Source organism: Humulus lupulus, chromosome 7 (genome assembly GCF_963169125.1).
Source record: "Humulus lupulus chromosome 7, drHumLupu1.1, whole genome shotgun sequence".
Taxonomy (NCBI): domain Eukaryota; kingdom Viridiplantae; phylum Streptophyta; class Magnoliopsida; order Rosales; family Cannabaceae; genus Humulus; species Humulus lupulus.
Genome location: NC_084799.1, coordinates 11309979 through 11382067, shown reverse-complemented (window position 1 = coordinate 11382067; position 72089 = coordinate 11309979). Strand labels below are relative to the sequence as shown.

The 72089-nt window shown below is 37.3% G+C and overlaps 6 protein-coding genes across 9 annotated transcripts; 5 read left to right on the top strand and 1 right to left on the bottom strand.

Annotated features, from left to right (window-relative positions):
• The first annotated feature begins 16484 nt into the window (after positions 1-16484).
• Positions 16485-19228, top strand: LOC133791371 (uncharacterized). Its single transcript, XM_062229300.1, has 4 exons — positions 16485-16491; positions 16873-18454; positions 18584-19031; positions 19112-19228. The coding sequence occupies exons 1-4, from the start codon at positions 16485-16487 to the stop codon at positions 19226-19228; spliced, it is 2154 nt and encodes a 717-aa protein (XP_062085284.1).
• A 4090-nt stretch (positions 19229-23318) lies between these two features.
• LOC133791370 (zinc-finger homeodomain protein 1-like) lies at positions 23319-23828 on the top strand. Its single transcript, XM_062229299.1, has one exon. The coding sequence runs from the start codon at positions 23319-23321 to the stop codon at positions 23826-23828; it is 510 nt and encodes a 169-aa protein (XP_062085283.1).
• Positions 23829-35860: 12032 nt separating this feature from the next.
• LOC133790660 (pentatricopeptide repeat-containing protein At4g02750-like) lies at positions 35861-40429 on the top strand. Of its 2 annotated transcripts, none has more exons than XM_062228369.1 (2): positions 35861-36034; positions 37174-40429. In XM_062228369.1, exon 2 carries the CDS (start codon positions 37363-37365, stop codon positions 40117-40119), a length of 2757 nt encoding a protein of 918 aa, XP_062084353.1. In that variant the 5' UTR covers positions 35861-36034; positions 37174-37362; the 3' UTR covers positions 40120-40429. The 2 variants fall into 2 exon arrangements, with proteins under 2 accessions (XP_062084353.1, XP_062084354.1); XM_062228370.1 differs by having other exon boundaries at positions 36681-40429.
• Positions 40430-46635: 6206 nt separating this feature from the next.
• LOC133790659 (hypothetical protein At1g04090) lies at positions 46636-50121 on the top strand. Its single transcript, XM_062228368.1, has 2 exons — positions 46636-47050; positions 48017-50121. Exons 1-2 carry the CDS (start codon positions 46948-46950, stop codon positions 49591-49593), a joined length of 1680 nt encoding a protein of 559 aa, XP_062084352.1. The 5' UTR covers positions 46636-46947; the 3' UTR covers positions 49594-50121.
• A 2414-nt stretch (positions 50122-52535) lies between these two features.
• On the top strand, positions 52536-54753 carry LOC133789460 (uncharacterized). 3 transcript variants are annotated; one of them, XM_062227312.1, is made up of 7 exons: positions 52536-52745; positions 52821-52978; positions 53077-53161; positions 53379-53643; positions 53777-53865; positions 54032-54217; positions 54350-54753. In XM_062227312.1, the coding sequence occupies exons 4-7, from the start codon at positions 53634-53636 to the stop codon at positions 54500-54502; spliced, it is 438 nt and encodes a 145-aa protein (XP_062083296.1). In that variant the 5' UTR covers positions 52536-52745; positions 52821-52978; positions 53077-53161; positions 53379-53633; the 3' UTR covers positions 54503-54753. The 3 variants fall into 3 exon arrangements, with proteins under 3 accessions (XP_062083296.1, XP_062083294.1, XP_062083293.1); XM_062227310.1 differs by having other exon boundaries at positions 53379-53865; XM_062227309.1 differs by having other exon boundaries at positions 52536-52978; positions 53379-53865; positions 54032-54753.
• Positions 54754-60987: 6234 nt separating this feature from the next.
• Positions 60988-61452, bottom strand: LOC133791369 (uncharacterized). Its single transcript, XM_062229297.1, has one exon. The coding sequence runs from the start codon at positions 61450-61452 to the stop codon at positions 60988-60990; it is 465 nt and encodes a 154-aa protein (XP_062085281.1).
• Between the last annotated feature and the right edge of the window lie 10637 nt (positions 61453-72089).

Here is a 72089-nt window from a genome sequence, read left to right as displayed (position 1 = left end):
TCCAGCAGCCTAGTCGCGGGTGTTAAGGAAAACTCTTCGGAGCACAAGGTCTCCAACATTGAATTTTCTTTCTTGCACTTTAGAGTTGAAATACCGGGCGACCTTCTGCTGGTATGCAGCTACTCGGAGTTGGGCTTGTTCACGCCTTTCATCAATCAAGTCTAAGGATTCCATCAGTAGCTGGCTATTAGAGTCATGGTCGTATGTTAATTTGCGGTGCGAGGGTGGATCCAACTCAATAGGCAACATGGCTTCATACCCGTATGCTAAGGAAACCGGGGTATGACCTGTTGTTGTTCGGTGGGAAGTTCTGTACGACCAAAGGACTTCAGGAAACTGTTTTGGCCATGCTCCATTAGCTTCTTCGAGTCTTTTCTTTAGGGTATCCTTCAGCGTCTTGTTAACTGCTTTGACTTGCCCATTCGTCTGGGGATGAGCGACTGAAGAAAAGCTTTTGATAATATTGTGACGTTTGTAGAAGTCCGTGAATAGATCACTGTCGAACTGGGTGCCGTTATCCGAGACTATCTTCCTTGGCAGTCCATAGCGACAGATGACGTTTTTTACTACAAAGTCAAGCACTTTCTTTGTCATTATGGTCGCGAGTGGCTCAGCTTCGGCCCATTTGGTGAAGTAGTTGACGGCAACCACCGCATACTTTACACCACATTTTCCTGTCGGCAAAGATCCGATTAGATCTATCCCCCAAACTGCGAAGGGCCACGGACTCTGTATCTGCTTTAACTCGTTGGGAGCTGCTCGTGGGATTTTAGAAAATCTCTGACACTTGTCACATCTTCGAACGAACTCCATTGAGTCTTCATTCATGGTTGGCCAGAAATATCCCTGCATTAGGATCTTTTTTATAGGCTTTGCCTCCCAGCGTGGTCCCCACAAAAACCTTCGTGTACCTCTTTCATTAACTCTTTGGCTTTCTCCTTTGTAATACATCTGAGAAGTGGCAGTGAGTATCCCCTTCGGTACAGGATTCCATCGACCAGGATATACCTAGCAGCTTGCCACTAAAGGGTCCTAGCTTTGTTTCTATCCGCTGGTAGCACGCCGCTTGATAGATACTCTACATATGGCGTCATCCATGTATCTGTCATCTGGATGACCAGAGTGGTTTCTGCTGCTTGGATGCTGGGCATGGATAGTCGCTTGACTGGCACTATGTTCAGAGTGTCAGTGTCCTTTGCACTTGCCAACTTTGCCAAAGCGTCTACGTTGGAATTTTGATCGCGAGGTACATGCTGGAGAGTGTATCTGTCAAACTGGGCTAACAAATCCTTTGCTTTGTTCAGATAGGCAACCATCTTCAATCCTCGCGCCTGATACTCTCCCAAGATTTGATTCACAACCAGCTGAGAATCACTATAGACGTCAAGCACCTTTATGTTCATATCCTTGGCTAATCGTAGTCCAGCGAGCAATGCTTCATATTCAGCCTCATTGTTAGAAGCAGTGAAGTCAAATATTATTGCACAGTGAAATCGATACCCTTCCAGCGTTATCAATATCATTCCTGCTCTTGCGTGGGATTCGTTAGATGAACTGTCTATGAACAATTTCCATGAGGGTGCTTGGGTTTGACATTCAGGGTCGCTGGGCTCCTCAATCTGCTCGCCACCCGTGGGCTCTGTGAACTCGGCAATGAAGTCAGCTAAGGCTTGTCCTTTTATCGCTACTAGCGGCAGGTAAGATATGTCGAACTGTCTGAGCTCGACTGCCCACTTTAGTAATCTTCTGGCAGCCTCTGGCTTCTGCAGGACTTGCCGAAGAGGCTGGTCAGTCAATACGTAATCGGATGAGCTTGGAAGTAAGGCCGCAGCTTCCTAGAGGCCAATACTAAGCAATAGGCTAACCTTTCGATGGGAGGATATCTCAATTCTGCTCCGATCAACCTTTTGCTTATGTAATAGACAACCTTCTGCACACCTTCTTCTTCTCTTACCAGAACAGCACTAGTAGCGTAATCCGTGATTGCCAGGTAGATGAACAAAGTCTCTTTATCGACCGGCTTTGACAGGATGGGTGGCTGCGCCATATGCGTTTTCAGTGCTTGAAAGGCCTGTTCGCACTCATCTACCCATTCAAATTTCTTATTGCCTCTGAGTAAATTGAAAAATGGGACGCACTTGTCTGTTGATTTTGAAATAAATCTACTTAGAGCAGCAATTCTCCCGGTCAGGCTTTGGACATCCTTAATCTACTTAGAGCAGCAATTCTCCCGGTCAGTCGGGGCTTTTATCTTCTCGGGATTAACTTCAATTCCTCTTGAGTTAACTATGAATCCCAAGAACTTCCCTGATCCAACTCCGAAGGAGCATTTCAGAGGATTTTGCTTCATCCTATATTTATTCAGGACGTTGAAGCATTCCTGCAAATCCCTTACATGCCCTTCTGCTTTCTTCGACTTAACCAGCATGTCGTCAACGTAAACCTCCATGTTTGCACTGATCAGTTCCTTAAACATATGGTTGACGAGTCTTTGGTAAGTCGCACTAGCATTTTTCAAACCAAAGGGCATTACCTTGTAACAGTAGAGCCCTGTATCAGTTCGGAAGCTAGTGTGATCCTTATCAGGGGGATGCATACTGATCTGATTATACCCAGAGTATGCATCCATGAATGAGAGGATCTCGTGTCCTGTAGTGGCATCGACCAGCTGGTCGATCCTCGGGAGTGGGAAACAGTCTTTGGGGCAGGCTTTATTGAGTTCTGTAAAATCCATGCACGTATGCCACTTGCCATTCGGCTTGGGCACGAGTACTGGATTGGAGACCCACGATGGATAAAACGCCACCCTGATGAACCCATTCTCCTTCAGCTTCTTGACTTCCTCTTTCAAGGCCTTTGATCTGTCTTTGTCGAGCAGCCTTCTTTTTTGTTGCACTGGTGGAAAGCTTTTGTCAATGTTCACGACATGGCTGATGATTGCAGGATCTATCCCGACCATGTCTTTATGCGACCAGGCAAAGACATCCTGGTTCCTCCTTAAGAACTCTACCAGTGCATGTTTTGTTGTTGTCTCTAAGTTTTTACCGACTTTCACAACTCTGGTCGGATTTTCCTCATCGAGTTGGGCCTCTTCAAGGTCCTCGATGGGGCCTACTTCTTCTTCAAAATCCCCAAAGTGAGGATCTAGGTCTCTATCCTCACTTTGGGCAACGCCCTATTTGGTGAGATTATCACCTGAGCAGGCTTGAACATCAGTTGCCATTTGCAACTCTTTCCCGGTGGCATCTCTCGATACACCTTTCTTTGCCTTGGTGATTGAGGCGTTGTAGCACTCCCTCGCTTCCCTTTGGTTTCCCAACACGCATCCTATCCTTGCATCCGTTGGAAATTTCATGGCGAGGTGCCATATAGAAGTGGCGGCTCGAAGGTCGACTAGAATCGGTCTCCCTATCACAGCATTATACGCTGAAGGACAATCAACTACTATGAAAGTAGTGAGTAATGTCCTGTTAGCAGGCACAGTGCCTGCTGTGACTGGGAGCCTAATTGACCCCACTAGGGCGAGCCCTTCTCTGGAGAAACCATAAATTGTTTGGTTGCATGGCTCTAGGTCCTTAACAAACAATTTCATTCTTTCCAGTGAGGACTTAAACAAGATGTTGACCGAACTTCCCCTATCGACCAACACCCTTTTCACCATCATATTTGCGATTTGTACATCCCCGAGCAGCGGATCGGAGTGTGGGAATTGCACATGCCGAGCGTCGTCGTTAGAGAAGGTGATTAGTTCCTCCTCTGTTCGAGCCTTTTTTGGTGCATGATCCTCGACACTCATCATCTCGATGTCCTGGTCGTGGCGTAGGGTCAAGCATATAGTTCCCTCGCTTTTCACTATCTCCTGCAAGATGTAGGCCTCCGCAGATGGTGAGTAGGGTACCTGGCACGGGAGCTGGCTGTAAAGGTGGCGAGCGTTGGCGTGCAGGCGCCGACTCATTGCCACCCGGAGCCTCTCGCTGAGAACCTCCAGCGGCTCATACATATCTTCTTAAATGTCCCTGTCTTATCAGGAACTCAATCTCATCCTTCAGCTGGTTACACTCATTGGTGTCGTGCCCATAGTCGTTATGATAAAGATAGAACTTTGTTGAATCTCTCTTGGAGATATCTTTTCTTATTGGTGCGGGTCATTTGTAGGGCACGCTCGAGCTGGTCGCTTGGTAAACCTCGGCTCGGTTTTCAACAAGGGCGGTGTAATTGGTGAATTTCGGTTCATACCGATTATTTTTGGGGCGTTTACTCTCGGAGGCCGAGGGTTCGCCGCTCGCCCGATTTCCACCATTCTTACCATTTCCATACCCATTGCCATTGGGTTTAGACCCGTTAGCGGCTTTGGCGGGTTCTTCCTTGGGCCCCTTGTCTTTTGCTGGCGATTTCCCTTCGTTGGCAATCGCGTCTTCGAGCCTGATGTACCGATCAGCTTTATCTAAAAACTCTTGGGTACTCTTAACCCCATGCTTCCTGAGGCTACTCCAGATGGGAGAATGGTGCCTAACCCCAGCGGTTAGGGCCATCATCTTGCCTTCATCGCCCACATTCTTGGCTCCTATTGCGGCTCGCATGAAGCGCTGAACGTATTCTTTCAAGGGCTCCCCCTCTTTCTGGCGTATCTCAACCAGTTGGTTCGCCTCGGTGGGGTGCACACGACCCGCGTAGAACTGTCCGTAAAACACCTTCACAAACATCTCCCAGGATATTATACTTGCAGGAGGGAACTTAAAGAACCACTCCTGGGCGGCATCAGAAAGGGTCACTGGGAAAATCCTGCAGTGAGCATCTTCAGAGACTTTCTGAATGTCCATTTGTATCTCAAATTTGTTTACATGAGATACCGGGTCTCCATACCCGTCGAAATTTTGCAAAGTCGACATCTTGAATGTAATGCCCTGAAATCCCTAATGCGGTTTAATGGCTGGATTAGTAGGCCGGGAGGGCCATAATTGTTTAATTATGCCATTAACTGATAATATGCATGTTTATGTGAGTTATATTATAATATGATGTTATATGCATGCATGTAGGCCCACATTTGATTATTAGGGTGTTTTGGTAATTTGGCCCATTGAGGTCATATTTGTATATTTGGGTGCATATTGTGATTTTTGAATGAGATTCCATTATTATGGAGATATATTCGAGCTATTCGGCATGAGACGGTATTATATTATAAATTAGCGGTTTTGTCATAACGGGGGTCTTTTATTGGGATATTGAGTGATGAGGATGTTATTTGATGATAAATTGGGAGTTATGGAGATCAGGAGGAAATTCTGGGAGTTTTGACTATAATATCCCCGGGGGTGTTTTTGGGACCCCGAGCACTAGGTTTTATTTGAGGTTACTTAAGCTTGAAGTAGCTTGTCAGATAGAACCGTACGTTAGAAAACCTCTCTTTCTCTTCCCGATAGTTCATTTTACCGTTTGAAGCATTTTCGAAGAAATCTCGAGTTCTAGGAGTCGGATTCAAGCGAGGATCGAGGCATAGCAATCCTAGGGAAGATTAGAAGCTTATTAGCGGAAGGATTTAGTTGGAAACAACCCAATTGGAGGTAATTCAAGTTTTAAGTTTTTAAAGTTTTTAAGCTTAGAATTGGACTTTGTGAATCGTTGAGTTTTTGGTTCGTTTGAGCCTCGAGATTTGATGGTTTTGGATCATTGGGAAGCTTGGGAGCTTTGATTTGTGGATTTGGAAGTGTTTAGGTATGTTTTTGGAGGGTTTGGGATGATGGAAAACGGAGAAAAATGGCTGGCCCGAAGTTAGGCCGCGACCCTGTTCTTAGGCGTCGCGGCCCTAGCTCAAAGAAGCTGCTGGGGAGGTTTTGGCCTTGCTGGGCGCCGCGGCCCTAGGTGTGGGGCGTCGTGGCCCTTGCTCCTGGAGTGGCTGGGGGCCGCGGCCCAAGGTGTTAGAGCCGCAACCCTTGGACAGGTTTGGGCCCGTTTGAGTGTTTTGGCCTCAGGAACTTGGTTTTAGGCCTCGTGATTGTTCCTACTACCCGGATTAGTGGGGATTGATGTCCCGGAGGCTAGATCTTGGTTTGGGAACCTTTGATGTTCATTTTATTGATGGTGTCCCATATTTGGTTATGACTAGGTGACCGCTAAAGGCTTAAAGGTTGATCGTTCTCAAGGGTCGTTCTTATATTAATTCTCGCTCGAATCAGAGGTAAGAAAATTGCACCCTGTGTATATATGACATGCATGGTTATTCTTGATGCATGTTGGATGGTTAAATGTGACATGCATGGTTATTGTTGAGGCATGTCAAGTGATTAAATGTGATGCATGTGATGCACGAGAAACATGTGATTAGGGCATGCTATGAATATTGATTATGAGATTGATCAGAGCTTGAGTCTCTGTAATTGTGCATGATTATAATTATGCTTTTGATTACTGAGTGAGCATGAAAAATGCCTTATATTTGAATATTTGGCATATGATATATGTCTGTTTGTATTACCTAAATGAGGAAGCACTGATTTATTAGTCAGGGATTGGCAATGGTGTCAATATCAACTGTGAAGCTGTGACTCATTAGTCAGGTTCGACAGTGGTATTGAGCACTGGTCACATGGGATTGACTTATAAGTAAAGTACGACCTTAGCGTGTTTAACGCAAGCCGATAAAAGATTAGATCTAATCGACATCTGCATTGAATGACTCGAATGAGCATTAGTGCCGGACCGACCCTAAGGTCGATGAAACTCATAAGCGCTTGTCTAGTCTATGGGCTAGTTAATTAGAGCCAGAGCCATAATGGCTAAGGTGACCTACATGTCACATGGCTAGGAGGGTATGGGACCTCCAGAGCGTGGCTCATTAGTCACCTATACAGGGTGTGACTCATTAGTCATCCACACCGAGGTTGACTTATTAGTCATCTATACCAAGTGTGACTTATTAGTCACTAATACAGAGTGTGACTCATTAGTCATCCACACCGAGGTTGACTTATTAGTCATCTATACCAAGTGTGACTTATTAGTCACTAATACAGAGTGTGACTCATTAGTCACCTATAAAGGGTATGACTCATTAGTCATCCACATAGAGATAGACTTATTAGTCATCTATACAGAGTGTGGCTTATTAGTCACATAGACAGAGATGGACTCATTAGTCATCTACACAGGGTATGACTTATTAGTCATCTATACAGAGAGTGACTCATTAGTCACCTATGCAGGGTGTGACTCATTAGTCACCTATGCAGGGTGTGACTCATTAGTCACCCACTCTGAGATAGACTTATTAGTCTTCTATCCAAGAAGCAGGTCCTCAGAGAATGACTCATTAGTATTCTATTCAGATGCAGGACCCCATAATCATTTATTTGAACTTATTTGCATGCATGACGAAAGCTATTATTGCTAGGCATGCACAATATGATTCGATGACATGTTATTACTATTCATGAGCATGTTGAGTTTTCTTGCTGGGCTTCGGCTCACGGGTGCTATGTGGTGCAGGTAAAGGCAAAAGAAAGCTGGACCATCCTTGAGTTGGAAAGCTTAAGTGACGACATGTACATATGCGGCTGCTCGACTACCACGGCCGAAGGTTGAAAGAGGAACTAGGGTTAAACCCTATTTTGCCGCTTAGATCGACCTGTTGTAAATATTTTATTGTAATAGACCTTTAAATTATATTTTTGGGATCCCAATGTATACAATAAACGTTCTAATGAAACTTTATATCATAACCAAAAAATTTAATCTCTAAACCGCTAATCATACTTAGTTACACGATTTTGGCCAAATAACTCGATTAGCGAGTTTAGCACTGTTTACAAGGCACACCGTAACGGTCCCTGGAGTTTAGGGCGTTACATTGAACTTGCTGGGGGTTTTTTCCACAAAAATCCTTTGTACGAAAGGGGTGCCTCTCCTCCGATTGTACTCGATATGCGATGTCTGCCCCCAGACCAGCTGCTGCACAGCCTGGTTCAGGGCATCGATTTGAGCCTGAACAACTTCAGGAATTGCTGGGGCCACTAGTGCTGGGGGAATGTACTCATCGTGCCTTTCTCGGCGGTCGTTGAGTACATCCCTCAAGTCTTCGTCTCTTCGCCGCTGCTCGGTGGCTCCGAGTCGACTAAAGACGTTATTTTGTCTGGGCTGCCCCCCAGCATTTTGACCTGCTTGTCGGTCTTCTCTAGGTGGGGGGCTCCTGCCTCCACCTCTCTCTTCGTTCCTCCGACCAGCATTCCCTCTGCCTTAGTCGACCTCATTGTAGTCGTGGCCATCTCTGAACCTTGACTGGCTATGGTGAGACCGACTGTTTCCTCTGTCGCCTCATTGGGCTGGCATTTCCTGAGCGTTAGGGGGAGGCCTGCGTTGGTCGGTGGGTCCCCGTGCATTGTCATGTCGTGGGGGGCCCCTGACCGCAGAGCCTGTCTCTAAGTTCCTTCTGTTGGCAGAAGGATGCTGCCCCCTGCTCGGTTGATGCGGCTCTTCACCCCCTGGGCGTCTAGGGCTGAGGGCTGTTGCCCGGCCCTATTCTGCCTCGGGCGCGGGGGATTTCCTCGACCAGCCTGAGACGGAGGCTGCGTCTCAGGATCCCTAGGTAGGATATCATCCTGAGGCATAGGTGGCTGCTCCAGCCTCTGAGGGCTTGTTGGCTGGAGTGGAGGGCTAGGATTGGGACCCCGTTGAGGTGGCCTGCTTGGGAGTTGATCAGGCTGCGAGGCTGGCGCAGTCTGATTCCTAGCCAACTGGAGGGCTGCTTCAAGGGCTGCCATGGCATCCTTCTGCCGACGGTCCATCTCCGCCTGCTGCTCGCTCAGCTCCTGGCGCTGGCGCTCTATCTCCCTTTGCTGTGACGCCATTATCTCGGCGGCACTCTCCTGATTGGCCCTCAGAGCGGCTAACTCATCTTGCAACACTCCCAGTGTTGTCTTCAGGGTCTCAGTGTCCACCTCCTCCTCATCAAACTCCAAATGAGGTTCGTCTTCAGCCACATTTGGGGGAGGAGGCTGGGATGGTGCAGCGGCAGCCTGTCCAGTCTTCTTGGTAGTCTTTGCCATTAGATTTTCTTGAATTCAATTCTCTCAATGAAAGCACCAGAATGTTGACCCTGATTTAGGTCAACGACACGGAGTCTAGAAAACGACAGAAAAGTAATATAGACCATGAGAAAATGATCTAATGGAAAAATAAAGAACATAGAGAATTATAGTGGTTCGACCCCAGTGATTGGTAATAACCTACGTCCACTTGACACTATTATTAGTATTAAGCTTCAAAGGTGTGATCAAAGAACTAGGGTTCCTGAGTTTCACAGACCTTAGAAGAAGAAAACAATACAATGATGGATAATAGTAATATAATTCCGAAAGAAAAAGATCGATCCCCTTCCTTGAGCTATTTCTTGTGTATTTATAGGCTCAAGAAGAGTTACATGAATTAGGAAATAATATCTATCCTTAATAAACGGATCTGCAGGTCATAATGAAGAGATATTCTCGGATATCACCACAACTGTACAGATCTTTACATAAATGATCGGAGTATACGATCAGTCTGGTCGTATATAAAACTTGATCTTTTCATGTGGAAATAATCCTGGTCGATAGGCGAGCAGTATCTCTGCTACGTGTCTGCCAAGTGTCGAAAATCCTTGCCACATCATCAGCAGATGTTTTATGGATAAACAGACACCATTGCGCCCGCACGGTGCTAGCCAGCGGTCACAGTCAGTAATCCCTGCAATCAGATGAAAAGGGTAAGGCGATGGCAGAAAATCAAAAGCAAATTATTCAGCATCAGGAGGTAACGTACGCTAACAAGCTCATTCAGCCCTTGGTTGAGTATTTGGTCAGTCTCCATGGAAATGGTTTCGTTAACGGCCTCTTGACTGCGTTTGTGCTTGGAGAGCTTGTATATCCTCTCCCTGGCTGAGCTAACCATGATGCTGGACAGGGAGCCTTCGGGCTGAGTGCACTATGTTTGGCTGGTAGGGACCTAAGGAGTAGGGTGCTGGTCGACGGGTGTTGGAGGAGTGGAATGCTGGTCGACCGAAGGAGTTGAGGTCGGCTGCTCGAGTGGCGATGGAGGTGGCATGTTCTCCTTCGAAGGGACAGTGGCTAGAGGGTCCTCAGTTTGGGCCTTCTTTGAGGCGATTTTACTGCTCTCCCCCTGAGTCCTCTTACTATCCTTCTTCTTGCCTAAAGATGCAGCGGCAGCCTTATAATGCTTGAACATGTCTTTAGATGACATATCTGCACAAAAAGAAACAACTCAAGCAGTGAGACAAGATATATAGATGGAGCTAAAAATTAAAGTAAAGATATTATAAGTAAAGTACCTGTGCTACAACTACTGGTCGCTACATTACTTACTGAACTACTTACTGCCTGGAAGAAATCTAAACTTAAGATTGGAGTATTGTAATGCCCTGGATAGCTAGGACCGCTACACTGTGTACTTATAAAGGTGCAAGACTTGCTAATCAAGTCATTATTTTAAAAACGGGTCACTAAACATGTAAGAGCTAGGATTAAAAAGGTTTTGGTCTCAAAAGACTCATTTCATATATTTTAACTATAAACACGGGATCCCATAAGAAAACAGAGTTAAAATAAGTTTACAGACTCCCAAAAGTACATGAGTATTCACTAGCCATATTAAGGCAAAACAGACAGTTTCCAGGTCTCGCGTCCCTGCCTAAACCTCAACCGTGGTGGCCGGGCATTTGGCTATGTACATTCTGCTCGCTGAGCTCTCCAATCAAGGCTGGTCTAACTTGCCCTTGCCCTTGCCTTTACCTGCACCACGTAGCACCCGTGAGCCAAGGCCCAGCAAGAAAACATCTTATACAACTCAATCAATAATAATAGACAGTTAATTCATTAAGCATGTATTCCCATCAGATAATCCACAACATATGTTTAGCTCATACATTTAGATTCAAGATACAATCAATCACATATTACACTTATATCACATAATATTCAGGGCCGATGACTTAGGCCGCACCCTCTGTTTAACCCACTGACTCCGGCCCGCTTAAACCGAGCTCAATGCATAATAAGCTGTCCTCGGCTACTAGTGGCCGAGCTGCACCCTGTGTGCTAGTGAAACCCTTGGCACCCTTAGGTCGTTGGTTCACGAAATGGCTTGCATGGCATAATACCATCTTTTCAAGCATTTACAATAGGGAGCCCTTAGTCCCATCACATATATTCAACCAGGTGCAGTTTTCTTACCTTTAGTTTGTACGGTTTTTTACTACGAGCCACGCCCCTCAAGCACAATCCGTCCCCAAGCCTAAGCCTTTATCACCTAGTTACAACCAAAGTATAAGGTTCCATTAATACTCGAATATAGGTTTCTGGTTATAAAACTAACTCCCGGGAATCCAAATTCCACCAAGCACGGTGGTGAAACCAATCCCGAGCACACTAGACCACTTTCCCGAGCCTAAAACCCTCAAAAACTCATGTGAGCAACCAAGGGCTGCGACCCTTGAAGCTTAGCCGTGGCCGTAGCCTCAAAACAGAACCAAGCCCATGCTGAACAACACACGCGTCGCGACCCTTGCCTTGGGCGCCGCGACGCCCTCCCATGGCCGAGCCTCCTTGGCCCTTTTTCATCCTAGGGCCGCAGCGCTCTAGAACAGAGCCGCGACCCTTCCCTTCGTGTCTAGAAAACCCATCATTTTAAAGCCCAAAACTTCAACCAAAACCACCCCTAAGCTTCCTACTTCAACACCCAACATACCCCCAACTCATGCTACACAATCTCAACAGAAATTCAGCTCAATAAACCATAGAAGATTCACCTCCAATCCTTGAGACTCTAAGAACACAAACACCCTATTATAACCAGTCAAAACTCAAACTCAGATCATCAATTCATAAAACAAAGCTTACCTTCTTGATTGAACTCTTCCCTTAGCCAAAACTCAGCTGATTCCAAGGATTTCCCCAGCTCAATTCCACCCTAAACATCAATTTAGTAATACCCTCAATAATCCAGCTGAAGCTTAAGGTTGAATTTCTAGAAAACAAATGGATTAAACCATTACCTTAGTCTTGATTCAGTCCTGGTTAATTCACTAAGCTAAGCCTCAAGATTACTCTTGAATCCTTCTAAACTTCCAGATATTCTTCAGCTCAAATCCCCAATTCCCTTGAGTGCTTCTAGTTAGTTCCCTTTGTTTTTTCTTAAGAGTGAGAGTGAGAGTAACCAGCTGAGTAGAATTTAGGTCGGTTTATTCTTTTTTCCTAAAGGCTTCCTAACCTTTGTCTTACTTGTTAAGCTAATCCCAAAGCTCGGGGTGCCGGAACCGTCCCCGAGGCCAAAACGGTAAAATCCCCCAATATCCCCGCCTAGACATCCTAACCTCAAATATATCTCCATATATTTTATTTTCATGACCCGATAGTCCAAATCGCTACCCGATACCTAAAATACCCCTGACTTATCCAAAGTCATATCTTAAGTCTCGTTGTGACTTTTCCCACTATTTGACCCTAGGATCGTCTTGAGTCGTGCTCTGCGAACCTACCCACATAATAATGTGGTTCTCACATATATCACATATTTATTTCATATTATCACATAATATCATCAACTATCATATAATCAATATTAATCACATATTCACACATTTAAGTCAATAATACTCACTCTAATCCCAATTATGCCCTCCCGGCACACTAATCAAGGCCCTTAAGCTTTATTAGCAAATTTGGGTCGTTACAAGTATACTTAAAGTTGTCGTCCCCGTCAAATAAGTGATAGGGAATTGGCAAACTATCTAAGAGCAAAAGATCAGTACTGTTATCATCTGAAGATTCATCGATGGGAGCAGGGGGTTCAGTGGCCTTCTTTTTTCCTTTTCCCTTTGGGGCGGGGGGAGCAGCAGCCCGCGGAGTGCTGGAAGGTTCCCTGATTGTTACTCCAGTGGCCCTCCTCAGAGGGGGTTGTTCCACGTCTGGGTGCTGCTCGGGAACCTCTCTGCCAGTAGCACTCCCTGCTGTTAACTCCCTCACATCCTGATGAGGGGCCAAAAGGCCGACCAGTCTAAGGTTAGCCTCTGTGACCAGATGCTTGATGCTTTTCTCCACGTCAGTCATACTGGCCAAGAGGGCTGATCTTAACTCCATGTCTGGAGTGGGGTCTGGTCGCAACCATGGGCTTGAAAGGCACTAAAACTCTAAGAAAGTGTAGAGAAAAGATTAAAGAAAGATAAACGACCAGTGGAACAAAGACGTTACCTCCTTGAGTGAAGGCCAAGTTGTTCGCGACCATGTCAGTCGTAAGGAAATACTCCTGATGGTACTTCCCCACATTCGATATGTGAGTGGTGTCGGATAGGAAAGTGCGCCCTGTTTCCTGATGACAAAAGTGAAAAACCCCGTGCTTTCTTGGTTGGGGTTAGACTTGAGGTTGAACAGATAATTAACCTCATGTGGTGATGGCACATACCATTTTTTGTGGCTATAAAGGATATAGAGTGTTGCAAGTATTCTATATCCATTGGGAATTATTTGGAAAGGGGTGACCCCGAAGTAGTTGGCCACCCCTTGGAAAAAAGGATGAAGAGGCAAGGTATCCCCTGCCTTAATGTGGTACCTCGACCAGGCGCTAAAAGCGCCTCCAGGCAAGTTCGTCCGTTGGTCTTGAGTGGGTCGGACTAGTATCACCCCTGGGAGTCCATATTTTCTAATATAGTTGGCGATCATCCTGATCGTTACCCGGCTGACAGGTGCAACATACCATTCAACATCTGATTGAATATAATTTCGGGGTTGAGCATGAGTTTAGATGTTTAGGTCGGGAATATTTTCTTCTCGACCACTGGTCGAGGGAATTTCATCCCGAGGAGTAGGCTGATTCGAAGGATTAGGAGTTTTCTTTTTCTGGACTGTAGTTTTTGCTCGACCCATATTTTGGATGAGGGTCGATGGAGTGTTTGAAGTGGCATGAGAAAAGGGAATTTCAGGTATTAGCAACGACGGTTGCTCCTCGTCCTCAAGCAGTTGAGCTAGTAAGTCGTTGTCGATGGGTCTTTCACCTCCCCACGGATCTTGCATGAAAAGCTGCGAACAGAGAAAGGGGGAGGTAAGACGTAAAGCTTAAAAGCTTGTGTTGAGGGTTGAAATAACGTTGCTCGCGTATAAAAATTAAGTTTTTATACGGCCAACAACATTCTAACAAAAACACTAAGTTCTATACGAGCAATTTGAAAAATAGACTGAAAAGCGGAAGTAAAAAGTTTTTCAGGAAAAAGCTTTTTCGACTCCGAAGGGACGGGAAAAACCCAGTTTTTCAACTAGCTTAAAAATCGAATTCTTACGCCCTAAATCTACAATCTCGACTACCAAACTAGCTCCTAACTCCTACGAAACGTTATTTCGTGGTCCTATCAAGCATCGATCAATATGCCCACTACCCCAAAACAGTTTCGGCCAAGAACAGTCAGGAACACAGATTTGAATACACAAAAAACAGTTTTGCATGACATCTCAAACATCCAAGGGGTTCGTAAAACTTACTTGGATGAAAAGAGGGGTCTGAAACGAAATAACTTTGAGCGTCCGAGCGGAGGATCCTTAGAACAGCAATGGAAGCTCCTCAAGTTTTCTGGGCTCTAAAAGTCGAGGTTCTTAGGAGTTCTTGACGAGAAAATGGCGAATGAAAAGTAAAAAGTAAAACAATGGATTTGGGGTATTATATAAAGTGACTGCGACACGTTAAAAGAGGTAATCATGAGTTACTTTTTCTAAGCATGGGGAAGTGAAATGGTCGTCGGACACATTCTTGGGAAACCGAAAAGACTTGATTAGACATGAATGGTCACCTTTTTCGAGAAAGCATGGGCGGTTCTGACAGATTTCGCGGGGTATTCGAAGAGTCGGTTTCCTAAGTTTACTTATTGTTGGTCGCAATAAATAAATTTGGGGGGCAAATGTTTACCCAAAAAACGGTTGTTGATGACGTGGCGAGAATTTCTCACACGAGGTTGACACGTGGCGAAAGTACTGCTCGACTATCAGCTGGTCGTATAACCTAATTAATTTCCTTCTTAAGCTGTAATCTTATAATAACTGAATTGAATATTTCTTCATTATTATCTTGATACGCGATTATTAAGGAAATATAGGGCACGTTGGCATGTGTTACCCTCCTTGAGCCTATAAATATGCATGAACTAGCCCAAGGAATGGACTTTTGGATTTTTGATTCCTGAATCTTTTTGCGAAATATTGAGAGAAAAAGGAGCTATAGTGAGTTGTTCATCATCTTATTGTAATACATTCAAGGTTTGTGAACTCAAGAACCCTAGTTCTTTGATCACGACTTTGAGATTCAATAATAACAATATCACTAAGTGGACGTAGGTCATTACCATTCTTTGGGGCTGAACCACTATAATTCCTTGGTGTTTTCTTCCTTTCCGTTAGATCATTTTTCTCATTCTTGCTTTATACTTTGTCGTTCATTTGACTCCGTGTCGTTAGCCAAATCGAGGGTCAACAATACCGGAACAGAAAAAAATAAATTAACTTCTAATTAAATACTAATTAATTTTTTTAATAATTTTCAATTAATTATAATAATACTAATTAACTAAACTAAATAATATTCATTACAATTCTTATTATGTTGACATAACATATAACAAAAAAATAAATTAAAACTACTTTAGTTAATAAAATTTCACAAAAAATTTGACAGGATAACAGTTTAATATGATCATTTCAAAAAAATTTAAATCTTGCACTCAGAAAATCCCAGAACATATTTGCGGCAAAACCCCCCAAATCTTTATGATTAGTTGCACTTAACCCCCCAATCAAAAAAATTGGTGGCAAAACCCCCTTAAGTTAGTAAGTTGTTGCATCTGTTAGTTTTCTGCCGTTAATAGCCAAATAGGATTAATTATAGCACATGATTAGACCACCTGTATGCACATATAACATAATATAATGAGGTGTAAAATCAAATTTTTAACCTTTTTTAATAATATCTATTTTCCTAAAAAAAGTTACAAATTAAAATTAAGAAAACTAATTAAAGATTAGTGCGTTTAAAAAAAAAAAGTAAAAGTTAGTGCAGCCCTAGACCTCATCTCATAGAATCCATTTGATTCAAAAAAAAAAAAAAAGATTTAAGAAGCTAGTGGCCAGTCGGCAATTTGATTCAAGAAGAAGAACAACAATGATGTGAATCGAGAAGAAAAACCCAACCAAAAGTTGTAAAACTCAACCAATAGTAGCAAAACCCAAGCTAAAAAATACCCACCCAAGTTACACAACCCCAAGCCTGGACCACATTAAACCAGAGCTGTGAAGAAGACTTTAATGGAAGAACCCACGAACTTCAGTAAGCATTGTTTTTTTTCTCTTGAAGTGTTCTTTTCTTTTTTGTTTTTTCTGCCCACACTTTGATTTTTTATAGGCATTTTTGTTTGATAAAGTAAAATGTTGGATAGATGGCATGTGTTTGTTGGATAGATGGCAGGTAAAGACAGAATCCAATCCTTATAAAAAAAGAATCCAATGTATTTTTCTACTTTATTTAATGTAGTGTATGTTTGGCTTGTTGGATAGTTTTGGTATTTGTGTCTGGCTTGTTGGATAGTTTTGGTATTTGTTATAATCTTAGATTTAGCATGTGAAATGAATCAAATTGGTGTGCATTTTTTATAGCATTCATTCAGCCATGTGAAAAGGAATCAAGATTTAATCTTGGATTTAGTATTGGATACATGGTCCTTGCATACTGGAGTCCCTTTCTTTGACCATTATCAATTTTAGTTTGACAAATTTAATGAAACAATCATTTAGTTTGTTGTTTATATACTAATTAAATAATCATATTTTATTATTTTATTTAATGTAGATAGGGTCTTAACAGCTAAAACAGTGGGTTTGCAGTGGAGAGATGTCTCTGAACATGAAAATGGCAATGAGATATATGAGGATAACGAAGGGAGTTTTCATGGGTTTGAGTATGGTAATGGTAGTGAAGTTGGGGTTGAAAGTGAGATTGAATATTTAACTATCCCACCACCACGACCCACTGACTTTGAATTAGAAGAAGAAGAGTATGCTCAAGACATAGAAGGAGAGAAGAATGTTGATATTCCCATTGATCCCAACACATGGTGGACCTCTGTGACAACTTTGTGCACTGAAACATTAGAAGTGGAAGATGGTATTGACAGTGAAGAAGATCTAGCTAGCTTGGCAAGTGATGATGATGATCCAAGTGTTCGAAAAAGGGGGTTTAAAGAGTACAATCCAAAGACAAAATGGGAAGACTTCAAGTTCACACTAGGCATGCAATTTGGCACTGTTTATTTACTAAGAACAGCCATTAAGGAGTATTTCATTCAAAATGATAGAGAGTACAAGTATTTGGCCAATGAATCATATCGAGTGAGAGCTATATGTAGAGCTAAAGGCTGTCCATGGGTTTTATATGCTCATGTTCTTGGTGATAAGACAACATTTAGGGTGAACACACTAGTTGATTCCCACTTATGCCCTTTTGTATTAAACAATAGACACGTGGACTCCAAATGGGTATCAAAGCACTTATTGGAACAATTTAGACTGAATCCTAATATGGAGTACCAAAGATTTAAAGAACTAACTCAGAATACCAAGTTTTCTATGATATCTAAGTGGACTTTTTATAGAACAAAGGAAAAGGCAATGGAAAAATTGGAAGGGACTGTGGGAGAGCAATATTCCATTTTAGATGACTATTGCAAGCAGTTGGTGGCTACTAATCCAGGAAGCACAACCATATTGAAGACTAGGATGGAGAATGATAAAAGGATTTTTGAAAGAGTCTATATTTGCTTGAAGAGTTGCAAAGATGGATTTTTGAAGGGTTGTAGGCCTTTGATGGGATTAGATGGATGCTTCTTAAAAGGGTATTGTAAAGGCATGCTACTTGCTGCTGTTGGGATTGATGGAAACAATAGTATGTTCCCCATAGCATATGCAGTGTGTGAGAAGGAAAATACAGACACTTGGACTTGGTTTTGTGAGCTACTCAAAGAAGACTTGAATGTTGATAACTCGATCCAGTTCACATTTATAAATGATAAGCAAAAAGGCCTTGAAAATGCAGTTGCTTGTGTTTGGGAAGGATCTGAAACTAGAAACTGTGTAAGGCATCTTCACAACAATTTCAAAAAAGAGTTTCATGGATTGCTCATGAAGCAACTATTGTGGGCTGCTGCAAGGGCAACAACACCTCAAGAATTTAAGAGGAAGATGCAGGCAATTAAGGATGTCAATCCACATGCATATGCTTGGCTAGCTGGTAAGTTGCCTAATCAATGGACAAAATCTCATTTTCAAGAAACTGTAAAGTGTGACATGTTAGTCAACAACCTGTGTGAAATTTTCAATGCTACTATTATGATTGCTAGGGATAAACCTATTGTGACTTTGTTAGAGAAGGTTAGGTATTGGCTTATGTGTAGATTTTGTGCAAAAAGAGAAAGTGTGAGAAGGTGTAATCAACCAGTGGGGCCTAGGATTTTGCAAATAATAGAGAATCTTAAATTAGTTGCTAGAAATTGATTTGCTACTAGGGCTGATGCAAACAGATTTGAAGTTAATCAAGGTGGAATGAGCCAAATTTTTGCGGTAGATCTAGTTAAAATGACATGTACTTGTAGGAGGTTTGAGTTGTCAGGTATACCGTGTGCACATGCTCTAGCATGTATTTGGAGCTGCAACGATGATGTCATGAATTTTATCCACGAGTATTATAAGAAAGAACGGTTTGTGGTAGCATATGGTGGGGTTGTAGGGCCAATGCCAAGCCCAGAAAATTGGCCTAAAACTGGCCTTAACCTTATTCAAGCTCCTGGTGAAAACAATCTCCCTGGAAGACCTAAAAAAAAGAGAAGATGGGGTACCGATGAGCCTCCTCTGGGAGCAACAAAGACTAAGAGAACAGGCCAGCAAACAACATGCAACAACTGTAAGGAGGTGGGCCACTACAAGAACTCATGTAAAAAACCCGTTGTTAAGAAGGTAATCATGTGAAGTTTATATGTTGAATTTAGACAGCAATAATGCTTTTATTTATGTTTGGCATTATTGTCCTTTTGTAGGCTCCAATTGCAAAGAAAAATGGAAGACCACCCAGCAAGAATCCATCTCAAGAAACTAAAAAGAGAAGAGAAAGAAGACACAAACAACAAGCAAGGGAAGTTGGTCCAAGTTCTTAGTTGTAATAGCATCTTTTTTGTTGTTGTTGTTGTTGTTGCACCTATTTTGATAATGCACCAATTTTGTATGGCCAGTTGTTTTGATGTAATCATATACTCATTATAACTTTGGTTTAAATATTATTGGCCTTTGTTTTAGATTAATTATAACGCTGGTTCTATTTTGTTTCTGGTTGATTAATACGTTGGCATATTATTTTGTTTCTTTCTGATTAGCATTCTATGGTGTATATGCTTGATTAATACTTTGGCCTATTTTGTTCCTTTATGATTAATTAGCATTCTACGGTGCATTTGCTTGATTAATACTTTGGAATTTGGTGAAGTGAAAGATGTAACTATTCTTGTATAATAATTTGTATCACTAATTTGCAGTAGTGATTCCTTCATAAAAAACCAAAACAATAACAGTCAATTTGAACTATGGATAGATTACAACCAATCTCATTAATCATTGCACAAATTAAACTTACACTTTTCAACCAAAACAGAGTATATATTACAACTACATAAAAAATGATATTCTTCCTTTTTTTTTGTGCCTGACAATGATGACATATCTCCTTCTTAAACTATGCTTTCAAAATCTCTCACACAATTGATCAAAACATATCAATACGGCCTGAAATCACTAGGATGCATCAAGATAAGTATATATTGGATGATGTCCCACAATTGTCAAGCGTTATAAGCAGGGATATTACACTATACAAAGCATAAACAATAAACCAGGGATATTCAAGTAAGTAAATGTGAAACTGAAACTTTTGTGATAATTGTTTCTTGTTGTTTCTAAGATTCAAAGCTTATAATAAGCTAATCTCTCTAGTAAAAAGTGCAAAGTGACCATTTTCTGCAGTCCTAATTGCATCAAATGTGAAATATTAAATTCATCCCTTATCTTATGAGCAACAGACCACTGGGACGAAGCACCCTTCAAAAAGAAAACAAACATCCAGTCAAAACAAACAAATAAACATAATTAATTCAACAAAGAAATAGGTGATTTATTACTCAATCAAAGAACCAAATAATACCCATATAACTCTTATCTACCCAGATAGAAAGAACGAAAATGGAATACTCTACCAGACAGAATATTGACTCACTTAATAGAACGGAAAGTGCATGGGGATTCTTAGACTGATTCTGGGGTCGACAGGGGGGACAAGTACAACGACGGTGCAGAGGGTTTGATGGTGCGACGCCAACTGGGTTCTCTGTAGGATTGGGGTTTGATGGTGCAAAGCTGACTGGGTTCTCTGTAGGATCGGGGTTTGGTAAGTAAATTCAGGTTTCCTTTTAATTCAATTTGATTATTAGTTATTATTAATATGAATTATTATTATTATTATTAAAAAATAAGTTTTACACCTCATTAAATTATGTTATATGTACATACAGGTGGTCTAATCATGTGCTATATAATTAATCCTATTTGGCTCTTAATAGTAGAAAACTAACAGATGCAACAACTTACTAACGTAAGGGGGTTTTGCCACCAATTTTTTTGATTGGGGGGTTAAGTGCAACTAATCATAAAGATTTGAGGGTTTTGCCGCAAATAACCCTAAGGTATATAGTTTTTTTTTAATTTTGATAACATAACAACTTAAATTTGTAATATCCCAAAATTTAACATCTCCAAAACAACAAACCTAGAATAACTAGAACAACAAAATATTTATTAAAATAATATTACAACAAAAATCAACATAAACCATAATATGATTAATACAAACAAATAATAAAAACATACATTAATAATCTGATTTTTTTCTTTCAATTTCATTTTCCTAAACTGAAAACATCAAAACTCTCATAATAAACAGTACACTTGCACTTCATATATGTATAATATATATAATATACATACATTGATGGTGGTCTGAAACTCCTGCGTGGGGTCCGAAACTCCAGTGTGGCGTGGGGAGTTCTGAAAATAAATACAAACAATTATAATTAAAAAAAACTACATACAAACAATTAAAATTAAAAAATTAATACACTCCGGCGTGGGGGCGGTGGTGGTGCTCGGACAGAGGGGTGGTGGTGGTGGTGGTGCTCAGATAGAGAGGGAGAGAAGAAACTTTGAGACTGAGAGAGGGAGCAATGTCCCAAATTTTCAATATGTAACGTTATTACCGGCGGGGACCCGCCGCTATTAATATTACCCCGCCGGTAATTAAGGGAAATACCCGCCGCTAATAAATTTGAAGCTGCGCACATTTTTGTTTCCCGGGCATTGTATTAGCGGCAGACTACCCTCCTCTAATAATTGGTAAGTCCGCCGCTAATAAAAAAAATATATTTTTAATTAATTTCCACATTTTTAACGGCGTACCCGGTAGTTTGCCGCTAATAACCCATACATTATCGGCGGATCAAGTCCGCCTCTAAAAACAGTTTTTCTTGTAGTGTAAATTGATGAAAAAAATATAAGTTTTCAATTCTTTTTTATTAATTTTTGTTATCCAAAAAACAGGCACGGATGACGTGGCAGGCGATTTCTGAACACGTGGCTGACACCTGGCAGAGTTATGTTAGAGTATCGACCAGTAAGACATAACAGGCGCGACAGTTGAGTTTTCCTCACGACCAGCATGGTCGTACACTCCGCATATTTCAAAATGATCTTGGGTGAATCAAAGTCAATCCCGAGATTATCTCCTATGATTCCTGATTATCCGATTAATTAGGAGAGAATATCTGTAACAAATCTATGTAATCCTCCTTGAGCCTATAAATAGAAAAAGATAGCTCAAGGAAGGGACTTTTTGGCTATTAGATTAACGATTGTACTGTTTATCTCTCTCAGGTCTGTGAAACTCGGAGAACTCTAGTTCTTTGATCGCTTCTTTGAGATCTCATATCAATAATAGCTCAAGTGGACGTAGGTTATTACCAGTTTCTGGGGCCGAACCACTATAAATTCTTGTGTGTTTTACTGTTTTTGTCATTATATTCATTCCAACATATCTGTCCACATCAAGCATTTTGACTCCGTGTCAGTTGACCAAAATAAGGGTCAACAATTTTCATGACATATTTATTAATTTTTAATTTATAATAGTTATTTTAAGAAAGAATAAGAAAGAGAAAATAATTAAAAATTTATATTTTTTCTTCATTTTCTTATTATTTCTCAAAGTAATAAAAAAAATAAGTATAAAAGTGTAACATTCTATTAACATTGGACCTATTTACGACAACAAAAATTGGGTATAAAAATACAATATTTTGAAGACATTAAATATATTTACTGCAAAAAAAAATTGAGTATAACATTTTAAAAATATTAGATATTTTAGCTGCCATTTATATTCAATTAAATACAATTATATATCTTTATATATTAAAAATATATATTTAACCAATTTTTGAGTTAACGAATTTTTTTTTTCAATTTTTATATCATATCCATTATATTAAATATCTTCTTTTATAATATATGATATGTTTATTTATTTAAAATTTATATAATAATTAAAAAAAATTAAAATATTCTTAAATAAAATTAAATAAACGTCCATTCCATGTATTGCTTTCACCATGCATATTAATTAAGTATATATAAATTAAACGTGTGCTGATTTGGATTTTTACAGTAAAACAAAAGTTATAATAATTATATTTTCTATTGTAAATATATTATTTTAACAAAAAAAAAAAACAAAATGGGTTCAAACATATATATATATATATATACATAACCGACTTTGTCATACAAATTTCATGCATTCTTGCACAAAGATAATAAGTACTTATCTAAAAAACCCAGCTGGCATAATACACACATATAGCTAATGTATAATCATTACCATGGTAATCTTAAATATTATTTTATTTTGTAGTCCATAACTATAATTATCTTTTTACTAAGTTCCAATTAATTTAAACTTTATTCACACTTGTCCTCCTTGTCAGCCATGCATGCATCAAACACAGCTAAGCCAAATAGTGTATGTACTCTGATACTCTCCCCTATATATATGTATACACATATATATATATACACCAATACTAAGCCATATATATCATATCACGCACATATATATTATATATATATATATATACACAACTTCATATCATGACTAGTGTGATTATCAGATACAAAGAATGCAAGAGAAACCATGCCATTTCAGTAGGCCTCCACGCGGTGGACGGTTGCCGTGAGTTCATGACACCAGCAGCTGGCGCTGGCGGGGGCGGCGAGCAAGGAGGCGGCGATGAGAGTGCATTTCTGTGTGCAGCGTGCGGTTGCCACCGGAATTTTCACCGGAAGGAGATTATGAAGGACGGTGTAGTAGTCCATTATGGGAGTAGCAGTACTATTGTCGCTCCTAGGCTAGCTGCTGCTCCTTGGCCGAGTTCAGTAGTACCAATGTACGTGGTGGTTCATCAACCTGCAGTGGTGCAGCCGCCGCCACCAGCTGATGAGTTGTCGAGCTATCATCATCATCAACACCATCCACACCATCTTCATCATCATGGTCTGCTGCAGCATGGATCATCAGGAGCTGATTGGGATAATGGAGAATTCGAACAGAAGCCTAACATTTCAATCAAGACCACTAATATTAAGAAAGAACCCTTCTAGACCTTAATTAGAGCTAGCTTGCTAGCTCTGTAATAATATATCAGTATAAGCTTTTTCTTTTTCTTTTTTATGAATGTTATCTATGCATGATTATATATGTGTAATAAGTTTATAATGGTGTGTAGTAGTATTACTACTGTACTGTGTTTCGGTTATTATTGCAGAGAACTAATTAAGTGTGGAAATTTTCAAATATCTTACCGGCAGACCAAAATTCGTGGTTTACTAGTGTTAATTAGGTCTATAATTAATATTACTCATGAATATATATCTTGTTACAGTGCATGACTAAAAAAGTATGCACTGTAACTTTTTGTTACAGTGAATATATATATTGTTACAGTGAATATATATTACCTTTTGTGACTTTTTGTGTTTGTCGGTACGAGCGTGATTATTTTTATGAATATATTTATTGTAGTTATTTAAAGTATTCTGCAAATTTTTAGGAAATTTCGAATAATTTATAATGCCGAAAATTAGGTTCAAACATGTTATTATACGCGTAAATTATTCGAAATTTTCTGAAAATTTGCAAGATGCTCTAAATAACTACAATAAATACACTCATACAAAAATCGCGCCAAAAACTATTCACGACTCGATAAACACAAAACATCACAAAAGATATGCCCCGTACAATTACCATGCATGCTTTAGTATGATCATATATAATATAGGATACGACTAATACGTTTTTTTATGCATTACCGTGTTGGTTTGTATATTTTTACACGCTTGTATAAGTTATCATTCGGTGTTCACTGTAGTAATTTTTAAGAAAATTTTAATAATTTATGATGTAAAATCAGAGTTTCAAACTTCGTGGTTAAAAATTATTTTAATTTCAATTTTCAACGTTCTAAATTATTTAAATTTTGTTGAAAATTTATTTGAGAATTAATGTGACTAAAACCCTCGTGTGTAAAATTGTATCATTCATCGTAGTAATAGGAAAAAACGTGCACCATTTTTGTACTGCCCTGTATATATAAATAAGTTAAAATTTTTGCTCTATGATGAAAGCATGTACTCTATTTACTGTCTCTTGCGTTATTTTATAATTATTGTTATTACTTTCCTTCATTAATTTAACGTTTGAATGTTTGTTTCACGTTGTTATACTTAGAACGTTTGAATGTTTGTTTTACGTTATTATAATGGTTTAATATTGAAAAGAAAATAAATAAATAATAAACTAAACTAAACTAAACTAAAGTTTTCAGGTGAAAGTGTCTTATTATAGCAAATTGAGTTGGTTGTCGTTTTTGTTAAAAAAACTGCAATTGTAGTTTGGAGAAATACTTGTCGTTTAATTTTTTTTTTTTGTCAAGAAATACTGAAGTTTAATGTTCATAAATACAGATAGGAGGAGAGATCTCTTCTATTCAAAAAAATTTATCATCTAACCTAAAGACATGCTTAGTCAATCCATAAGCCGTAACATTAAAGTTATGACTAATATGAGAAAGAGATGCCCCAGAAAGTTAGACAATAAAACTTTTATATCCGAAAAAATAACTTCTATCTCGTTGTGATACATAGTAATATTATCCAAAGTTTGGATCAAAGACAATGAATCAGTGAAGAAAGCTTTAATAGGTAGGTCAATTCCTCGAACCCATGTTAGTCTCACCAATAAAGTTAGTGTTTCTGTCCGAAACGCGGATAAGAGACTTGTATCATAAAAACACCATATATAAAAATATTTTCAATCCACCATTCATGTAAGAAATTATCAGTCTTCTCTTAATAAAAAATATTAATTATAATTTTTTAAATATTTATTTTAGTAATGATATGTGTGTGAAAATTTTGCACTAAATTTTTTGTGCACACTTGCATGACATGTTTTTTTTTTTATCATTACTCTAATAATTTGGCACAAATAACGTTGAAACAAAATAGTATATCATATCATAACTATTTCTTCATATAAATGTAAACGAAATTTAACGGTTTTCATAAATTAGTTTTTTTTATTTTTATTTTCATTCGGTAAGTTTCTTGGGCATGTCGTTTGTTCAAGATTATTTTAAATGTTTGGAGAGCTATTTTAATTTTCAGGCTTGTGAATTTAAAAGGTAATATTATGGTTTCCTTTATCTTTTGTCTCCCATAATATTTTAATTTATTACCTCATAAAACTATGTAAAAAAAAATTAACTATTATCTCCAGGACTAGTTTTTGTTTTTCCATTAATTTTGGCTATCTTGGTGATATTATTCATATTTTTATTTTTTTAACTAAATCTAAAAATCACGTAGAAAATTTATAACCAAACTCATTTAAAAGCATGAATTCAAGTTTTTATGCACTAGTTTATAGAGAAAAAGTTCGAGAGAGAAAAATGTTTGAGTGCATGGTCTTCTGAAGACAAGGTGTAGCTTTGGTCGCATCTCCCAATGCTTTGGCCAAGGGACTTGGTTCAAGGCCGAGCTTGAAGAGTTTTGGGTCCTATAAAAAGTTAGAGATTATAGGCCCTTTTTGTAAATATTCTTTAAAAATTAATTGTATTTTTAAAAGAAATTTTTAAAAAAATTGGTCATTGGGCTAAGGGACCCTAAGCATGGGCCTAGCCTGCCTTAGCCCAGGATCGGCCCTGGACTTGGACTTGGAGAAAAGCTTCCACTTGATGACAACTCTAGTAGTGGAGGCTTGAGCAATTTTGGCGTAGGTGCAATTGATCTAATGTGAGGATTTCTTGTTGTTTTGCTCTCTTCGTCGTCCTCTCCGACGATACTCAGTTGCAACTTCATAACAACGAGTAGTGCACTGCTACTCCTTTGGTCGGGGTCGAGTTGGTGGCGGCCAGAGTTTGGGTCCGTTTAGTAAAATTTTTGTTTTTGAATTTTTTAAACACAAAAATAGAAATATAATTTTATTTTTATTTCTTTATTTTTAAAAAATAAAAATATGTTTGGTAATTATTTTTGTTTTTTGTTTTTAAAAACAAAAAATAATAAATGCATTTGATAACTTTTATTTTTATTTTTTGTTTAACAATATAAGGTGTTGGTTGGAAGAAGAGAAAAAAAAATAAATGAAAAATTAAAATCTGTTTAAAAAAATTTTGAAAGTGAAAAAAATTCTATTTTCAAAATTTAATAAATTTTAATTAAAATTTAAAAAAATAATACATAAAAATAGAATTACCAAACACATTTTATATTTAATTTTTAAATTTTTAATTAATTAAATAAACAACTATTTTTTTAAGTGTTACCATACAACACCGTTATTATCAACTTTAAACTTATTCAATGGTCACTGCTAATCGCTTTTGATCCCAAATATTTGGAGTTGTTTCTATATTACTTTGTTTCAGGTTTATGCTTATTTTATTTTTAACTGTTTCCCTTTGTATAATTTGGTATAAAAATACTCTAGGATTGTTTCATGGGAAGGGAAATTTCACTTTTTATCTCTAATAATACCTAATATTACCAAAAAATCCCAACATTAATAATATTTTCAAATTAATGCTAAGCTTTTCCCTCCTACCGAAAATACCCTTCCCATTCAATCTCAGCCTTCTCTCTCTAAGTCTCGGTTTCTCTCTCTTTCAGTCTCACAAAAATCCCCCAAAAACTATCGAACCCCCACCTCCGTCGAGCCGTCGAGCCGCCATCTCCGTCGAGCCGTCGAGCCCGCATCTCCGTCGAGCTCCCACCTTCTCCGTCGAGCCCCCACCTTCTCCCATTTCTCCGGCGATCTCGAGCCCACTGCAAACTCCCATTTTTCTGTCAAACCCGAGACCCACGGAGCATATTTCCTTCAAAGTTTAAAAAACTAAGGTAAAATCTTGAACCCAAGTCCATATTTGCTTTATATCGTTGTTGAATCTGTGATTTGTGGAATGGGTTGTCCGATTTTGTGGGAAATTTTTTATGGGTTTGAACCAGTGGCTCGATAGGTTCGATTATGGTTCGATAGTAGGCTCGATAAGGTAGTTTGAACAGTTCGATGATGGATCGATTATGGCTCGATATGAGCTCGACATGAGCTCGATAGGAGCTCGGTAGGATATGTTGTATTATATTACAAGAGCTCGATAGGTTCGATAATGGTTCGATATGAGACTAGACTGTAGCTCGATGGTTATTTATCTAGACAGACAGATTTTTCATAGCTCGATAGGTTCGATAATGGTTCGATATGAGACTAGACTGTAGCTCGATGGTTATTTATCTAGACAGACAGATTTTTCTTAGCTCGATAGGCTCGATGCTGGCTCGATAGGCTCGATAAATTTAGGTTGTTGATATTTCTCGATGGAACTCGATAGTTTTTCGATAGTGCTCGATAGGGTATGTTTCAGCTCAATGATAGCTCGATAGAGATCGATATAGCTCGATGACAACTTATTTCAGTGTTTTTTTGAAAATTTTTTTATTCTGTTTTCTTACAAAAAAAATTTCATGTGTTGTTACAGATGCCTAAGTTGCTTGTTCCGTTCAGTGATCACTTTCCTGGTCGAGTGACATATCGGGGTAGTAGTACTTTAAATCACATCAAGACCAGGTTTTTGGAGCTCGGGCTGCTTGAAAGGGCTAAGGAATCCCCTTTTAAGCAATTCTTTTTGGCTTCGGAGTTTAATTTCTCCGGAGTCTTGGTGCATCAACTGTTGTTGAGGAAAATTGCCAGCAACAACGAAGATGAGGTGCATTTTTTCTTGGGGTCGAAGTCTTGTAGATTCGGCATGGGAGAGTTTGCCCTGGTGACGGGGTTGGATTTCAGTGCCTTCCCGTCACCAGAAGAGTTGGAAGGGCGTAATCTCAGCGATCGGTTGATAAAGGAGTATTTCAACGATGCTGAGAAAGTAAAGCTGTCACAGGTGGACCATGCTTTCAAGACTTGTACGGTTGTGGAAGATGTGTACAAGCTTGGTCTATGTCTGTTTGTTGAGGGGGTTCTGAATGCCATTGAGGGAAAACTGCACATTTGGCGAGATATTCTAAAAATTGTTGAGAATGTAGAGTACTTCTTCAGCTATCCATGGGGGAAGTACTCTTATAGGAGGCTATTGCATTCTTGTAAGAAGGACATGGTGAAGCAAAAGGCCAACTATGATGCCAAGAAGGATGCCAAGGTGCAGCAAGAGTCCAAATACAGTATGTATGGTTATGCCCCCGCCTTACAGTACTGGGCATATGAGGCTATCCAACAGCTTGCGGTGGAGCTTGTTGTGAGCTCGGGAAACATGTTCCCGAGGATGCTTAGCTGGTCGCATCGGAAGAACAAGGATTTCACCAAGTCCGTCATCGCACCGATATTATTGAAGAAGAATGTAAGTTATGTTGTTTTTTTTTTATCTATATGCTTATCTTTTATCATTATTTGAGTTAACCAAATGTTTTATGTTGTTTGCAGTTAATTGTTCTTCCGATGTTGAAGCCTCGGCCAGCAGAAAAAGACTATTACTTGTCTTTGACTGAGGGAGATCTTCCCCTTTATCCTGGGCTTGGCCAGGATCCCTCGGAGACTGATGAGGAGGAGGATGCGACTTTTGAGAAAATGGCAGAGAAAGTTTCTCAGGCTGCCGAGGCAGCCAAGATATTTGTTGATGCTGCCCCGGGGGAGGAGGTTGCAGGTCCCACCCCTCCTATTCCCCCAGCCTCAGCCCCAGCCTCAACCTGTGCCCCAACATCAGCCCCAGCCTCAGCCCCAGCATCAACCTGTGCCCCAACATCAGCCCCAGCCTCAGTGTCAGCCCCAACACCAACCCCACCACCAGCCTCAGCCTCAGCCCCTGAGCTGGCCGACTTGATTGAGCGGTTGGACAGAGTCGAGGGTCGACAGGAGACCCTCTTGAAGAACCAGTCAGTGATCTTGGACGTACTCAGTCAGATCCTGACATTTGTTAAGGAGAAACCGAGGGGGTCCAATGAAGATTCAGAGTCAGAGTCATTGGATCTTCCGCTAGACTATGTTGATGATCCAACGACGCCCCCTACCATCATTGTGACACCAGATGCTGAGACTCCGGGAGTCGTTATTGTCAACCCTGAGGATGTTGCTGGGGTTCAGTTTCAGAGGGCTAGACGCCAAAGACGCAAGCCAGATTGGTTTGAGGACTATACGGATCCCACGAGGAAAAGACCTCGCACTGCTGCAGCTGCACCAGCAGACGAGGCTACACAAGAGGCTACACATGTGCTGGACCCTCTCAAGAAGCCAGATCCCAAACAGTATAGGACAATGTGCAAGTGGCTTCTTGGAGACATGCCCAACAAGACCCCGCGGGATGTAAAGACTGGGAGTCACGGTCCAGCATGGTTTCTGACGTTGAAGACACCCCAGTCGTGGCTCAATGATGGGGTAAGAAATTTATACCTAATTATGGACTGTTTTCAATTTTACATGTTTTATTTTTACTGACTCGATGTGAGCTCGATAGGAGTTCGATAGTAGTTCGATAGGGATGTTAAAGTAGGGGTTGTTCTTTACTATTTCAGAGTGGCTCGATGTGAGCTCGATGGAGCTCGATAGGTAGTTCGATAGGGATGTTAAAATAGATTGTTTTTTTACTGTTTTAGAGTGGCTCGATGTGAGCTCGATATTAGTTCGATAGGGATGTTAAAAGCTCGATGTGAGTTCGATATGAGTTCGATAGTGAAAATTCCCTTAACAAAAGTGGCTCGATGTGAGCTCGATGGAGCTCGATAGGGAGTTCGATAGGGATGTTAAAATAGGTTGTCTTTACTATTTCATGATGGCTCGATGTGAGCTCGATAGGTAGTTCGATAGGGATGTTAAAGTAGGTATATTTTTACTGTTTCATACTGGCTCGATGTGAGCTCGATAGTAGTTCGATAGTAGTTCGACATGGATGTTAAAATAGGGGTTGTTCTTTACTGTTTCAGAGTGGCTCGATGTGAGCTCGATGGAGCTCGATAGGTAGTTCGATAGGGATGTTAAAATAGATTGTTTTTTTTTACTGTTTTAGAGTGGCTCGATGTGAGCTCGATATTAGTTCGATAGTAGTTCGATAGGGATGTTAAAAGCTCGATGTGAGTTCGATATGAGTTCGATAGTGAAAATTCCCTTAACAAAGTGGCTCGATGTGAGCTCGATGGAGCTCGATAGGGAGTTCGATAGGGATGTTAAAATAGGTTGTCTTTACTATTTCATGATGGCTCGATAGGTAGTTCGATAGGGATGTTAAAGTAGGTTATTTTTACTGTTTCAGACTGGCTCGATGTGAGCTCGATAGTAGTTCGATGGTAGTTCGATAGGGATGTTAAAGTAGTTTGTTTTTTTACTGTTTCATACTGGCTCGATGTGAGCTCGATATGAGCTCGATATGAGCTCGATGTGAGCTCGATGGAGCTCGACATCAGCATTTTATGATGGTTTTTGCTAATTTTTTTATCGTACTCTCTTTTGCAGCATATTGATGCGGCAGAACACATGCTTCGTATGCGTCGCAAGTATTTTCCCAATATATATCGACAGAATGCAGTTGTGATGAACAGTTATTTCTCACAAGTGATACCTGCCCGATATGATCAGTTCAAGAAAACAGCCGACAAAACAAAGTATTATTGGGATGCTGACATTATGTCCATGTTGACCGGCATCGAGCAGCAGTTTCTGGCATCTTGGGGAGGAGTTGAGGATGTATATTGGTGCCAGAACTATGGACAACAACATTGGTTTGCCATTGAGGCTTCCATTTCTAGTTGGACTCTGACTGTTTACGATTCAGACAACTCGGTGATTAGTGACGCAAAGCTCGAGGATATTATGAGTCCATGGTGCTTTATGCTACCTTCTCTGTTAATGCAGAGTAAACTGTTTACTGATAGCTTGATGTTGAAGATTCCATCAGCAGGAAATAGGCCGCATCAGTTCACATTGCGTCGCAAACAGAAACACGAGCTCCCTCAGTCAAAGAGAAGGTAACAAACATCATCTTCATACTAATTTTGTTTCTAACTAAATTTATAGTAATGTGCACTTAATATATATATTTTTTTTTACAGTGGGGATTGTGGTGTGTATGCTATCAAGTATATTGAGCATCTAAAGGTCGGTCTTCCATTGGAAGCTATCTGCGATGAAAATATGGAGGTGTTCAGGAACAAGTGGACCACAGACTTGTGGTATCAAAATTTGTTACCTTGATGATTGTATATATACAGGGTCTTTACATGTACAGTTTGTTGTTCACATTTTTTTATAATTTTCATGGGCTGTTATCGAGCTAATATCAAGCTATATCGAACTGTTATTGAATTATCAAAATTTGTTACCTTCATAAAAAGAGTTTATTAATACAACAAGTTCAAATGGGAAAAAAGAGTTTAAAGCCTAGCTTTGCCATAAACATAACTTTTCAGAAAAATCAAATAAAAAGAGTTTATTAATACAACAAGTTCAAATGGGAAAAAAAGTTTAAAGCCTAGCTTTGCATGTAGCCCTGTTGTGGCCAAGACCACCACACATGCTACACTTGCGATGACTGGGAATGATTTCTCCATTCGATGGAGTGCGGTTTGTCTTCCTTCTTTCCACCTTATTCTTCTTCGGTCGACCAACTGGTTGTTTTTCAACGGGAACCCCAACTTGCATTTTCTCTATGTTCTCGGGAACTTCCCAATCATCCTCATTGCCAGTTGGGTAAATTGTTTCTTTGTAAGACTCCCTCCACATCTCAGTAGTGTAATATGGTGAACACAGTGAGTAAATGTTGACATTGCGCAACATGGCCGCAGCCACACCATGAACACAAGGGTAACCCATTATTTGAAACTGACCACAAGAGCATGATTTGGTCATCAAATTCACCTCACCATCACCTTCTGGGTCTACCACATGAAATTCAAACTGTCCAAGAGGATGGACTTTCAAGTACCTTGCATCATCCGCAATGCCTGAGACATCTTTCTCATATGTTGTTGCTAATTTCGATGTGCACTTCTCTACCTCCTCACGACGCGCGGCAAACCATGACTGAATTGTGAAACGAATGAATTCCACAAAAGTAGTGACTGGGAAGGTTCTTGCGTCTCTGGTTTTGTTGTTGAAACTTTCAGCGTAGTTGCTTGTCATTACATTGTATCGATTCCCAGGAAAGTATACACGAGTCCACTTATCGAAGCCAATACCCTCGAGATATTGAGCTATGGCAGGATCCATTTGCTTTATATTATTGAAGAACCTGTGAAATTTTGACTTCCGAAATGCATATGCCGCATTATACATCTCCTTGTGACAGTGATCGGTCTTGAACTTAGCGATTACATTCATACTTATGTGATGGTAGCATGCGCCGTGGTAGGCATCAGGGAAGACCAACTCAAGAGCATGAATAATGCTAGCATGCCTGTCTGAAACAAAAGACAGATTATCAACAACTCCAATGGCTTCCTTCAATTTCATCATGAAATACTTCCAAGAAGCATGATTCTCACTGTCAACAATCGCGAATGCAATTGGATAAATGTGGTTATTCGCATCCAATGCGACAGCACACAACATGTGGCCACCGTACCTTGACTTTAAGAAAGTGCCGTCCACACATATAACAGGACGACATGATGTAAATCCCCTTCTACAAACTCCGAGTGAGAAGAAACAGTAAAGAAAGCGACCGTCATCTGTGACAAAATCAGTAATTGTACCTGGATTCTTTTGCTGCAGCATGTACAGGTAAGAAGGTAACTTGGAGTACGATTCTTCAGGTGTCCCCCTAACATAACCGAGTGCCTTCTCTCTGCATCTCCAAGCCTTAATATAACTCATATCGATCCCAAAATTATTCTTCATATCCTCCTTTATGCTGTTTGGTGGATAGCTAGTGCCATCAGTAGCATATTTGTTCTTGATAAGGTGCCCAATGACAGAAGGTGCTGCTTGACAGTGGTCTTTTTGTCGCAATTCTAGTGAGCAAGTATGTACACTATTATAAACAGTGATCTCAAACATCTCTGATCGCGCTACTTTTTTCCCTCTTATTCTCCAACCACAATCAGGATCCTTGCAGGTGATATACAACACATCAGTACCAGACTTCTTAACCATAAACTCAAAATTATTCTTCATTGCAAAGAGAGCCGCTTTGGTTTTCAATTCCATCTTGTTCTCAAATGTCTTCCCAAGATGTAATTCCCCCAACGCTATACCGGATGAGGGTGATTCAGAACGACTACAAGCTATGATATCTTCTTTTGTAAACATGGGAGCACTCCATTTTCTGTGATCTTCTGTTGAACATATTGAAATGTTCCCTGTATAGTTATATTCTGTTCCACCATGACGACTAGAGCTGGTGCCAGGTGTTCGGCGTCCTTGACTTGGTGGGTTCGTCCGTGCAATATGACGTATTGGTTGTTCTTGTGCTTCTTCTACTTGCAAATGTTCAGCTAATAGATCATCATCCACCGAATTGTCTCCTAATTCCTCATTGTGTTCGGCTACCGGATCGTCATTCACATAGGGGTTGTACTCATACTGGTTGTCCCTCAGGTCACCAATAGGAAATCCTAAAGTACTGGCTGCTCCCTCAAGTCCGGGAGTGGAATATGGGTCTGCAATGACAATCTTTTTAACAGGAGTGACACACAAGGCCAACCTTTCTTTAGATGTTACTCCTATGAATGCACGGACACCAAGATCACTTTCAACATGAACGGGTGTAAACGGTTGGTCGCCGCAAGTGTAAGGAACCTCCAATTTCAACTCATACATCTGTTTATCAACTTTAAGTTCCTTGTGCAATATGTCAAGAAGTTGCAAGTACGTTACAGTATCCTCCATCGGTATCACCGTGCATTGAGGGTCCTTGAAAATCCACTTATTCCCTTGTAATTCCCAAACACCATTGTAGGATACAAAAACGTAGACAATAGAGCCTGTGTTGGAAAAAAAAACATTAACATTGTCAGGAAAACTGTCATTTTTCCAGAAATGCAATAAAAAATAACATTATCGAGCTTTATCGAGCTATTATCGAGTTAGAATCGAGCTACCATTTCTCAAAACAGAATACAAACCTAACCAAACCCTCCATCGAACCCCTATCGAGCTATTATCGAGTTATCATCGAGCTACCATTTCTCAAAACAGAACATAAACCTAACCAAACCCTCCATCGAACCCATATCGAGCTATTATCGAGTTAGCATCGAGCTATCATTTCTCAAAACCGACTATAAAACACAACCAAACCCTCAATCGAACCCTATCGAGCTCATATCGAGCTAATATCGAGCTCACATATTATAGATCCATTCGACCCCTTCTCGAACCCTTATCGAGTTTCCATCGAGCACTAAACCGAACCTATCGAGCTATTATCGAGCTAACATCGAGCTACATCGAGCTCTTACAAAGACCTTCTTCTACATACCATCGAACCGTTATCGAACCGTTATCGAGCTTCTATCGAGCAAAAAAATTGCAGAAAACCCAGAAAAACACAGATCGCGGAATCTCTCAAAAAATCCCGAAAAATACACCAATATAGGCTCAGATCTGTTCAAAATAGCAAAAAAAAAATGTAAACAAATAATACCCAACACAAAATGTAAAATCTCATTACCCATGGTTTTTCTCCTCCAAAAACTCTCAAAATAGATGTTGCCTTTGATATTAACGAATTCACAGAAACAATGGAGATAACTAACAATGATTTTGACAAGAAAATTATACAAAACTGTAGGTTTTATGGAGATTTCGTGAGAATTAGAGAGAGAGAGGGAGGAGAGTGGAAGAGAAGGTTTTGTGAATTTTTGATATAATGGGAGGGGTATTTTGGGTATGGGAGGAAAGTTTAGCATTAATTTGAAAATATTATTAATGTTGGGATTTTTTGGTAATATTAAGTATTATTAGAGATAAAAAGTGAAATTTCCCCTTGTTTCATTATAAATATGTACCCCTCCAAAATTAAAGAAAAAAAAAATATTTTGTATATATTAGTATAATCTTTATTAAAAGAAAAAATAGATCCCCTCTATATTTTAATTTTGCATTATCATTTCTTTTTTTCTTTTTTTTTTTTAAATTGCATTACCATTTACGGGAATAACAAAAATATCCACCGGGGCGGGTTTGCCCCGAACCAACTACATATTTTTTTATTTACTTATTTATTTTTTAACAATACAGTGATATTGAACCCAAGGCACCCGAACGACTGTTGAAGCTCCACGCCGCCGCTAATCTGCCGTCGGTCTCCTCTGCTCTGGTTCCAGAGGTAAGTTTTCTTGCCTTATATCTATTGTCTTTTGCTTCTCTGAAAAAGTTCTGGGTTAGTTTTTTGGAATGTTTGTTTGTATTGAGGTTCAAGGTAGTGTAAGGTAACTATGGTCTATGTTACTCTTGAACTAATGGTCAATGCCCCACAAGTGTATGATAAAATGACGCAAAGAAACTGTATTTACATTATGAGCTTGGACAGATAGAATATGCTGTATGAGCCCCTTGGTTTAATGAAGTATTCAAGATAGTTTTAGAGGGTGAACTATATATTTCTAGGCTAATAATCCAGAGGACAACAATTTCTTGCATGAGATGAGATATAATGAGCTTTGTAAGAAAGGAGAGGGGGAAAGTATATACCACTTACATACTTCCTCTATGTATAATGACACAGTAATTCGTAGGACAAAACTGTTTTGTCTCGGAGAGGCTTTCTTTTATAAATATATATATATATATGTTGTGTCTATATAGAGAAAGAGAGGTATACTTTTCTTCTATTGGATAGAAGAGCTGTACTTAAGAGTTATTTTGTAATCAATTAAGGAATCCGTAGAAATTTTTGCGTTGGTAGTTCTTAAAAACTTACTTTCTATGCTATTTTAATTTGATATTCTTATGACTAGTATTAATATGGACAGTAAATTTGGCCAATGTGAGGTATGCATTCATCAACATGATGGATCCGACCATGATTATTCCTTTCTACCAGCTGTGGATTTACACCAGAGATTGGAAGAAGGAAGATGATTTTTCTTTCACTATATTTTATCAAACAAATTTGTATTGTGTGCTTCTGTCAAAACCCAGTTAATACAAGCATTCTGTGCTCTGTTTTTACTTAATCTATAAGTTTTAGTGATGATCGTGTATTGTACCCTATATTATCCAAAAAAAAAATTGTTACCCTTACTTTCATGCTATGAGTTTTCTGATCTCATTTTGATAACAGTACTGAATAATAATTTTTATTTTCTCCACATGTAAAATTAATTGATTATCGCTGATTTACATTCTATTTGTTTGGTTTTGTTCTTTAGAGAAGTAAAAATTTATTTTTCTCCACAAACATGTTAATTATGATCTATTGATTGTCCTAGTTTACTTCAAGTTTAATGTATAAATGTACTTCAGATTTGGCAGGCTGAGTATGTGCTATCTAGAAGATACAGTTATGTCCAAGTACGGCTGTGGTGCCCCTTCTTTCCCTCCTGAGCTGTGAGGTGTTTATAACATTGAAAATCATTGTTATTTATCAACGAAAAGAAAAGAAAAGAAAAGGTGGGAAAATTTCATTAGTGTTAAATCCTCCCACCATGATCAATGATACAACGTCGTTTCTTTCATATTCGATTATTCTCCTGCTCTCCTATTCCGGTGCAAGGACCCTCTACGACTCCAAACCCAGCCAATATTGTCCAATGCAACCACAAGATTCAACAACTAACTCAATTCGGCCGAGTTGCCGAGGCACGCCAAGTGTTCGACTCAATGTGCCAACGAGACTCAATTTCTTGGAACTCCATGATTTCTGGGTTCACTCAGTACGGGTTGTTGCATGAAGCTCAAGCGTTCTTTAATGCATTCCAAGGAAAGAATGTTAGAACTTGGACAATTTTGTTGAGTGGGTATGCGAAACATGGGATGTTGGATGAAGCTAGAATGGTGTTTGAATCGATGCCCGAGCGTAACGCTGTATCTTGGAATGCTATGATTAGTGGGTATATCCAAAATGGTCACTTGAAACAAGCTAGAAAGTTGTTTGATCAAATGCCTGAGAGAAACATTGCGTCATGGAATTCGATGATTACTGGATATTGTCATTGTGGCATTATGAGTGAAGCTCGTGAGCTCTTTGACCAAATGGAGGAGAGGAGTTGTGTTTCTTGGATGACTGTCATTTCTGGGTATGTTGCAATAAATGAGTCTCTAGAGGCATGGATTGTCTTTTTGATGATGTTGAGGAGTGGAATGAAGCCGGACCAGGGCCTTTTTGTTGTTGCTTTATCAGCAGTCACAGGGTTGAACGGGTTCAGATTAGTTGAAAGTTTGAGAACAGTGTCGACAAAGATGGGCTATGAGGGGCATGTGGTTGTGGGGACATCTATTTTGAATGCTTACACAAGAAATGGGAGCTTAGAACATGCCATGAAGTTTTTTGAGACAATGCCGGAAAGGAATGAGTACTCGTGGAGCACAATGATTGCAGCACTTTCACAGTGTGGCAGATTAAATGATTCCATTTCATTATATGACAGAGCTACTGAGAAGGGAGTCGCTACAATGACGGCAATGATGACTGCCTATGCTCAGCATGGGAGGCTTTTTGATGCCAGACGAATATTTGATAAGATTCCAAATCCAAATGTGGTAACATGGAATGCTATGATTGCTGCCTATTCTCAAAACGGAATGCTTGATGAAGCAAAAACTATGTTTTCTAGAATCCCACTTCGGAATTCAGCTTCTTGGGCAGCCATGATTTCTGGGCTTGTACAGAGTGGACAAAGAACAGAAGCTCTGAAGTTGTTTGCTGAGCTTCATATATCAGGAACTTACATTAATCATTCTAGTTTCACTAGTGCTCTCTTTGCTTGCGCAAATACAGGAGATGAAGGGATTGGTCAACAGATACACTCACTCACCATTAAAACAAAGTGCCATTCTAATCCCTTTGTTGGAAATGGGTTGATCTCCATGTATGCAAAGTGCAAAAACATAGAAGACAAGTCACAAGATTTAAGTATAATGAGCGTGACGGACTGCATCTCTAGAAACTCAGTAATCAGAGGCATTTCAGACTATCACATGTTGCCGGAAGCTCGAAAAGTTTTTGATAAGATGCCTAAAAGGGATGTGGTGTCTTGGACTGCTATCATATCAGCTTATGAACAAGCTGGCCAAGTCGATACTGCCTTAAAATTGTTCCTTGAAATGTTGACTAGAGGAATAAAACCAAACGCATTAACTGTTACTAGTGTCCTTAGTGCTTGTGGGTGCCGTGGTGCGACAAGGCTTGGGGAACAAATCCATGTCCTGATACACAAACTTGGATTAAATTCATATTTGTTTTTGTGTAATGCTTTGGTGACAATGTCCTTCAAGTGTGGGAGTTTAGATGGTCTTCGCATCTTTGAAGAGATGCCATACCGAGACATTGTAACGTGGAATGCTGTTTTAGCTGGCTGTGCACAAAACGGACTAGGTGAAGAAGCTGTTAGGATTTTCGAACAAATGCAAGCTACTGGGGTTTCACCAAATGAAATCAGTTTCTTAGGGATTTTATGTGCTTGTAGCCATGCAGGATTAGTCGAAAATGGATGGTCTTATTTCAATTCCATGGAACAAGATTACACCATTACCCCCTCGGTTCATCACTATACCTGTATGGTTGATCTCCTTGGGAGAGCAGGGCGGCTTAATGAAGCTGCATCTCTCATCGAAAACATGCCACTGGAGCCAGATTCTGCAATTTGGAAAGCACTTCTCGGTGCTTGCTGGATCCACCGTGACAACAAACTCGGCAAGAAAGTTGCTGAAAGGCTTTTGAAAATGGGGAAGCAAAGATCTGGGACCTATGTTTTGTTATCAAATATGTATGCGTCTCAAGGTATGTGGGAGAAAGTACGAGAAATAAGAGAGCTGATGAAAAACAGGGGAGTCACCAAAGAACCTGCAGTTAGCTGGGTTCAGATCAAGAATAAGGTGCACTACTTTCAAATAGGGGATAAGAGACATGAGGAGTTTGAAGAGATAAACTCTAAACTAAAGGACTTGTACAGAAACTTCAAAGCAACAGGTTATGTGCCAGACACAAACTTTGTTCTTCACGATGTGGAGGAGGAGCAAAAACAGGACGAGCTTCTTCACCATAGCGAGAAGCTCGCGGTTGTTTATGGGATCATGCGCACGCCCAGTGGGAGTCCAATTCAGATTCTGAAGAACCTCAGAATCTGTGGAGACTGTCACTCTTTTATGAAATTTGTCTCCAAAATCGACCGGCGCAAGATTATTATTCGAGATGGAAACAGATTCCACCATTTTCAAGATGGTTTCTGTTCCTGTGGGGATTATTGGTGATCATGTTTGAACAATAGTAATCTTATCCTTTTTTTTTTTTTGCTTACATGATCCTTCTATATACATGAAATCAGTGGCATTCATAGATGTACAAATTAAAGTATGGTGTCACAAAATAGTAAAACTTATAATTGAAGTCAACAGACTTGTCAATTATTGGTATAAGATTTGCAGATACTTTTGTTGTGAATTGATAATGATCAAGTACTGTGAAATTTCAATTTGGCTTCTGTCTACCATTTAGAGTTCTTAGACATATGGGTTCTTCAAGATTACTATTTTAGTTTGAATGATATATTCTCTTATTTAATTATACTAATTTTTTTTTCTTTAGTATTGGCTCTTTATCATTAATTATTCATATTTTAATTTCCATAACTAAATGAATCTATAAACAACAACCGGATTTTCTAAGGGAGAATTATTAGACAACAACATGTATAAATGAAATGATGTTTATTGATCGCCGAAATCAAAATGCTCTCACTTTGTTTTCCTTTATCATTTTGAATTATCCTCTGATTATATCGCTTTCTAAATCCCTGTATTACTTTCTATAACGTAAACGATATTTAATTAGTACCACAAAAAATATAGCATGAAGATTGTAATGATTATACATATTTGAGATTAATATATATATATAGTTTATAGGCCTCAGCTAATAAGAGTTTAAAAGTCAAAGTCAAAGTCAAAGCATACATGTATATATATGTAATTATTCATTGAAAGTTATTATACAGAACCCAACAAATAAAAACAAAAACAAACCAAATAACTAAATTTTTATAAAATGCTAAAATGAGAACATAATAATAACCCAAAGAAGAGGATCATTAGATTGAAATAATACTAATCTAAAACCAATAATTTGTTTTGTTGGTATAGAGACATATTTGGAAGTACTATTATCCTTATACATGTTGTTACATGGGCCACTTGGAATTGGCCTTTTATTTTCTTTGTAATAATAAAAGAAAGCAATGATTAAAAATTAAAAAAAAGCATATTCTTTTCAAAATTCAAACATTCCATTCCACGCAACCAAACCAATTCTTTCTATTTCAATTAAAGTGGAAACTTTTATCGTATAGGTTTACGTCTAATGGGGCGGCTTTAATTTTACACAAACTCACCAACCAATATATAAATATAAATATTTATTAATAAATAACTTGATAATGACACATTTGGTTTGTTATCCTATCACTCTTCCTAAAATCTTTGAAATAATCATTTTCTTTGGTTTGTGTTTAGGAGTATTGTTTCACATGAAATTAAAATAAATAAAATAGCCAAGTAATATAAATATATATGGAATGATTATAATGTTGACAAAAACAAAAACTGTCAACACCGTGGCAAAAATTAGTTTTGACACGTGTGAATAGTTATAAATTTTAATTTTTTATAATAATAATGTATATTATAATTATTTAAAATATCTTATTAGATTTTAAAAAATTATAAAAAATTTACTTAAAAACAAAGTTCAATCAGTTTGTTGTACGCGTGTACTAAAAAATACACGCATGAAAAATTCGATTGTTTGAACCTAATTTTCGACACCATAAATTATTCGAAAATTTTAAAAAATTTATAAGATATTCTAAATAACTACAATATTCACTGTAATAATAAAAAATTAAAATTTATAACTATTCATGAAAAGAACTTTTGCCAACATCATAGTCTATCCCCAAACAAATATATATATATAAAATATTTTAAATGAATTTTAGAAAACAAAACATATTAACAGAAAATGGTTGATAATTTAGTATAGACAAAACATAGGTTGGCAAGTTGCATATGTGGTAATGTGTAGTGTAGTCCAACTGACCACTTTTATGAGCAAAATAATGAATGAACTAATAATGTTTGTTTGAGTAACATTGTATACAAAGCAAAAATCATTGAAATGCATGTAACACATTTATATATATATATATATAAATATGTAGATATACATTAAAGTGGATAACTGCAAAGAGTCATTTGATCAATTAATGCAATGGGACCAATTCATCGAACCACTCAATAACTCAAATATTTATATCAGATGTCCAATTTTTATTATTATTGTATATTCGAACAAACTTTGGCATATTAATTTATAGATACGAATATTTGAACAGAACTAATAAATTGATTTTTTTTCTTGTATGCTCAAACGAAATGATATGTTAGAAACCAATTACATTAGTATTTTTTTTTAACAATATACATTTTATTGAGAAATAATAAAAGTGTAATACATCCAAAGATGGAAAATCAGTATTTTTTCCTTTTAAACACAGGCAAATTATTAGTTTCGGAAAAAAAAATGAATTTATATATTTATATTGTGGTTGTTTTGTTTATTTATAAGATTGAAGATTCCATAAGGCAACTTGGCATTGATGCCATTGCATCACTATGATATAAATTCTTGAGTAGCAAAACAAAGCCTGCAAGTAAAATATTTTTTTAATACAATTTTTTATTTTTACACTACTTATACTCTGAGAAATAAATATTGAAGAAAAAAATAAAAACTATTTTAGAGATACCAAATTAAAATCTGCTATTTTTATTAATTTAAAATGAGAAAAAATGTAGATTATATATATATAAGCTGTATGAAAATGATGTGAATAAAGTCTGGATGAAAAACGTGTATGATGTCAATTTGGATAAGGTAGGTACATTATTTATATTTGTTTATTATTAAAAGATTTTTTTTTTTTTGAAATCTATTATTAAAAGAAGTTGACCATTATATTTCACCAAGTCGTGGAATTATAAGCTTTATAATAGATACATAATGGAAACAAAGGAGACCATCTCCCTATTTTTTTTATTTATCTTATTAATAATGTGTAACTAGCATACATTAGTTTTGGGTCTTTTTTTTTTGTTTATATTTATTTTTTCTAAGAAAAACGAAATCAATCTAAGATGTTTCTTCAAGCATGTAGAAACAAAAAATAGATAATTTTTTTTTTTGTTAATTTATCAATTTGTCTTTTTCTTTCCTAGGCGCAAGCAAGCTAAAAAAACATATATTGATAATTAACAAATTAGTTAATTAAATCAAAGAAAACAAAATATTAATAATGTGCAATATGTGTATACATAAAACAATTCAAAAAGTGCATTGAATTAATCATATTTTTATTTTTGAATCTATAAGAATATCTTTTTTTTTATCAAAATTATTTTCTTAATATAATTATTGGAAGAGTTCATATTTATTAAAAAATGATTAAACAAATAAGGTTTTATTTTGTGATTTTACTAAGTTCTCCAAATTAATTAAGCAATGAGGTAAGTATTATTAAGTGAGACATGTTAATTTGCTTGTTGATGATGTATAGCACTAAAGTATGTATTATGTCTATACTTTTTTGTATTTTTTGTTTTATTTTATTTTTGTTTCGATTGAGGTGTAAGTAATAACAAATGCTTGCCAACTCCTAAAGACATAACAGCAAGAAATGTTTACGTGAAGCAACTAATTATTTTATTACATTACCTTGAAGAATATAATGAAATGTTTTACTTTTGACCCTTATTCGTGATGTGGTTTCAAAATAATACAACATATATATGGGTGACAATTGGATGGCTGTGATAATATTTATTCATAAATATTTATATAAATTTCAATAGTTAAATGTTAATTTAATAATTATAATCAATTTGATAATATAGTAAAAATATTTGATAAATTATAATTGTTGTCAGTGTTTTCTCCGAGTGACATGTGGCACAAATTAAGGGTAATTAGGATTCCACGTAAGCTGATAAAGTTCTCTGAAGTCTGCTTTAAGGCTTCACGGGGGTTAAGCTCATTCTTCGTCACAGTTCACCACCACTGGAGGACTACATCGCCTAGAAGCATCATTCCCCGAGGACCCTGTCACAGGGTGGTGCTCCAAGTCTCACTACAAGACCATCTCCTCCCTGATCACCTCCTCCAAGTCTGCGAGGACCTTCCTCCAGACCAAGAGAACGGTAGCCAGGTGTCAAGCATAGTGACCCTGGACCACAGACGCTTTCTGACACCTACTGTCACATAGATCGTACATGGTGTCGACTCCGTACAAGCAACAAAATGGATATCCCACTTAACATGGAAAAACGTGCAGCTACCGCTCAAACAATGTCGATGGGCTGTCATTCCTCACTTTGGGCCCACCAAGATACGTTGGAGCCCATTAGCTTATCTAATTATAGAATGTGTATTTATTATGCAACAAACCCTCATTAAGGAAGAATCATTGTAATCAGCTCCAATTAATGAGCTTAATTGTCCTAGGAGCCTATAAATAAGGTTATGGCACACATTGTAAAGGATATGATTCATACTTTCAAAGTGAGCCTACTCGCGACTTGAAAACCAAGAGAACTTGAGTTGTGCAAGTTCTTAAGCATCCTGTTGACGCGGTTCTTCGCCAACAGATAATTAAGAAAACAAGAGAAAGGGGTTAATGCTAATGTTGAACCGAAACAAATATATGATCTTAGAAATGAAAGGGTGACTCAAGACACGTTTTTTAAGTGGTTCAAAGGTTAAAATCCTTCTACTCCACTAGTCAGTATTATTGCTATATACTGGATATTTGATTACAGGGTCTTTCTTACAAGAGAGAATCCAACCCTTATCAACTCCCAGGGTCTCCATATTTGTAGGAGAAGGCACCTGGGAGTTGGTAAGAAGGTCATCCCGTGACCTTCTTACCTATTGTATCAACTCTGTGACATTCATGATTAATTCCTAAACCTGACACATGAGTGTGGTCAAATCAATAGGTAAGGAGATAATGGGCCGCACGGCCCAACCCAGTCGTGGGTGTCTGAATAAGCACGTTCCTGCTGCGTGTCCAAGAAGTCAGGGGCATATCAGATACGTGATGTCTGATATATGCACGTTTATCTTGCGTGTGTTGACTTTACAAAGGGTCATAGCCTCCAGATCCAGCTCGTACCACGAGCTGGATATTTAACTCGACCTTTGGCCTTCAGAGTCCGGACTCAGTTCTTAGGCAGGCTCGGCCTTCAGAGTCTGAGCTAAGGAGGTACGACCTTATGACGGCAGCTCCGGTTTTATGGATGTCCACGAGATAATCATGATTAGGCCGCAGCTCAGCTTGCTAATCAGCCCGTGGGAAAATCAGGGCGTACACATCCTAATACAAGTGACTCGTGGACTAGAGTTAATTAATAACTTGAAGCACGTAAAAATCTATGTTCCAATCTCATTTTCTTTAAGCTTTTTGTTTATTTAGTTGTTAGCAAAAAAAGCTAGTCAGCATTATTGTACTTTCATTGAGAGCTTGAAGAAAACAAGAGTTTCAACAATGATGAACACTCGCAAAACACTCATTGAAAAAGACCTCCCTGCCACCGTGGGAGGAGACCAAGTCCGTCCACCTCCTGTAGCTATTCTGGAGGTGGTAGACAACAAAGGTTACGACGGAGACGATAGGGACACTGACTACTCGATGTCATCTCGTTTCGAAGAGCCACCAGAAGTGGCGGCGTTAAAGGATCAAATTGTCTCCCAGCAGTGTGAAATGGAGGCACAAAAAGACAATATCGTCGCCTTGCAAGAGGTGGTAAATGCCATGAGAGTCACACTGACAGCCTAAGGGCTCTAGGTGGACCCCTAAGTTAAGATACCAGTTGTGCAGCCAGCCGGTGTGCCACCTGCACGACATGCTGACATGCCACAAGAACCAACTGGCGTACCACTAGTTCACCCAGCTAGTGTACCCCTAGTGCTCCCAGCCCCTGTGGGAGAAAGAGCTAAGGCTCCCCACAAACAGAAAATAGTTCAACGAGCTTCCTAGCCACTTGACCTTATGAGAAGGGTGCGTGACCCCGAAGAAGTCCCCGAAGTCTGAGGGGACCCCATGCCCACAACGCCCGAGGAGTCCTAAAAGAAGAAGGCAAGAGAGAAAAGAAGAAAGAGGAGAGATCAAGGGAGAGTTTTTACTTCAAATTTATAAAATTCAATCCATTTTAAAAGGATGAAAAAATTTATATTTAATGTCATCATTTTCTTTTAAAAAAATTATTAGACATATATTTTTTATAATTATTCTAACACTCAAATTCTAATCTATTCTTTAAGAGTAGAGAATATAAATTTAATAAACAATAGCACAAATTTTCACTAATCAATACAAATAAAGAAAAAATCTAATCCTAAACTAATAAGGAAATAAATTAAATAACTACATAAAGATAATTACAAATCCCTTAAAACATAATTGCAAACCTATATAAACACATGATTTAGTTTAATAATATCAGTTAATTTTCTCTATCACTCACTTCACTAAACTTTCTCTTCCTAAACTTTTTTTCCTACCAAACATGTCCTTAGAGGAGAGAATAAAGGGAAGGCAATGGCATGAAGCTTCCAAATAATGAAAGCTTAGAAGTAAAAACAAAACAAAGTACCATCCAAAACCATGCCACCAACTAAAACACCTTCCTTTTTCTTTTTATTGTTATTTTAACTTTTCCTTATTTATTTCTCACCCAAGCTGCTTTCCTCTTTCTCACTCATCTTCTCTCTCTCTCTCTCTCCTCCTCCTTCAGCTGATCAAGTCTTAAAGCAGAGACCTTTCTCGAGCTTTTATCTCTGTTTTCTCACGTTGGGACTCTGTGACTATTCTCTCTTTTAAATTTCAGAGAGAGAGAGAGAGAGGGGGCTCTCTTTCTTCTCTCTGGTTTTGACCTTTCAAATAAATAAGAGTATAGAGGGTTGAGGATCATAATCTAGGAAAAAAATCTTTTTGGGTTATTGAATTTGAGAGAGTTCTGGTCATCAAAATGTTTGGGTGTGAGTGTTGGTGCTGGAACAGTGAACCAGAGTTTCATTACTCTGAGCCTCAACCCTTCTCTTTACCTTCACCACTTCCGGCATGGCCTAAAGGTATGTCCTTTATAAGTAACAATTCAAAAAAAAAAAATAACAATAAAACAAACCCATTTCTTGATTTTTCTGGGACAAAGTTTTGAAAAACAAAAACCTCCCTTTTGTTTCTTAAATTTTTCTGTTTTCTTGGATATTTTTCTCCAGAAAATCTGTAACTTTGCTTCAAAATAATATGCTTTCAATTTTCACTATTACTACCCCTTTTCTTTCTCCCTTGACATTTAATCTTGGTGGTCTTGATTTCGTTTATATGTTTTTGAGTAATTGATGAGCCGTTTTTCATATCATCTATTTAAATTTCGGTTATTGGCTGGAAAAACCTTAACAATGATTCCTTATTGTATAATTTTCTTAGACAAGTTCCCTATTTTATGAGTTAGTTTTGAATGTGAAAAAAATCCTTTTATATAGACTATCATTAAAAGATTATGTTTGATTACTAATTATTTTCATATATTTGGTGACCAATAAAAGCAAAGGTAATTAGGCGATCTATTTCTATTAAAAAAAGGAGTAAGAACTAACTGGCTTCGTTGATTAAGAATGTGAAAAGTGATTTTTGAGGTACCCCAAGTTCAAAGTACAAAATTTTGTGTGCCAGTTTTATTATATACCTTTAGAAAATAATAATGATTATTTAGTTGTCATCTTTGTACTACTAGTCGAAGTTGGACTGAAGGCATGATTTCAGCAAATGAGAAAGAAAAAACTTTTACTATTTGATATTTCAAAACTTTTTTTTTCTTAAAATAAAAGAAGAAATCATCAAGCTATTTGAAAGACTCTTCTAAAGTTGAACCGTGGTGCTAAGTTTTAATATTTCTATCTATATTGGTATGTGTAATAGGATCTTTCTTAAGTAATGTAATAGTCCACAACAAAACTAGTAGAAAAGAATCAGATATCATTAAGTTTGTACTGGTAATCAGTTTTCTAAGAATGTTTATACTGGCTTGTGCTTAGGCCAAGGTTTTGGAACCGGAAGAATATCTCTTGGAGAAATTGAAGTTGCCAAAATCACCAAGTTTGAGAGCGTTTGTAGTCTACATGGAAAACCAAATGGGGTTTCATTTTATAAGCCTGTAAACATTCCTGAAGGTTTTTTCTGTCTTGGTCACTACTGCCAGCCCAGTAACAAGCCATTGAGAGGTTACGTGCTTGTAGCTCGTGAAGCTTCTACTCCTAAGCCACAAGACTCTGAATCAAGCTTACCCGCACTGAAAAAGCCTGTTAACTATTCTTTAATCTGGAGTGCAGACTCCCATAATGATGGTTGTGGTTATTTCTGGTTGCCAAATCCACCAACTGGTTACACAGCGGTGGGCTTTGTTGTCACTAATAACCCTGAGGAGCCCAAAGTTGATGAAGTTAGGTGCGTCAGAGAAGATCTTACTGAGACTTGTCGAACAGGTGATGCAGTATTCACCATGGATTCAAAGTTTTCCAAGGATGCATTTCAAATTTGGAGCACAATGCCTTGCGAGAGGGGGATGTGGTGCCAAGGAGTTTCAGTTGGTACATTCTTCTGTAGTAGCTATTGGAATTCTGAGAAAGATTTATTTATCGGGTGCTTAAAGAATGTGAACTCCTGTCTGGAAGGAATGCCTAATCTTGACCAAGTTCATGCTCTCATTCAGCATTATGGGCCTACTTTATTCTTCCATCCTGATGAGGAATATTTGGCTTCTTCAGTACAATGGTTTTTCAAAAATGGGGCACTTCTCTGCAGAGATGGCTCTAATAAGGTTGAACCTATCAAGTTTGGAGGCTCAAACTTGCCTGCTGGAGGAATGAATGATGGTGAGTTTTGGATAGATTTGCCTGGTGATGATGAGGCAAAAGAACATCTCAAGCGAGGAAATATGGAGAGTTCGGAGCTTTATGTTCATGTGAAACCAGCACTGGGAGGGACTTTTACTGATATAGCTATGTGGGTGTTTTGCCCTTTTAATGGACCGTCCACCCTTAAAGTTGGTTTGTTGACCATTGCAATGAACAAGATAGGAGAACATGTGGGTGATTGGGAGCACTACACCCTTCGTGTGAGCAACTTCACCGGAGAACTGTGGGAAATCTACTTCTCAGAACACAGTGGTGGTAGATGGGTGGATGCTTCTGACTTGGAGTTCATCCAAGGGAACAAGGCAGTAGTTTATGCATCAAAACACGGCCATGCTAGCTACCCACATCCCGGTACATACATTCAAGGCTCGACAAAGCTTGGAATAGGGGCCAGAAATGATGTTGCTCGTAGCAAGTTTTTCATCGATTCTAGTACAAGGTATCAGATCATTGCAGCTGAGTATCTTGGTGAGGGAGTTGTTGCAGAACCATGTTGGTTGCAGTATATGAGGGAATGGGGTCCAACAGTAGTGTATGATTCTCGATCAGAACTAGACAAAATACTTGATATTCTTCCATTTTATTTTCGATTTTCAGTTGAGAACTTATTTGATTTGTTTCCAACTGAGCTTTATGGTGAGGAAGGACCAACTGGACCAAAGGAGAAGGATAATTGGGAAGGTGATGAAAGATATTAGTTTTGCCATGCTAATATGCCACTTATCATATTTCAAAGCTAAAACTTGAAGAGCTTGGTTCCTAAATGCAATACTGAAAATTGTATATAAACCCGTTTTGGGGATGATACTCAGTTTTTCATGCTGCAGCAAAACGCTTTTGGCAGCACAGCAAGAAGGGCATTTATGGTAGTTTCAGGATGAAAGGACATGAATATGTTTAGTTACACAATATGTCTTCTCTCATTTACTAGAAGTCTACACTGTGTGTGTTGAAGGTGACAGTTAGCAGATAATAGAATTGGAGTTGGTCTTTCTGTGCCATCAATCATCCAATGTTAGCAAGAATTCCTGGCTCTTGGCAGCCATAGAAAGACACTGAAACTCTCTCTCAAACCAATCAATTGATATTGTTGTACTTGATCGGTCTGTGGAGTGATTGGCTTGTTGTATGTTATGTACTATTATTTATCATTCCAGATGATTGTGGTTTGTAATTGTGGGGTTCGTTTAAAATATTCAATACGATTGATTTCCATTGTAAGATCACTTGGAGCTTTGGAACCGTTTGTTAGAATTTCAAAGTGTAGAGTGAATCTAAAAATAGTGCTGAATTTGGCAAAAAAAAAAAAATTACACAATATTTTAATCTTCTTTTTGTTTTTCCGTAATGATGAAAGTTCATATAAATACATAGAGGGTTTCTTTGGTGCGGGCGTACGGAACGCCCGCACCTACGGTTTTTAAGTATATATATTAGTTTATTTTAAGTTTTGTTTAATATATATATTACTTTATTATTATTATTGTTATCATTACGTATGATTTAGTCAGATTTTAGTAAGAGTTTTATTATTATATATTAGTTGTAGGGGGTTTGTATTAGTTTATTATTATTATTGTTATCATTACCGATTTGTATTATTATACTTAGTTTATTATAGTCAGATTTGTAGGCTGTTTTTATGTACAAATAGTATTTATTATAAGTGGTATACACCACGAGATGAAGAAGCTATAAATGTTTTTGTCAGATATTAGTCAATTTGTGTATCATGTAGTCAGATTGTATCTATCTTTCTCCTTTTTTTACTTTGATATATATGCTACACGTAACATAATGGAACTTTGTTTGATTTATCCTTTCTTCTTCACTGAACTTTGTTTTTTCAAAGTTCAGCCGTGAGATCATTTCTCCTTCTCCATTTTCTTCTTCTCAGCTTGAAAACAAGGTATTCCATAGTTTATTTGATTTATAGCAAATGAAATGATATGATTTAGTTTCTGATATGTATATTATATATATTGGTTTCTGAAATATATGCGTTTTATTTCTGATAAAAGGAAAACAAAACAAGGGAAAAAAGTGAGAGAAATGGACAAGGATTAGAAATGATGAACTCATGTGCTTTTGTATATTATATAAACATAAAAACAGACCTAATATATATAATATACAGTGGCGCACTCTACAGAATTAAGGGTGGTTGGTTTGTCATGATTATTGCCTTGGAATCTCTTTTCGATCTATTTTTATTTTATTTCGTTTATTAATAAGAAAACGTGCTTTGGTCTTTTGGATACCTACATTTTTTCTATTGACCCATATTTTCTTCTTCTCAGCTTGAGCTATACATGTATTGAGAGAAGAGAGAATTTTTCTGGTTTTCGTTGAGGGAGGCAAAGAAAACAAGGTATTCCCACTGCAAAGTGTCACTCTGTCACCTTAATATTGTCTATGATTTTTTTCTTGCAAAGTGTGGACCTTTTGTGTTATACATGCAAAAAAAAATTACTTTGCCGTAAGGGTTTGTTTTGTTCTTGGTTTTATTTCTATTTGAGTTAAGTTTTCTTGCTTGCAAGTGTGTTACTTACAGTATAGCTTAGGATTTGTGGAACTTATCAGGAGAATTTATATATATATAGAGAGAGAGAGCGAGAGAGGCTTATGGTACAGAGAAACTGAGAATTAACCTGTGTTTGTTTGCCCAATGGTTCAACGTTTTGCATAATTAAGTTTCTGTTTTTGTTCATTTTTAAGGGACCATGTGTCTATTGCAGTTTTAAGTATTATTAATATGAGGTGAAACTTTAGATGTTCGTTCTTTCCCATTTTCATTCATATCAGGACAATTTAATCTAAATGGATTTTCTGTCATGTTTGTTACTGTGTCAATTTTCCATTAACTTGTGTTTATTAATCTAACTTCTCTTAGGAAATTCATAGATTTAGTGAAGGTGAGTATCATAGAGTTTTGGAGGTAAAACTGATATCGAATGGTTGAGATGTTGTTCTTTGAAAGTCTAAAACTATAAAATGTTATATATTAGTGGTTATTGATTATGTTATGTTTTGATGACATAATTGATAAAGGAAAGTTGAAATTTAAGTTGATAAAATTCAAGAGACTTAGTATGGAAGAGTTATTTCTTAATCGCATATTAAACTCTGTGGAAAGCCTAAGGAATGAGTATCGGGAGGTGAAGGATAGTGTACGGATTATAATGGGTGATTTGCAGACATTAATTGATCTTAGGAAACGTAGAGATGATGAGTGAAGAATGTATGAATGTGAAATGGTTACAAGATTTGGCAGCAATTGTGATGATGCGAAACTCGTGAACCAAATGATTTATGATGAAGGGAAAGGGGTTGATTTGGATATCCAGCAAGTTCGTTTCGTCAAAGGGGGTAATAAGTATGAAACTAAGGTTGGAGATATCCATGGTGGTGAAGTACCGAAGCGTAAAAGTCAATCCGGGGAGTTGAATCACCCCACTTCTTCTTCTGGTTTGAGTGGTATTAAATTTGGTTCTGTAAGTTCTACTAATTTATGTTAGAAAAATGAAAAGGTTATACATAAGACGAAGGGTAGTTGTGGGGGAATGAAGAGGGGAAATTTTGACGATAAAGTTTTTAAGATGTCATCCCAATTTGGAGAAACTCTACTGCAGTGTGAGATGTCGATGAAAGTAAGTAATTTGAATTTGAATGTTCTTATATTTCTGTTGTATATACAAAAGCATTATTTTGAAGACATATTTATATTTGATTGTGGATAATGCAGAAGGCTAGAGTAGGTATGATAAAGCCGATGACATTATTTACAGACGTTAAGGGAACAAGCCATCGTCGGGCAGGTGCATTAGGTGGTAGTTCCCATATTGGAAAGGTAACGATGATATTAAATTTTTTATTTAATTGTTCAATATTATTGTCTTTAGTACCGAATATTATGTATATGCAGGGTGAGAGTAGTTCTCAGTCATTGCCACTTAGCTCTGCACTATTAAAGGGTGATGTTCAGATGAAAATGATTGGTCCGTTTAATGCAAGTGCCCCGATACTTGACGATCATGATATTGCGTCACTGGTTGAATTTATTTTTGACCCAGTTGTACCTGAGTAAGTTCATTTGATTCAAATTTATATAATTATGGAGAATAAATGACAGTTTATATATCTAAATTATTGTAAGTAGCAAATAATTTGATTGTATGCAGTGAAATATTGGTGGAGACGGATTTTAATTTCCTCAATAGAGATTTGATTAGAAGCTTGGGTCCGGGTAAGAAGGTGATGGGTGAGGTGAGGTTTAACACTTAACCTTTTTAATTTGTTGAAATATTATAATAAACTAATTTTGCATCTGTTTGTATAAAGTCGGGTTCATGCATAAAATTGAATATGCATTTAGTAGTATAGAATTAGATTTTAGAAACAGTTGGAGCACATGAATGTTTAATTCAAGTATGTTATGTTTTTTGGTTTAATAATTTATTTTGATATTATTTTACTTATGTAGGTGTTGAATGTTGTTTGCGAGGTGAATACACGTGCAGCTCTGCTAGTGTCAGCAGAAGACGAAAGAGCTTGGTATTTGAATACAAGATTGACAGTAGGTTGGTCTATTCATTGGTTAGTTTGGTTGTTTGGGCCTGATAAATACTAAATTCGACTATATCACAACACAGGTAGCTGGAATTAGCATTGATAGTTTATTCCCAGACAATGGTCGTGATGATTCTGCGCGGAAGTTTTACTTTGGTGATTTGAAGAAATGTCAGCATGTATGTTCCCCTTACAAACTTTGTACTGTTCTCTTGTGCACTAATATTAAATATTAGTAATGTTATGTTTCTGAGTTGCAAATTTTTATTCCAATCCACAATGACAAAATAGAACACTGGTTGCTTTTTATAGTACACATCGGTGATGGTATTGTAGAAATATGTGACTCGATGTTGGACAAACATGGGTCGTCAACTGGAAGTGCTCTTGTGAAAATGGTGGTAAGTGTAACTTAGATTTTGGTGTGGGATTAAGTTAATAGTTGCAAAATAAGAATGGTATTTTAATGAAATGTTTTATTGTTAAATTTGGAAGAGAACTAGTTAAGGTGGGAGTGTAATATATTCATGAATTTAGAAGTTGATGATTTTGTTAATTGATCTTCAGATGGAGAAGCTTGATTACTTACTTGCTGACCAAATAGCCGACAAAATGGGGCCTTCTTTTTCATTCACCCATTTTCAGGTTCAGACAAATGTTGGAGTTCTTCAACAATCAAATGGATATGACTGTGGCATCCACGTCATTAACCGGATTGAGGGTCGTCACGAGGTCTATTTCAAACACTCCGTTGTAAGTGTCTTTTATATATGTTGAAGAGGGGTATGTTAAATAACTTTTTAATCTTGTTTGTCCTTAATTACAAAAGTTTTCTTAATATGGATGTACTGAGTTATAATATGTATTGAATGATTTTCATTTTAGTTTAATTCTGCGAATGAGAGGATTCGCATTGCTCTTGGGCTGGTGACTTCTACGCACAACAAAATTTGGGGCAAAGTTCAGCTTGGTTTCGATGTATGGAAGAAGACGAAGAACCAGGGAATGAGGGGGGGATTAAATAGGAAGTTATTTTAAGTGCATTTACAGGGGAGTGTTTGACAGTTGTTATTTTTTGGGACCGCGTATAGGATGGAATTGGTTGCACAAGTACTTCATCTTTTGGGACCGATACCGGGCCATTTTGCTCTTTCTCTACTTCAAATTTTTACAAGTCGGTTGAATATTTCTTTCTAACACATAACACAATATATGGATGGTGGACAGTCATGTGAAGATATTTTTTAGTTGTACAGACTAACATTTGTAGAGATTTTAACTTGTGTGCATGTTGTCCTTGACAAATTTGTAATGTTAGTTGTCCAACTTGAATGGAGAACATAGAAAATGACCTCAATTTGGTTCCTATGTGAAATATCATAGCTGTCATATTAAATCTTTGTTTGAAAGGGAATAAGCACAAAATGAAAATGTGGCGAGGTTTTTGTGTTACACAAGTATACGTAATCGCAATTCGTAATAAAACCGGTAAATTCGGGTATCATCCACACAGACTGATTTAGCAATTACCAGAAAATTAATTTATAATTTCTATTTGGTTAATGGAATGTTTGATTTGTAAAATGGAAAATTTACTGCATGAACAAAATAATTACAATTGAAACTCAGAACCATAAATTGAAAACACTAACAGAAACACTTCAAGAAATTAATTTAATAGAAAAATAAATTAGGGAATTCAATCTCATCCACTATCCACTCTAATATTCATCGATTCTATTCTTTATTCTTATTAAGATGGCAAGTTAACAAAATCTATTTATATTCAAGTTATGAAATATAAAACTCAACCTTACGAATCATTTTCTATATTTCTATGAGAAATTCAGCATTAGGAGGCAATAAGAACAACAACTGAAGAACCACATAAATAATCATATACGGAAAGTTGAATGATCAATTTTATGTCCAGTTAATTATAGCATATCCAAATCTCACTTTGTAAGTTTTGATTAAAAATCGTGTAGGTTATGAAATTTGATGGCCAATCAATTCTCAAACAAGAAATTTGAATAGAGGAATAAATAAAATAAAACTTTGTTTTAATTCGTAAAATAGTTTCCAGTGATTCAATTAAAATCCCTAATACAGAATGTAGTTGTTCATCATTAAGAAATCCATAAAACAAAAAAAAAAAATTAATCATAAAGTAAATATAATCCCACTCCAAAATATTCATATTGATAACAATTCTTCTCCAAAATATGATCCCACTCCTCTTCTCTCAGTCCAGGTCTGCAAAAATGCCTCCTTTTCTCTCAGTCTAGGCCGCAAAATCCTTTTACTGCAGGCGCAGATAGTAGCCTGAAACACCGTTTTCCCCCAACTTTTGTTCTTTTGTCATTATTTCCATCATGCTTCCACACCTAAGTCACCTAATCCCTTGGACACCTGAAACACATAAAAACAAGCGTAAAATTGAACAAAACTAAACTAAACCCCTAACACTTAACCTGAAAACTGTTGCGAAAATGAAGCTACGCAAGTATACGTAATCACAATTTGTAATAAATCTCGATAAGAACGAGTATCGTCCCACGAAGACTGATTTATCAATTACCAAATAATTAATTTTTAGTTTCTATTTGACTAATAAAAACAGGAATTGTGAATTTTGAAAACAAAAAGACATAAATAAATAAAAATTGCAGAAATTAAATAATAAGAAGAACAAGGATTAAATTCACTGTAAAACAATTAGGAATCCTAATCTTCTCTACTATCCACTCTATTATTCTTTAATTTAATTATTAATGAAATTCTTCTCACTGAAATGATAGGCATACAAAAAGGTTAACTATTCGAATTAAGAAAGAGAAAACTGGACCTAATGTGAATCCCCTATATTTCTATGGTCAATTCAAACAATAGGAAGCAATGAATACAGCCATAAATCACATAAACCAATTTGATACTCTCGTTGTAAATTGAAATATGTGTCTATTCAATTTTAGCATATTCAAATCTCACTTTTCAGATTTTGATTCAAATTCATAATTCATATGTAAAAGGTGATCAATCAATTACATAAACAATAAACACAAACGGAATAAATTTCAGATGGAGAAGAAATAAATAAATGCATTAAATCATAATAGAGTTTCAAGAGAGTCAATTAGAAAACCTAAACAGAAATTTAGTTCATGTTTATCATTGAGAAATCCATAAACATGAAATTAACATAAACTAAAATTAAAAAGAAAAGAAAAAAAAAAGTAGATGATCAATCCACAGCCTCCTTAGCCTCCTCTCTCAGTCCAGATATCCAAGAGTAAATCTGCGTTTTTCTCCTTTTCAGACACATCCTGCGGTCACAGGACACTATTCCTCCGGTCGCAGAAATGCTCTATAAATGCAAAACTCCTCTGAAGCTGCGGTCGCAAGACACACTTCCTGCAGTCGCAGGAAGTACTCTGAAACACATTTTCCACCACTTTTTGTCATTTTGTCAATTTTTCCACCATGTTTCCACACCTAAGTCACCTAAGTCCTTCGACACCTGAAAACATACAAAAACAAACGTAAAATAGAACAAAACAAATCAAAACACCTAATACTTTACCTGAAAAGCACATAGATAAATGAGTCTAAAACTCATTTATCAAACTTCCCCAAACTTAACATTTGCTCGCCATCGAGCAAAGAAAACAAAACTTAAGAAAAACTAAACAAACAAACAAAAACACTAAACAAGGGAATCAAGATACCCACAATTTTTAAAGCCTCAAAATTAATGAATGACAAGCATATATAATTTTCGAACAATAATTGACAAGTAATCCAGATTTTCAATCCAACCACTTCTTCAACTTACCTTAACCCATTGGTCTGTTTGTCTATTCAATCATGAACAGTAAATAAATCATATTTAAAATAATTTACACATGCTGAACTCTCACCATCAATCCATCAAATCCCAAATTTCCATATGCTTGCTAACTTATTATTCCCCACTAATAAAAATCAATGCATGTTCAAGAATCAAGAGGTCTTTTAAAGCTTGTATTGAGAGGCTTAGGTACCGGTAGATAAAATAGTCATTTAGGCTCATATACACCATAAGCATATAATCCAAACAAACCACACCGGATATCCACTTTGTAATCCAAACAACCCGCACCTACTCTTTATTTTCCAAGATTGAGAAGAATTCACACTAATTGTATCTTTTTTTTTCTCTTTTTTTTTTCAACTACACTTCCCCAAACCTATGTCTTTCAATATGAACAAACATAAGAAGTGTAATTTATTTTCTATGTTTTTTTTTTCTGAATTTTCCTGTCAATCTTTTATTTTTCTATTGTGACAACCAAATCAAACAATAACACCCATTACAATTCAATCCCCATTTATATGTTTATATGCTCATGGTATAGATCAAGGGAATGAAAAAAAATAATTAAGTGTTCAATTAGGCTCAAAAAAAGTGGTTCACAATAAAAAGTTATACTTTTAGGCTCGAAAAGGGTAACTAAGGATAAATTAATCAAGGATGGCTTGAAAGGCTCAAACGTTCCAAAAAAATCGCCTAAATCATTTTCCTAAACAAGCATTGTCTATGATTTCGCCTCAAATAGTAAGCAAGCAAGTTCTAGAATTTGTTCATACATTCTTTCCACATTCTAAATTCAGCAAGTGTAAATTTATTTAAATGCAAGAATTTACCAATCATGATCAAATATTCAGTGATTCAATTAATTAAAAGAAGTGGTCAAACCAAGCACACGGATTGTTTTTACAATCAAGCATATTTTTCTCGAATTATATTACAAGTCATTCACTTATTCTCATCGGCTAATCATTGTTATCTTGATTCGACAGACTCTCTAGACACCCTAACACACAACACAATTAACAATTTAACAAAACACAAAACATCAAACGAAACAGTTACTTGAATCAACTAACTATTAACACAAATAACTAAATCCCCCTTCCCCAAACTTATCAAAAACATTGTCCCCAATGTTTAAATAAAAGCTAAGGAAAGGAAACTTACCTGACTCGACTCAGGTTGAAGGACCGGCCTCGTCATCCCCCTCAGGTGGAGGATATGCGAAATTAGGTGGTGGTGGAAATGGTGGAAATCCACTTGTGTCTATGCCAAAATGAGTGGCGAAAGCTTGGTTGTAGGCATATTGGTTCTGTGCCACACCGACACTCCACAAGTGGTGCTGCTGAAACTGTGACACTAAAGCGTCCAACCTTTGGTTGGGATTCTGAGGTCTTGGCGGTGGACGAGCAGCCTGCCTTGAAGTACCTGCACTAGGATCAGCTGAAAAAGTTTTGACCTTGTTAATCTTAACCAGATCATAAACTAGAGGGGGCAATTTCTCCTCTAAGTCATTAATGGGGACCCCTGCTTGCAAACACAAACTAGTGATGAGGCTAGGAAAATAAAGCCCTACATAACCAGTGGCACAACACTCATTTAAATTAGAAGCAATAATGTTGCCAACATCTATGGATTTCTTGTGTAAAACAGCATACAGCAATACGGCTTTACTAGGTGTGACAATGGTAAAAGATTCGGTGGGTGTCAGATTTGAACAAATAAAATATAACCACACTCTTTTCTCCCTAGTCAATAAGTTGAAGGGAAACCCCACTCGATGAGTGCCATTGAAGGTCCATTCAGTACCTGGCGGGGTTAAGGCTTGCAAGATAGTGTCCCAAGTACTCTCCTCACAAAGTTGATCCTGTAAGTCCATATATTCATCATGTTCTAAGGTAGGCAATTTGAAAAATTTATTGATATCAATTTTGTGAAATTTCACAATTTTGCCCCTAACAGTTGCTTCCCAGGTATAATCATGATGAAAAGCATTAGCATAAAATTCTCTAACAACAGGGATAATAGCAGCAATTGGAGGTGCACAGAAAACCTCCCACTTATGGGCTCTAATCACTGATGTATACTCCTCAGGGACAATAAATTCATCTTTCCAATTGGTAGCAAACCCTCTCTCTCGAATGAGGCTACGCTCCTTATCTTGAACGTACCTAGAATTGGCTGTTGGGTTGACAAACCTAGGCACATCCTCAAAATTTAGGTCTTCCCAATTCTCTATGGGTGGGGGAGGTGGTTGACGTTTCTTAGATTTTCCTGTGTTAGTGTGTTTTCTACTGGTAGACATTATGACTCAAGAACCAGGACTACTCAAAAGAATGCAGACTCCACCAACAATTTATTCAAGGGCACCAATTGCAAAAGTGATATCAATGTTTAATTTATAAAATTCCCCACTCAAAACAAGCACAAACAATGATCAATTCCTTCAAATGTCAAAAGGCCCAAATTTACCCCTTATAATAAGAAAATGGCAAAATTCTCCAAATAAATTGAAGACACAATGAAATTGAACATAAAAATAAGCAACTATAATTCTTAATTTTACCAATGTCAATTCAATTTCATAAAATCACAAAGAAAAATTCGGACCCAAAATTAGGTCAAAATTTCCCAATTGCAAAATCAAAGATTCTCAAAATCCACATGCAAATCCACTCACATGCAAAATTATTTCAATAATATCTTAAAAATCCATAAATAAGATATATTTATCAAACACTACACATAATTTCGGATTGAAGAGAGTAGCATGAAAAAATTTCTTAAGAACACAATGTAGAAATTAAAAGGAGAAAGAGGAAGGGGACTTACAATGGTAGATGATAATGGAGAGAGAGTGAAAATGAGTAGAAGAGAGCTATACTTACAAAACCTTGGAGTTGGCCTAAGATTGCCTCTTGAAAAAAAAAATTGAAAGAATGAAAGAATGAGAGAAAGAGAGAAGGAGAATGAGACAATGAAACAAATCTGATATAAATATTATTATTATTATTATTATTATTAATATATATATATTTTTAAAGAAATATGGGTTCCTACGGCCGCAGGACCCCATTCCTGCGGTTGCAGAATATGACTCATTTGGCGTGCAGATCTGGACCTGCGGCCGCAACATGCAAATTCTGCGGTCGCAGGATTACGTCCATTTTGCCCAACTCTCTGATCCTGCGGCCGCAGAAGATGATTCCTGCGGTGGCAGGATTGCTCTAGAAACCACAATTTGCTCTTCTTCTTTTTTAAAAGAAATACGGGTTCCTGCGGTCGCAGAATATGACTCATTTGGCGTGCAGCTCTGGACCTGTGGCCGCAACATGCAAATTCTGCGGTCGCAGGATTACGTCCATTTTTCCCAACTCTCTGATCCTGCGGCCGCAGAAGATGATTCCTGCGGTCGCAGGATTGCTCTAGAAACCACAATTTCCTCTTTTATTTTTTTTTTCTTTATTTTTTTTTAATTTTTTTTCATACGTATTTGATGATGACAAAACCATAATATTTACAAAAAAATAAAATAAAGCAAAAACTAATAAATAAAATAAAAATTGTCTCAATGAAAATTTCGTAAAAACTAAAAAAAACTTAAATGAACTTGGGATGCCTCCCAACGGCGCTGTCGTCAACGTCATTTAGCCGGACGCTGACCTCCTCTTCAGAGAGGCTTCAACAAAACAATTGACTTGGCTTGATCAATAGGGCCACCGAAATATGGCTTCACACGTTGACCGTTCACCTTGAATGTTTCATTATTTCGATTTTTTAACTCCAACGATCCATACAGAAACATTGTTACTACTGTGTACGGACCCGACCATCTCAATTTCAATTTTCCTGGAAAAAGTTTCAACCGTGAATTGAACAATAATACCTGCTGACCGAGTTGAAATTCTTTTCGGAACAAGTTCTTATCATGCCATCTCTTGGTGCGTTCCTTGTAAATCTTAGCATTCTCATATGCTTCATTCATAAACTCTTCAAGTTCATTCAATTGCATTAGCCTATTTTTCCCAGCTGCATTCCAATCCATATTCAACCTTCGCATTGCCCAGTATGCTCGATGTTCTAATTCCACCGGTAAATGGCAAGTCTTACCAAAAACCAACCGATAAGGAGACATGCCAATGGGAGTCTTAAATGCCGTTCAACTTATTCTGTTTTACTCACGTGTGTTCCAACTATTATTTTTGCATCAATTACTCAAATTAGTTTATAACAACAAATAAGATCCCATAGGAGAAGATCATTATCAATACCAACCTCCTTATATTATTCTACATTCACTTAATCATTAGTTACCAACATTTTTTTGACAGAATCAAAGTTCATTATATTAAAGGGTATACTGTTTACATGGATGAAGAACAGAAGCATCAAAAACATCATAGTGACACTTACAAGACCATAACTTCTTACCATCAGTTTATTTTTTTACATTTATACGGCACCTAATTGGGACTGCACTATTGCCATCCAACCTACTACCATCCAACAATATGATGTTAGTTGTGGAGTTTTGTTAAATTACTGCCTTGGAACAAGTCGATCCCCAGTACGTGGAACGTTTCCCTATCGAATATTCTTAACGCCCCCCATGTCATGCATTATATCCGGGAAGGATGACTCGGCTACCTTCCCCTGGTCGGATATGGCATCATTGTAGTCCATTGAGGCCTGAACGGTATGAATATTTAAATGGGAGGACCTCTCTTGCAACTTCTTCTCCAAAGCATCAATATTTGTCCTCAAACTGAGGTTGATTTTTTCCAGGTTACGGCGGATAGTCCTCTCCAATGACAGTTGGAAATACTTTTCATGGAGCTGCTGCATTAGGTCCTTCACACTTTCCACAGGATCATCCGGAGCAATTTTAAAGTCCATTCGTCCGAACTCCTCTGGATCCGGCGAGCCCCGATGCAGTATTCGTTCCTTTGGGAACACCTCCCTGTTGCATGAATCGATGGAGGAGTCTGACTCCATACAGTGTGATGAGGAGAAGTTAAACAACAAGTGGGAAATGTGGATTCAGGGATACTGCTTCCACCTTCATCTGTGTGTTTTCTTCAGTGGTTTATTAGAAGATAATGTAGGTAGTGATACTTAATTGGAAGTATAGTATATTAGTAGCACTGATGGGATGGTGTATGGATTTTATTTTTTACACGTGTTTCAACCACACATGGGCCTGAATAACAAATATAAAATAACTTACTAATATGTACACCCATGTACTGAAAACTCTCGTACTGTTAATGAACAATGCATGATAGCAGTTTCACATGTTTCTATATCCATACTTATATCTTTAGTAATATATGATTAATTATAAATTTTAGTATGTAAGAACACACTCTCTCCTCTACTTCATCTTTTAAAAATACATTGTACTATACATCAGATTTTTTTTTTTTTTTCTCTATATCATTTAAATATTAAATTTTCAAACATTTTGTATAACTATTAATAACATCCTTATATATTTTAATGTTATAATATTAGGTTGAAGGATGAATAGTGTGCATTCGATATAGTTTTGTACTGTATCTTTATCTAAAAATATTTTTAAATTACATCATCCAATATGGATACCCATTTTTCCTAATTTTAACTATTTTTTACATGCCTCACCGGATGGGAGTACTCTAAGATTTTAGTTTGGAAATTTAATTGTTTATTGTGGCTAATATTCCAATAATTACAGTTAATTATAGCACTTGTATGATGTCTCGCATGATACGGAGGCGGGACTTGTGCCATTCCATCATCAAAGCTGTGTATTTGTATATGTTGCAATCGTGTAGCTAAGGAAGTGCTTAAGAAATATAAAGGGTATCTGACAATTCCCCGACTATTTACAGCCTATATATATATACAGGGTATCGAACCTCTTGTAGGTTTTGGAAAAAAATCTAACAAATTTATCATCTAAAATAAAGTTCAAAAATCTTGTTCTCCATATACTTTTATTCATTATTTTGTTTACATTGTACAAACATTTTATACCTCTTATCTAAGAAAACATCTACAACTATTAATTTGCATTCTCATATGATAATACATGGAGTAATGCTTAATAGAAATACTTTTACAAAAATAAAATAAAATACTACATATAAAGATTACCTTATTTGATACTAAAGGTTGCATATAAAACATATTATTGAAATTACAAGACTGATGAGATGCGGATACTCCGCGGCCTTCATAAAGATAATCAATTTCAGCACCAAGACAACTTATACCACCACCTACTAATTCTTATAGGCTTGCCGGGTAGGTGAATTTTTGTGTTGATTGGGAAGCGGTGTGGCCGAGGCCACCTTATATAAGTTTATTTGTTTAGATGCTAAACAAATGTGGGAAAGTAAATCTACTTGAATAACCTTCATAATTGTTAGTGACCCCTATAGGTCGATTGGTTTGCCTGTATAAAGCATACGTTAGGATTGAAATAGAAATGTGTAACATAGTTGGAAATCTTACTTTACCAATTTGAAAATGGTTAAGCCAGAAACATTTTGTGCATTGAAATTCTTCAGGCATCCACGTCTCCTTCATCTCTTATTTAGAAGCTTCTTACATATTGAAATGATGTGTGTAGATGGGGTATAGGGTACACTCCAACTTTTCTCTAAATTTCCTGGGGACTTTGAACATATTGGAGTGGGATAATATTGAAGAAAATTTTAGTTATTTATAGAATAAGTAAGAGTAAGTGGGATGGTGGATGAACAGCCTTCTATGTGGGTCCCAGTGAGTTGTATGGTATATGGCGAAGGAAAACTCTATTATTACAATGAGATTTGAATGGTAAAATAAAGGCTAATACAATAATAAAAAAAACTGAACCTTTTATTGTGTGGTGACCCCATTCTCTATTATGATCGTGTAATACAATAATAAAAGAAACTGAACCTTTTATTATGTGAGTGAAGGAAAACTCTGTTATTATGGTGAGATTTGAATGGTCAAATAAAGGCTAATACAATAATAATAAAAAACTGAACACATTATTATATGCATGTAGACTGTCCAATGTCCAAAACATTGAATAAAGTCTTCTCGGTACCTGTGCACTGCCGAAAGCTACTCAGCAGAGAGACTGCAGGAATCCAAGTTGGGAAAGCAGTCTAGACTTGGAGAAACTAGTGGACAAAACATGTAATCAGTAAAACTTAAATTATTATGCCCAATTTTTAACATATAAGAAATCACAAGTGAGCAGTCCACAACAGACAAATAATACAGAAACCAATCTTTATTAGAAGTGACCACACGGATTTATTTTACTCTATTATCGGATGTGACCACCAAAACCAGTAAAATAAATATGGGGTAAAATGTAAATAACATTAATTTGTTTTACTCATAATTAATGTCAATTTCTTATGTGGAGATGGTAAAAACGTCTACACCACCGGTGGAGACGTTTTTTTGCACCATTTGATCAAATTAACGTGATTTGATGAAATTAACGGCTGTGATCTATCCAAATATTTTTTCTAACTCTCTCTCATTCCCTCACAAGTCCGAATATTAGAATGACGGTGAGTATTGTTCCTGTAGCAAAATTCAACTCAAGAGATATGGAATTAATTGTGAATATTTTTGAGTGACAGTGTACTGGAATTAGTATTCAGAACTTGTTTCCTCAAAGTGGTCGATCTGATTTAGCTGGTAAACTATTTATTTATTGGAGATTTGAATTTATGTGGGAAGGTATATTTATGTGTAGTATTTTTTTTGTATTTTTGGGTTTATTTTATTAGTTGAATATTTTATTATTTTGCAGATTAAGATTCCAGTTCACAACGAGGAGATGCAACACTGGGTTCTCTTTATAGTTCATGTAGGTAATGGGGTTGTCGAAATATGTGATTCGATGCTGCTAGGGCGCAAAGAATCATTATCACAATGGTGGTGAGTTTTTAAATATTTTGGGGATGTTTTAACCTTTTTCATTGTTGGGAGTAAAAGTGAGGTGGGTTATTAATTAACTAGAGAAGGTTTTCTATTTCTAAACTAAAGGTGTAGTATTTGACTATCATTACAGTTGATGTTATCTTGTTTTGTCCATACTGTAGTTGCAACAGCTTGATTTAGTTCTCCGAGATGAGTTATCACGGTGGAAGGGACCTGTGAAGTCATTCACATGTTTCAAGGCTTTCACTGAAGTTGTCCAACAATCAAATGGATATGACTGTGGTATTCATGTTATAAATTGGATGGCACAACGCAACCCTTCTGACTTCAAACCGAATGGTGTAAGTTTTTATGTTGTACTGTATTAATTTATAAAACTATTGAGTTTCTTAGTAGTTGAATAATGTTTATATTAAGTGATGGAAATTTGTTTTTTTATTTATTTCATAATTCACAATTTTTGTTAAAGTATAACTCGGATGATGAAAGGGCTCGTTTCGCTGTTGGTTTAGTGACATCAGTACACAACAAAGTTAGGCATCAAATAATGGCTTCAGCGGCGAGGACAAAGACGGATTCCACTCCATGTGTAGGGAAATAGGTTTGATGATTAGTAATTGTGAGTGAGCTGTTTCATGAAAAATATGTTTAATGGGGTGTGGGTCTATTGTCATGGGTGCTCCGCATATCCTTTTGAGCTAATTTATGTATTGTGATATACTTTTAATTTGATCTTGTTGCCCCTTTCTATATGTGAATGTCAGGGTGTTTACTGTGTGGGGGTGATGAATTATTTGTATATAAGTGTGGTGTGATGTATTATTAAAATGAATAACGATGAATCAGCCCCTACTTGCATATATTGAAGACAAATAAAATATATTATAAAAACTACCATGCCATATTAAGCATTTTCTATTATGGAGCTTCATATATTTGTCCCACTTTAATTAAGAATAAACATTTATAAACACCACCCTGTCCTATTTCAAGTTTTTATACTGAAGACAATAATCATAGTATAGCATAGCAGTGGCTGTTTGTACAGCAGTGGTGGTTGTTAGTTGTTATGAAAATTTTGGTATATGATGTCCCACTTTAATTACTAGTTGGAGTTGCCTTATAACACCTGCAACTATATGAAGGTAACGTCTTCAAAAATAATGTAGGTTTTTTATTATTTTGGTGGAAACTATAGTTGTTCTACATACCATTAAAGGTACCAAATAGAAGCAAAGCAATTTTATAGATTGTGCTGAGACATAGCAGATGAAAATTATAATGTGTAAAGCCTTCCCATAAGTAACATAGAATATTGTTTTCATTGTAGAAGATATATATAAGTCATTCTCAGATATAACATGTGTTGTGACCTGACAAACCAATGCAGAAAGTACCATAACGATTTATTCATCTGAAACTTGTATCTTACATCATCATATAGAACATTCAAACAACCATGTATATAATAACAAGTATGGATGGAACCCATTAACAATGACCACAAACAAAGAGTGATGCCACTCCACAAGCCAGAGGTACGCGCAATTAATGAATGTGATGCAATGATATTCGAGCAAAGCTTTTATACACTAATGACCATTTTTGCATAAATTTAAATTTATAAATTAATGGCATTACTCTCGATTCAGTAAGTGCAATTACGAGCATTCCCTCGTACATGATAACAATCCAAGACAAGATTCGAAAAATGAACTAGTCGTGTCATTAAACTTTGCCATTTTTTCATAACTTAATTGGCAACCAAATGAGATAGAAGAGTACTTAATAAAGCTCCAGACAAAATATCATAACGAAATCAGAAAGGACTTTTCCACCAATTGTTTCCCTCCTCAACTTGTGTTCCCACTTTATTCACTTTATCATTCTGTAGTTCACTGCCTAAATCGTCAACAACATCATTTTCTGTCTCATTCTCATGTTGTGTGTAGTCCATTGAGTTTTGCCCAGCCCATTCATCATTCAATCCCATTCCATATCATTGGTCATCTTCTTCTGCATCTTCATATTCATCTGACTCTCCAATCCGATGATCCTTCTTCCATTTTATCGGGCAAGTCAACTTGTTATGTCCACTTTTCTGGCAGATACTACACTTGCGGCGAGTACCTTTTTTCGAGCCAGGTACCTTTGCTGTACCCTTACTTTTTGTGAAGTATGGATCCAACACTGGGAATTGAAACTCCCTGTGTAGAGGCAGGTTATGGCTAATCTCCTTGTCTCCCATGTCCACAACTGCTTTAAGCTTACCACATAATCTGTCAATCTCACTTTTTGCAATATGGTATGTCGACTGATTCCTCGATCCAAGATACGCAAGTTCACCCAACTGGCTACTAATTGCACCAAATCTTGCACTCTCCACCTCTCGTTTGTCTACGGTAGCGTCCATATTGCCAACTGGAAAATTGTGAGTCTGTTTAGTCTCAACCATCCACCGAGATAGTATTAGTGCTCGAGGCATTGAAGTAATGTGTAGGCGTTTTATTGAAGCAAATATAAGCCATATATTTATAGGCTTAGGATCATAACATCTGATATCGCCTAGAATCGGGATATTCCATTATATTTATTATATTTAAATTACAAAAATATTTATAATGTAACAGAACACCCAACTTGTGGGAAGAATGAGATTTTCTCGCGTATGCCAAGACGGTTTCTTCTTGAAGCCGTTTTTGGGAATCTTGACTTAGTCCTCCTCTATCTGGTCGACCCATATCTCCTTCAAGTTGGTTGGTGAGTATCACCTTCTGGTCTACCATGGCACTCTCGCCTAGCATGCCATGCTTCTGGTCTAACATGGCACACTCGTCTAACATGTCATATCTCGTCTAACATGGCACATCTCGTCTAACATGGCACACTGGTGTAACATGCCACATCTCGTCCAACATGGCACTCTGGTCTAACATGCCACATCTCGTCCAACATGGTCTAACATGCCGCATCTCGTCCAACATGGCACTCTGGTCTAACATGCCGCATCTCGTCTAACATGGGACACTGGTCTAACATGACACATCTCGTCTAACATGGCACTCTGGTCTAACATGACAATCTGGTCTAACATGAGAAGCTGGTCTAACATGGCAGACTGCTCTACTCCTAAGCCAAGTCACTTTATCACAACTCTGAGGAGCCAATACATTTATTGACTTATTAATGTGTCTTTTACGGACCATGTACTGTCACTTGTCACTTCTATTGTCACGTCATCGAGGAGCAATTTTTTGGGATAACAGCAATGTTCACCAAATCTACTGCATAATTATATTCCTCATTTGTTGTTGTTAAATGAGCTAGTAGATTTTTTTGATTATTGTTAGACAATATGCCAATCATCATTAGAGCACTCACATTGGAAGAGCCAAAATAGCTAATATCTATAAAATATACATACAAAATTCTTAAAAAAAACATCCATTGGGTGTTGTATTGCTACTGTACTTTACAAATATTTTACATAAATCTACAGTGTTAAGAAATCGCCAACAGGTAATTAAGAAAAGAAGATAAAGGGATTAGTGCTAATGTTGAACCAAAACAGATATATGATCTTAGAAATGAAAATGTGACTGAAGACACGTTTTTGAAGTGGTTCAAAAGTTAAAATCCTTCTACTCCACTAGTAAGTATTATTGCTATATACTGGATATTTGATTACAGTGTATTTCTTACAAGAGAGAATCCAACCCCTATTTACTCCCAGGGTCTGCATATTTATAGGAGAAGGCACCTGGGAGTTGGTAAGAAGGTCACGGGATGACCTTCTTACCTATCGTATCAACTCTGTGACATTCATGATTAATTCCTAAACCTGACACATAAGTGTGGTCAAATCAATAGGTAAGGAGATAATGGGCCGCACGGCCGAACCTAGTCGTGGGTGTCTGAATACGCACGTTCCTGCTGCATGTCGGAGAAGTCAGGGGCATATGAGACACATGATGTCTGATATATGCACGTTTACCTTGCGTGTGTTGACTTTACAAAGGGTCATAGCCTACAACTCTAGCTCGTACCAGGAGGTGGATACTTAACTCGACCTTCGGCCTTCAGAGTCCGGACTCAGTTCTTAGGCAAAATTGGCGAACCCTTGGGTTACCTCGAGCTAAGGAGGTATGATCTTATGACGGTAGCTCCGGTTTTGTAACAAAACTTGAAACTTGGACTACAATATGGTTTTGGTTTAACATTGAGTGTTGATATTTGACTAGCTATGATTTAAAAAATTATATATAATATTTTTATAACGAATAATAATATTGTGATTATCATTAACTGTATATTGTAACTACTGGTGCGGTTGGTGGGGTTTTTTGCTAATTTTGTGGACCCCACCGCATATGCAGTTTGAATAATTTTCCAAACCGCAACCCGCACCGCATTGACCTCAAACCGCATGAGTGTGTACTTTTTAGTTAATTGAAGTATTTGATGAGGAGGTCCAGTTCAACTAGTTTAATATAAGCTAAGTCTCATCGCTATTCTGTAGTCTGATAATCTGATCCTAAAGAGGAATGCTTAATTGGTCAGTATTGCACTAACAATTCACGTTTTCTCTATAGGTGAATCAGGTATTTTTTTTGTATTCTTTAAAAAATTATTAATAAGATGATGCATGAATATCTAACATAACAAAGAATGTATGGTGGGAGAAAACAGATGAAAGGATAAGGTTTTTCTCACAATTCTAAAAAATAAATATTACAAAAATTACATAAATATTTTATAATAATTTTGAAATTAAATGTTGAATCCACTGTCTAAATTTTCATTCTTTCAACCAAACATAGTATAGTATGAGAATTACAAATAAAAGGCTATATCTCACTCGATTAACCTCATTTAGAATAAAAATCTTCATTAAACTCAATACAAAGTCAAACTGGGTTTTTATTTGTTTACTCTCGAATTATTGTCTCTGCGAAAAAAGTGTCGATAAACAGTAACCTCCTGTACATACCATCATGATATTTTAGCTAAAGACAGCCTTGAACAAATCACCTTATAATTTATTATAGTGGGAAATATATATAAAATAAAAAACAATTGGATTTTTTGGATTTATTAAGTGTAGTATAGGAGAGTAAAGTCGAGTAGAGTTGAATAGGGGCAGGTGGAGTGAAAAAGGAGATTTTGACAGAGAGGGTATATAATATTTGGTGAAATTGAAGTGACATTGCTGAAATTGGCAAGTCGCCATGCCTATTTGTATGTCCTATTTGTTAAGTTTGTCTTCAGTCTTCTCTTCTCTGCACGAGGGTGAGCAAATATTAAGTGAGTCTTATACTCATTTATCTATGTGTTTTTAGGTTAAGTGTTAGGGGTTTAGTTTTGGTTTTTTCTTATTTTACGCTTGTTTTTATGTTTTTATGTGTTTCAAGTGTCCAAGAGATTATGTGACCTAGGTGTGGAACAAATGAACAAAAGTTGGGGGAAATATGTTTTTCAGGCTACTTTCTGCGTGTGCAGTAAAAGGATTTTGCGGCCTAGACTGAGAGAAACGTAGGCAATTTTGCAGACCTGGACTGACAGAAGAGAGTGACAGAAGATATTGACTGACAGAAGAAGAGTGGGATCATATTTTGGAGAATAATTGGGATCAACATATTTTGGAGTGAGATTATATTTGCTTTATGATTAATTTGTTTGTTTATATATTATGGTTGGGTAAAAACTTGGTATTAGAAGAATTTTGAAGTATAAGTTAAAAAAACAATTTATTATTTTTTTATGAAAGAGAAGGTTACCCTAAAACATATTAAATTTTAAATTTTAATTGTTAAAGAAAAGTTTTTTATTGGTTTGAAACCATATAATGTTGGTATAGACAGAATTGATGAAGTAGACTGAAATCCAAGAGTTTTTACAGAAGCTTACTGTACTCTTGTTATTTAGCTTCTTGAAACTAGAGTCTTGGTGTTTGAGTCCCATAATAGTTCTTCTTTGAACCAATTAGTTTATTTTGATTTAGTTATCTTGATAAAATTATATACAACTTTTCTTACAGAAAAATTATAAATATTTTTCAAAGGAAAACTACTACTGATCAATAAAGATTACACATGACTAAGGGGTTATAGTATAATTTTAAAACTTTTTAACACTTCATATTTTTTTTCTTAAATAATAAGAAAGATGTTAAGGCAATAAAAATTGAGATGGTTAAACACCAAAATATATGCTTATATAAGTAGCACTCATACATACTTCTAGTTCCTATGTTTAATATAAATTCAAGTTAGTACCATTTGACTTTTTTTATACAAGATGTGTAAGACAAAAATGTATAGATCATCACGGGGCCAAATTCTGATAGAACAGGTCCACACACCACTTGGTTCTGAAATGCTTGATGTTCTCGTCGATAACAGTATCGAGTGGTAGCCTAGATACTAGATGCTCGATATGTTTGATGGCAAACATACCACAATCCCCACTGCACAGAATCGATTTTGTGTCAATAGAAGATAAAAATAACTTTAATTTTCAGATTTCAATATGCACTAATTAAATAGGGGAATACCTTGTCTTAGTCTGAGGACACTCCTCTGGAGGAATACGACAATATGAGAAAGGCTTTGCATTCTGCTCAGGTATGACCTGGAGGTCCTCATGGTCGTCAAACAAGCCAGAACACCATAACAATGAAGGCATCAGTAAGCACCAAGGCTTGATCGCTTCCTCCAAGAGAGCGGGACTGACGACACTATGGCTGGAATCATAAACATTGATGCACCACGTTGGAATGCAGACTTCAATGGCGATCCAATGTGCGGCTTTCTCGACGTGCAAGGAAAAATATAC

Excerpts from the sequence above, each read along its gene's own strand:
- LOC133791371 (XM_062229300.1), top strand. Across the intron at positions 18,455-18,583 it reads ACTTTGTTAGAGAAGGTTAG|GGCTGATGCAAACAGATTTG; the intron begins GTATTGGCTTAT and ends ATTTGCTACTAG. Across the intron at positions 19,032-19,111 it reads AAAAACCCGTTGTTAAGAAG|GCTCCAATTGCAAAGAAAAA; the intron begins GTAATCATGTGA and ends GTCCTTTTGTAG.
- LOC133791370 (XM_062229299.1), top strand. The coding sequence starts at position 23,319 with ATGACTAGTGTGATTATCAGATACAAAGAATGCAAGAGAAACCATGCC.
- LOC133790660 (XM_062228369.1), top strand. The coding sequence starts at position 37,363 with ATGATACAACGTCGTTTCTTTCATATTCGATTATTCTCCTGCTCTCCT.
- LOC133790659 (XM_062228368.1), top strand. The coding sequence starts at position 46,948 with ATGTTTGGGTGTGAGTGTTGGTGCTGGAACAGTGAACCAGAGTTTCAT. Across the intron at positions 47,051-48,016 it reads ACTTCCGGCATGGCCTAAAG|GCCAAGGTTTTGGAACCGGA; the intron begins GTATGTCCTTTA and ends GCTTGTGCTTAG.
- LOC133789460 (XM_062227309.1), top strand. The coding sequence starts at position 52,635 with ATGCAGAAGGCTAGAGTAGGTATGATAAAGCCGATGACATTATTTACA. Across the intron at positions 52,979-53,076 it reads TTTGACCCAGTTGTACCTGA|TGAAATATTGGTGGAGACGG; the intron begins GTAAGTTCATTT and ends GATTGTATGCAG. Across the intron at positions 53,162-53,378 it reads GTAAGAAGGTGATGGGTGAG|GTGTTGAATGTTGTTTGCGA; the intron begins GTGAGGTTTAAC and ends TTACTTATGTAG.
- LOC133791369 (XM_062229297.1), bottom strand. The coding sequence starts at position 61,452 with ATGTCTCCTTATCGGTTGGTTTTTGGTAAGACTTGCCATTTACCGGTG.